General features: G+C 36.0%; 4 protein-coding genes and 1 non-coding gene across 10 annotated transcripts; 4 read left to right on the top strand and 1 right to left on the bottom strand.

Annotated features, from left to right (window-relative positions):
- Positions 1-6,286: 6,286 nt before the first annotated feature.
- Positions 6,287-9,504, top strand: LOC141707598 (pantoate--beta-alanine ligase). Its single transcript, XM_074510838.1, has 4 exons — positions 6,287-7,173; positions 7,851-7,964; positions 8,396-8,527; positions 9,176-9,504. Exons 1-4 carry the CDS (start codon positions 6,598-6,600, stop codon positions 9,290-9,292), a joined length of 939 nt encoding a protein of 312 aa, XP_074366939.1. The 5' UTR covers positions 6,287-6,597; the 3' UTR covers positions 9,293-9,504.
- Positions 9,505-10,740: 1,236 nt separating this feature from the next.
- Positions 10,741-13,913, bottom strand: LOC141707597 (vesicle-associated membrane protein 721-like). Its single transcript, XM_074510837.1, has 5 exons — positions 13,549-13,913; positions 12,071-12,212; positions 11,864-11,984; positions 11,662-11,724; positions 10,741-11,158 (listed from the first exon to the last, which is right to left on the bottom strand). The coding sequence occupies exons 1-5, from the start codon at positions 13,736-13,738 to the stop codon at positions 11,003-11,005; spliced, it is 672 nt and encodes a 223-aa protein (XP_074366938.1). The 5' UTR covers positions 13,739-13,913; the 3' UTR covers positions 10,741-11,002.
- A 2,425-nt stretch (positions 13,914-16,338) lies between these two features.
- LOC141707596 (uncharacterized) lies at positions 16,339-19,569 on the top strand. Its single transcript, XM_074510836.1, has 3 exons — positions 16,339-16,712; positions 18,691-18,845; positions 19,256-19,569. Exons 1-3 carry the CDS (start codon positions 16,511-16,513, stop codon positions 19,469-19,471), a joined length of 573 nt encoding a protein of 190 aa, XP_074366937.1. The 5' UTR covers positions 16,339-16,510; the 3' UTR covers positions 19,472-19,569.
- A 4,018-nt stretch (positions 19,570-23,587) lies between these two features.
- LOC141707595 (uncharacterized) lies at positions 23,588-31,730 on the top strand. Of its 6 annotated transcripts, none has more exons than XR_012569097.1 (10): positions 23,588-23,741; positions 24,037-24,222; positions 24,427-24,750; positions 24,851-25,067; positions 25,394-25,540; positions 25,689-25,813; positions 26,449-26,653; positions 27,932-28,185; positions 28,653-28,727; positions 31,388-31,594. XR_012569097.1 is itself a non-coding variant. In XM_074510834.1 (9 exons), the coding sequence occupies exons 2-9, from the start codon at positions 24,119-24,121 to the stop codon at positions 31,554-31,556; spliced, it is 1,536 nt and encodes a 511-aa protein (XP_074366935.1). In that variant the 5' UTR covers positions 23,588-23,741; positions 24,037-24,118; the 3' UTR covers positions 31,557-31,730. The 6 variants fall into 6 exon arrangements, 4 of the variants coding, with proteins under 4 accessions (XP_074366935.1, XP_074366933.1, XP_074366934.1 ...); XR_012569096.1 differs by lacking the exon at positions 31,388-31,594 and adding an exon at positions 28,978-31,001; XM_074510834.1 differs by lacking the exon at positions 28,653-28,727 and having other exon boundaries at positions 24,427-24,746; positions 24,856-25,067; positions 31,388-31,730.
- Positions 31,731-64,724: 32,994 nt separating this feature from the next.
- Positions 64,725-64,831, top strand: LOC141709850 (small nucleolar RNA R71). Its single transcript, XR_012570406.1, has one exon. It is a non-coding gene; the product is annotated as a small nucleolar RNA R71 (small nucleolar RNA).
- Positions 64,832-65,676: the final 845 nt, after the last annotated feature.

Raw genomic sequence — 65,676 nt, 5'->3', positions numbered from 1 at the left:
AACATGGTTTATTGTAAATTTTTATTATAAAAGTGATTGTGAAGTGTGTTGTGGTTAATTTTTTATGTATTATTAAATGTGCACAAAGCACTAAATTGTAAATAGGGTAATTTTGTCAGAAAGTAGTTGGTTTACATTGTTTGACTTCTTCAAGTGGGTGGAAGACATTCAATTTTAATTGTTAAAGTTGTGTATTCATCAATGTGAAATTTGTAACTCCCTTTTATTCTTAAGTCTGGTTGAATCCATCTCCCCCTTTTATATCTATTTAGATTCGCATTAGGTTTCCTACACAACAGGTCTCTTATACCAATATAAGAGCCTTTGTGCATATCATACATATCAATGAAATCCTTGTCCTCTTCTTCCCCAAGTCTACATATATTTTTAAAATAATTATATCAAGCAAAATCCTTGATTAAACATTGAACATGGCATGTTGTAATAAGAGTGATATATATATATATGCCTCATTCCGATTCCCCATCAGATTGATCACTTCCCATACCAGCAACGTAAGAAAAATTTGTAGATGACATTACAGATTTGTCATCCAAGGTTTGTTGTACAAATGAAGATATAATTGCATGAAATTTTGAAGTTATTATGGTATTTACCGTTATGATGGTTAAAATAATTTGAAACCTCTTCACGTTCATTCTCCTCAAAATCAATAACACGTGGCGCAAATTTCATCTGTCTGCATCTTTCTTGCAATTAATCATCTACAAATCCATCTAAATGCTCTGTGGGGCAATATTAATGGCGGTTATCATAGAGTACAAATGAATCATCAAATATTGTAGAATTGATTACATCATAACTCTTACCATTGTCAGAGTACACATCACTATCATCACTCTTCTCGTGTGAAAAGTAATCTACATGACAAAATTCGAATATATAATTTGAATACAACATATAATGTACAATGAATTAAATAATGTTATTACCATCGTAATTAGAGGGTTCTTCAACCGGCTTCTTTACTTTATCCTGCATGGGTGTGTATTTTTCCCGTACTTGAGCTGGTAGTTTTGTTGGTCGTTGATGCCTCTTGAACATGCTTCTTCCCTTTATCTTTCTTGTTGTTGTAATATTCGTGTACCTCACCTGGTAAATGTGTTTTCTTTGTACAAACTGCAACACAAATATGATTTAGTTAACATTTCATGCAAAAAGGAAAGCAAAGTTTGTAACTATGGACATGGTATATCTTAATAATGCACTCACTTTTTAACGCATGGGTATATGACTGAGGAGTTGTGATAGAATTTTTTTCCATCCCTAGGATGTTCTGTTAATTCTCCACATAGTTGGTTTTTGTCAAATTATTTGTTTTCCTCTTCACTAAATTCTTCTCAGCTGCAATATTAAATTAAATCCACATACAATCAAAATGGAGAGAATAGTATATAATAATCAGCATATATTTATTTAAAAAAATCTTACCCCTTCTCTGAAGTTGTAGTACAGGTTGAGGAGTATTGTTCATTTCGGGGGGGGGGGATTTTCTTTGCCACTTCCAACTTCATGAGACAACAGAAGATGTAATTGCACTTAATTGTTCACATAGCTGGCCATTCCTAAAAAATGGTGTTACTAATTTAAAAGGTTAAACATACACCCTTACCATGTTCATTGTTGTAACCATTGTTGCAGTATTTTTTACGTGCAATCTTTGAGGACAATGGTGTTCGTCCTCTATAGTTGAACTCGGTGGTTGAACATAACAATGGTGTTGGAATATTGGGTATTTCAAGCTCGACTTCAACATTGTGTATACAAATATTAATATACGGAAAAACACTTACAAAGCGGTATTACTTATGATTTTACTGCACCGCATTACATTTCATCTTATCCAGTGGTGTACTTGGCGTTACAGGAGAAGACGAAGGCTTAAATTTTTTTTGAATTTATGGAATCAGGGGTCACTTCTAGAGGATGAATATTATAAACCTTGTTCATTGCTTTTTTTCCAGTGTCATGACACCTGCATTATACTTACATGATGAAATACAACAACTAATCATCAAGGCCAATTTAACAATCTTATCATAAATACAATGTTATTCATATTTCACATACCGTGTTTTACATCCTTCTCGTCGTAACACTGAACCGAATTATTCTTGTAGTCTGCAGTTTAAATTTTTACAACATTACGATTTGCAAGGAAAGTTAAACACGGGTCATTAAAGTAACGTTTTGCAACTTTGAAAGGTGGAGTTAAGGTACTAGCTAGTCGAGGTTCATCAGTACAAAAAGTATATATAAGTTGACAAAATCTAGCAAAGTAGACAACATTCCTATCCTCTGTCATCCTATCCCCAATAAAACCTATTACTGCAGTTGCAAAATCAAAATGAGTTTGGTTAATGATCGCATACCCGATGTGCTGACTCATTATAGGGATGGCATCAAAATTTGAACACTTGTTCCCAAAAGCTTTAGTGATGCAGTCGAAGAAGAAGCTCCATTCCCTCCTGATACGAGCCCGTTTCAACTGCCCAAGCTTGGCCAAACTCTGCTCATACACCAAACTGGCCATTAACTCATGAAGAGCTGATTCCTCTGGAGTTGAAAAAGTACATCCTTCTGGTAGATGTAGAGTCTTGCGTATTGTACCGGGAGTGACTGCATATGGAGAATCACCCACTTCGAAACTAATATGATTTATGTTTAGATCTTACTTAAACAGGATAAATCAGTACTTACTGAAGGTCAGGACTTATATTATCAGGAGATAATCATCAGAAGATGGATATCAGAACTTAAGTGCTGAAGGACGTTCAGATAAGGACAGTAGTTGATTAAAGGAAAGAAGATCGAGATAAACATAAGAAGAGATATGCATGAAGAAGGAGTTCCGTGAAGAATGGAATACTTGGAAGAAAAGATATCTGATTGATATATTTTAGGAAGCAGAATTATATTCCATATCAATTAGCGATTATCTTGTAACTGTGTAGTATATAAACACAAACATAGGGTTTACACTAAAAGTGTTATTATATTCGAAAAAATTATTCATTGTAACCCTAACAGCTCTCGTGATATTTGTTCATCACTGAGAGGTAACAGTTCCATACTGTAACAGAGTTTATTGTTTCAATAAAGTTTGTTTTCTGTTACTTGAGTTATTAGAGTTCGATTTGATTGTACTTTACACTGTATTCACCCCCTCTACAGTGTGTGTGACCTAACAGAAAGCACTTACAATCATCAATGATTTGTTATATTGCATGATTATCTTTAGCCGGGTGTATGTATTCTTTCGTTAATATGGGTTCGTAATTCACTATATCAAATACGAAAACGGTAACACACATGAAAATGTGCAATTATTAAGAATCTCGCATGAGTTAAATGTAAAAGTTGCTTCACTAAACTTACCAACTCTGTGAAGAATATAATCCTTTTTAAGTCTTTTACCACTAAATTCACCCATACTATCAGCAACACTCCAGAGTAATGCCTCAATCAATTCGTACCTACCAATTTATGCACACAGATTCCGTTGGCGGACTTTATGATAACCATCTCATTTAGCATTTTACGATTCATTTAATATCATACAATTACTAACAACCAAGCAATGAAGCAATTAAGATGTTCTCAGGTATGATTGTATATGGCGCATAATACAAAACCCTTTAGAAGTCAGGGGTACACCAATTTCAAGTAATAAATCAAAGTAACCATTAAAGTAATCATTCAATTTGCTTCAATTATGAAGTTTAACATACCCGAAGAAGGATAATGACAATGAAGTTTTTTGATTAACCTTTGATTGGGTTATAGAAAGCACTTAATTGAATATGTATGAAATTCAAATTTGAATTTGTGCTTAGGTATTAAGCATACATGTTCTTACATCCCATCCATGTATGTACAGGGTGATCGGGGATCGTGCTTGGATTAATACATCCTCAAATGAACGGTAGATTGACATGCCAGCGTTAATTGTTTAGATTACTATTGAGAGATAATAATACGAATGGATGTGTGTATGCAGCAGCGTATTGAGAGAAACATTGTATGTATACTTTCCTATATGTTTTGTCAAGAAGGGGCATCACAAAAACCGTATAAAAACGAGTTTAAGCTGGTGTCTTTGGTAGTTACGGTATTATTAAAAGGTTATTACAGTAAAATGCTGGGGTAAAAGCTTACACGGATTATATATTAAAGTGATGTGCCACTTGAAAATGTATTTGTATTTGTCAGTCGAAAGTTCTATTTTATACAGATAATCGTGACAAGGCAACAATTACACTTAAATTTTAATATAATTGGCAAGTGAAATGTTTTTGCGTAATCCCTGCGACAATATACTCAATATATTTTTATACCTAAATCGAATTATATCTCTAATATTATATAGTATTTCCTCTATCCTATTGAATTATATACATTATTTTTTGGCACGTTTTTCAATACTATTTTAAAACATAACTCGACAATAATTTTTTATTTTTTTTTCTGAATAAAAATTTTATGTTTAAAATTTTATTAAAAAAAATTAAAAAATATATTATAAAGCTGTAATTTATAAAAATTTCGAAATACATGCAGTAAATGTATAGAACCATGAGACGGAGGTAGGGCTGCACATGGGTTGGGTTGAGTCGGTTTCGACAATTTACTGACCCAACCCATTTAGTTCGGTTTTAAAAAATTTCAACCCATTAATATCAAAAGAAATTTATAACCCAACCCTATTATATGAGTGATGAGTTGAGTCGGGTAGGGTTGGGTTGAATGAGTTGAATATTAATAATAGTAGACAATAAAAAAATGCTACATAAAAAAGAAATAAATAATCGTTCAAATTATTACAGGTATATTGGTTTTGGTTTAGTATAATAGTTTGCGAAAACACCTTATTATAGTATAGCTCATTGTAGGGCTGAGCATTCGGTCGGTTCGGTCCAAAACCGGACCGAACCGAATAGATCGAAAAACCGAATTATCATATTTTTTTGGACCGAACCGGACCGAAATTTTATTATGGACCGGACCGGACTGAACCGAGTTATTTCAGTTCGGTCCGGTTTTGGACCGAACGGACCGAATTTTTATGAAAAAAATAAAATTATATTAAAATTATAAACCAAAAATTATAAAATCTAAAATATAATTAAAGTAAGGTGTTATGTAGAGTTCTAAGAGTGTATAACTACAATTATAATTAAAAATTTATGATTAAATTTTTTAAAATCTATGTAAAAGATATAATATAAAATTATGATTTTTATGATTTGAACTATTCGGTCTATTCGGTCCGGACCGAAATATTTTTTACAAGAACCGGACCGAACCGAATTTTATTTCGGTCTATTCGGTCCGGACCGAATAGACCGAATTTTCTGAAAAATTAGGACCGGACCGAACCGAATTAGCACGGTTCGGTTCGGTTTTTCGGTTTCGGTTCGGTTTTGCTGAGCCCTAGCTCATTGTCCACTTCAAATTAACTGCGTTCAATTTAATTTAAAAAATTTAGTCTAAAATTATGATCAAATTTAAAATATATTATTGTTATTACTTCATTTATTTACTGCCTAGTGCATAATCACTTATGGGCAAAAGCAAATATATCGGGTTGTGTCCGAAATCAAAATAGGCTGGGAGTCAGTAATATATAATGGAAATGAGTTGGGACTTAATAATTAGATCGAGTTGAGTTGGGTTAGAGTTTTAAAAAATTAAAATCCGAACCATCCCAATATAATCGGCCCGACACAAAACTAACCCAATTAACCAATGAATTTGGATTCAGTTTGCTTGACCCAATTAAGGGTTGGTTTGGATTGGTTTGAGAGACTTTTTAACCCGTGAGCAGCCCAGACGGAGGGAGTATTGTCTAATCTTAATTCCAAACTGGTGGCACACATAACGAATTAACTGCGTTCAATTTAATTTAAAAAATTTAGTCTAAAATTATGATCAAATTTAAAATATATTATTGTTATTACTTCATTTATTTACTGCCTAGTGTATAATCACTTATGGGCAAAAGCAAATATATCGGGTTGTGTCCGAAATCAAAATAGGCTGGGAGTCAGTAATATATAATGGAAATGAGTTGGGACTTAATAATTAGATCGAGTTGAGTTGGGTTAGAGTTTTAAAAAATTAAAATCCGAACCATCCCAATATAATCGGCCCGACACAAAACTAACCCAATTAACCAATGAATTTGGATTCAGTTTGCTTGACCCAATTAAGGGTTGGTTTGGATTGGTTTGAGAGACTTTTTAACCCGTGAGCAGCCCAGACGGAGGGAGTATTGTCTAATCTAACTGCTGCTGAATCCATGGGCAGGCAAGAGACAACCTGGCGAACTGGAGGGAGTATTGTCTAATCTTAATTCCAAACTGGTGGCACACATAACGAGCCCCCCCCCCCTCCTAGTTACTACACCTACTATAGCTGGGGAAAAAGTTTCAAGAATTAACGGTTTGTCAGTGTTCTCGTAGGTACCAATCTTCCCATTTTTGGACACCAAGATCTTTCTATCTCATACCTCACTTGAACAAAACAAAGTTTGTTTTGTTCTGTCCAAATTGTTGTATTTTGTTCTGGATCCAAATGGAACAACCTAAACAACCAAAAATCATAACAGACAAGAATGAAATGAGAGAGTGGTCAAGATCAATGAGAGCTCAAGGTAAGACAATAGGGTTAGTTCCTACAATGGGTTATTTACACCAAGGTCATCTGTCTCTTCTTAGAGAAGCTCATAAACATACCCAAGTTTTTGTTGTCTCGATTTATGTAAACCCTGGTCAGTTCTCTCCTAATGAGGATCTTTCAACATACCCTTCTGATTTTAATGGTGATATTAACAAACTCATGTCTGTTCCTGGTGGGGTTGATGTTGTTTTTCATCCCCATAATTTGTATGACTATGGTGTTGGTAGTGTTGGGAATGGTGAAGGTGGGGTTGAGAAAGAGGGGGTGGTTTCTTGTGTGAAAGATGGAGGGTTAGGGCATGAAACTTGGGTTAGAGTCGAAAGATTGGAGAAGGGGTTGTGTGGGAAAAGTAGGCCTATTTTCTTTAGAGGGGTTGCGACAATTGTGACCAAGTTATTTAATATAGTTGATCCTGATGTTGCTGTTTTCGGGAAGAAGGATTATCAGCAGTGGAGACTCGTTACTAGAATGGTGAGTTTTTAGAATCGAAATGTTTGTCTGTACTTGCCTTTTGTTGTAATTGTCCCCAAACATGAGCGTTGTGTTTGACACTTTTGGTTTGCCTTTTGTTGCAATTGTGTCCCAGCACTGAAATATATTTTATTAGCATTGGTGTTTGACACTTTCGGATTCCTAGCATCAGAGTGGTATTCCAGTGTAACTGACAAAGCATAGCATGGTGCAAAATGTGATTTAGTTAGTTTCTTACCTTCCAAAAAGGGCTAATATTTTTTTGTTTTTTTTTCCTTGCATCTTGGTGTAATCATTCAGTACATTGTTTACTATTAATATTATAAATTCATCCGAACTGAATTGTGGAAAGTGAATTGCATGATTATGATCAAGTTGTCCAGGTATTGTTCGAGCTTTTTATTGTGGTTCTTCCTCTTTAATTTGGTTCTCACTATCAGAGTGGTATTCCGGTGTAACTGACATAGCATAGCATGGTGCAAAATATGATATAGTTAGTTTCTTATTTTGGGTCATTGTTATCTGTATGCACTGCTAGATTGAGTTTATATCTTATCTATCTTGAGTATTATCAGCCCGCACTGATGCAGTATACTCAAATTTTCTTCTTATTTGATAATTGATTGCACTACTTTATTTTGTAATTTTTCATGGGCTGTCAAATGAATTAATTTCAGGTTAGAGATCTTGATTTTTCCATAAGAATAATTGGGTCTGAAATAACGCGAGAGAAGGATGGCCTTGCAATGAGCTCACGCAATGTACACCTCTCAACCGACGAGAGGGAAAAGGTTATGTATATTGCGATACATATGATTTGAATTATGATTGATCCAAACATAATTGGTCATTTATTTTCTTTTGTTTCGGGCACGTGAAATTAATTGATGCATTGATAAACTGATTACTGATATATGAAGGATATTCATAGTCATTTTTAGAAGTAAATTTCGTAACAGATATCACGGAAAAAGTGTTTCGACATCTTGTTCTTCCTTCACGATGCATATTCTTTTGTGAGCTAACTATGTTGAAACCATTGTGTTTAATATATAATCTTTACCATGAGACCTTCCAGTTATACTTGGTTTCATATAACATAGGTCTATAATTTCACAGAGAAAATTACTTTGTTGCAGAAGTTGCTCCTTTCTCTTCTCTTTCTTTAAAACAAAGTAAATAAAGAAAAAAAAATCTCTTCAGTATTCTTTACATCTGGCAGGCCTTGTCAATCAACCGATCACTGTCCAAAGCTAAAGATGCTGCAGAGATGGGTCAAATAAACAGCAGAGATTTGATAAATTCAGTTATTGAATCTATACAGGAAGCAGGGGGAAGGATTGATTATGCTGAGGTGAGATATGGCATATTGTTCAACCCTCTCTATTAGTTGGCAATAATTAATTAAACACGGGCACACACAAAATTGTCTCTTCTGAAATGTTGGTTGGCCAGATAGTTAAATTTTTTAAGAAACTACTAGTGTTTTCTGATTAAGTGACTGGTCCTATATTTAATATCAATCTGGAAAGTTGGGTCCCCTGAGCTAGCATTATTCCTAGCCATAACATGGCTTGTAATTCCTCTTAGCTGATAGACCCCTGGGCTTGGACTTCTGTTTGAAACTTATAGTGTCTGGCGTTTTGCTGCATCATATGACTTCAATCAGTGTCATAAATAGGAAACTTCTTAACAAATATTCTTTTTGAAAAGGGTAAAATGCCTCTTGGAACTAAAGAAATGTGATTCATTATAAGCTGAAAGCAGGTTCTTATGATACACATGTGGTTTTATTAAGAGTGTAACCGGCTTAATGCTCTGTTTAGCTAAGCAAGAACTGTGGTTCATATCTGTAGTAGCTGTTTAGATGAATTTGGTGCAATCGTAATCTTTTAACAGTAGTACAGGATGCCTCGATTTTACTGATGAAAGGGAATCCAGAGCTTAACAATAAAAATTGCAATACATGCATGCATTCTTAATATGTCTTTCTTGGTAGCAGATAGTAGATCAAGAAAGTTTGAAAGCAGTGGAAAAGATTACAAGTCCAGTTGTGTTCTGCATTGCTGCATGGTTTGGGAAAGTCAGGCTGATTGACAACATTGAAATCAGTAGCTAAACAGAGCTGGGTCATGTCAGAACTACAAACAATGATTTATGCTTGAACACGTTGTTAAAGCAAGATCAGCATAAGGCATTTCTTGTACTTCAATTATACTTGAATTTTACAACAATATTTTAATCTTTGAAATTGATTCTTTTTGACGAATGTCTTCATGTCCGTGTAACTTAATTATGAGAAGAAGTTCTTATAATATTCTTAAGAGCCTATCAAGAATAGCATGTTAGTTTGTTTCTTGTTGTTTAGAGGTGGAATGACAGAATACTACAGTTGTCAAGTGCGTTGTTTCAGAATTGTTCTTTATTAAGAACCAACAGCCTGTAACCCTTGTCTGCTGCAATGTGCCTCCAGACAGCATCCTAAGCACAACAAAACCCATTGTAAATGTAATTTTTTACTACATTTTCCTTGTAGTGTTATGTTCTTTCCGTGAACAACTCTTCACCCTCTTTCCCTGAAGTTATATTTTTTTAAAATTTAAAAAATATTTAATAGCCACGCACAATTGCCTTCATTTAAAGGTTTGAGCCCATGAATGTCTTGTGACAACACGATTGTTCCAATATCTACACCCTTGATCAAAAGCTTGCTAGAGAAACAATCACATGAAAGTTTAGAAAAAAAATAAATTACCCACAACATAGCCTACCAATTCATGTATGAGTAGGGCTGAGTATTCGGTTATTCGGTAACCGAACCGAAATATAATTCGGTTACCGAATACCGAATAAGGGTAAAAATCAGAAGCGAATAGTGAACCGAAATAATTTCGGTTATTTACCGAACTGAAATATTTATTTCGGTTAAAACCGAAAACCGAATTAGGAATTTTTTTTAAAATTTTAATAATAAAATATTTAATAAATTACAATAAAGAATAATGATTGTACAGCAGTTAACCTTATACTCTTAGCTCCACTTTCATACACCATAATGTGGTGCTTATACTCTTAGCTCCACTTTCATACACCATAATGTGGTGTCCTGATTACAATAAAAGTAACTGTAACTAGTTAGTTTAGTTTTTTATTTTAGCAACTAAATTGAAGATCATCAAAACTAAATACATTAAAATCTAAATTAGGCAAATAGTAATTAAATATAACAAATAAAAAGAGAGGAAAAGTGAAGTTGAGAACGGGAAATTGATAATTCAAGTGAAAAAAAAAGCAACTGGGTAAAAATAAGTAATATATAAATAAATATATTTATATATATATTATTAAATTTCGGTAATTTCGGTAATTCGGGTATTTCGGTAAAAAAACCGAAAAAAACCGAAATACCGAATAACATAAAAAATCAGAACCGAATTATTTCGGTTCGGTAACCGAACCGAATTATTTCGGTTATTTCGGTTCGGTATTCAGTTAACCGAACCGAATGCTCACCCCTTGTACGAGGAACAGACAGTTTTTAATTTTATACATGCATTTAATCCAGTCTTTCTCCAGTAAAAAGATTCAGGTGATAAGTATTCATCAGTCTATAATCAATCATTACGCATTACAGCAATATAAATGTAATTGCTCTCCTGAAGAATTAAAGAATTAAAAAAGAAGCCTACCCGTATCACCTGATGCACCAAATGCAAATTATACACACTGTCGCACTTTTAACTATAGTACAAAGAACAAAATCCGTGCCACCAAAACAAGTAGCAAGATGTTTAAGGGATTAGTTAATGACCAAGCACACAGAAACCAATCACTTGGAATTGGAACACTTGCTGTTACTACAAATTGATAAGACTATGATAAGAATTAGAGCAATAATAATCCCAAGAACTATCAGCTTTATCTTCATATTTTGCAACCACATCTTCCTCCTCATCTGTGTTCCTTGTGTCCTGAAATCTTGTGCCTGCAGGGAATTTACCATTCATAATTCATATCAAGGCCACATCAGTCAAAAATTACAGGAAAAATGTAGTTTAATCAGAAGAAGATAGAGAATCGGCAGAACACATGCATATCTCAAATATGGTATACATAAACTCCATGATTCATCAACCTAAAGCAGCGTATCATGTATGATAATTCTTGGTGTCCGGAAAAACTAGGGAAATGGGGGTCTTTATCAGCTGTAACATGGTTCAAAGATATACTAGAATTACGCAGAATTATCAGCTGTCTAATCAGATTCTTTCATTTTACAAGTAATTTGATATTTCATTGCTAAAATAAAAAATCCTTTACTGAATTTAATTTTCAAGATTGATTCAAAAAAAAATACTACAGGTCGTTTGTTGGTAACTGAGCAGCAGCAGTAAATATTAATTTTAATATTAAAAATCATCAAAAGCATACAAAAAACACACTTAAATTTAATTTGTAAAAGAAAACTAAGGGTGTTTAATCACTGACCTGAGAGCGGAGATTCTCAGTTTTATCCACCAGAAGCTCAATCTTCTCACCACGATCAAGAACCTACAAGCTCAAAGCTTACCGTAAATAAATGCACAAGTTGCGGCTTACAAAAGTTAATCACAGCTAGATGACCAGTATTAAAATTGCTTTCCTTTCGTAAAGACTTGACCAATTAACCAGGGTATCTCATTCGGCTTACCTTCTCAATATTTTCCATCATTACTCCTTTAACCTCTGAAACTTGGGCCTTCACCTTTGCAAGCTTGCTAATCTCGTCAGGGTGATCCACACAATACTGCATCTGTTCTTTCTGCTTTGGCCTATATTCAAATTGTAACACAACTTATTAAAAGATTACCTCATTTTAAACACACACACACCGGGTCAGAATGCATGGTTAACTTACCCAAACTCTTTGTTTAGACTATTTGCAACAGCTGTTGCAGCTTTACCCCCACTATATTTCTTGGTAAAATCTTCCTTCATTCGTTCAAGGAAAGCCATAGGCAGCTGCCGACCAGCAGATTCAACCGCAACAACACAGAATGCTGCTTCACAGAAAGCACTGGTTTAGTACAACTCGAATATTTAATGATTAACCTAAAAATGCATTAACGACTCAGAAGCAGATATTTTACACTTCTTTTTTTTTGTCAGGATATTTTACACTACTTTAACTGTGAACTATTTCTACATTTTCTAAGTATCTAAAATAAGCTGGGATTTTTTCACGTTGTTTATAGACTAGTGTTCAGATCTCAGCAATACGTAAGTATGTTACAAACAAAACAAGGAACTTCTTGCACACATGTATTGCATGGTGTTCACAACTAATTCATAGTGATTAAAAAGTAAACTTGTGATATTGATCATCAGAAAAGGAACAAAACAAACAAATTAAAAGAAAGTTGAGCTTATTTCTTCAGAACAGAACATTACATAGAGAAAAAAATATAGAACGTGTCTGCATAAACTTATGGCTCCAAAAGAATATCAAAAGATGTAACGATAAAATATAAATTACACTTTGCAATATCATTGATCTAATCATGTACAGCATTATCCAAAAATTGCTCAACATTCAGTCACCAAATAAATAAATAATTGGGCAGTGGATATTGTAGTACTCCCACTGATCCTAAAAGTAGTAACAGATGCCTCCTATCAGAACAACTAGACACGCCACAGAACATTCAAGCTCTAAAGTACATCAACCAAACCAAGTTCAACGTTGATCCCTTTCCTCTAAGTAAATTACCCAAGTTTATATAAATTCAGAATACACATACATAACAGACTCTTAAACCCAATTGTTTCAAACAACACAAACTGCAAAATTTCGTATCTGCATTATTTAATAATCTCAAATTAACGAAGCAATAATTTAACCCAAGTAACAGTTTAATCACAAATAAAACAATATCAAAAACCAACAGATCATTTTTGAAAACATGTAAAGCATCAAATCACTCTGGACCTATCACATCTCTCCACATCCAACAACAAAACCACACAATCCAACTAAAAATAACTGCACAAACATCTACTCATCTATCATTTAGGCAAATATCAAGGTCGGCAGATCATTTTGGCTACTAAAAACTTTCTCCGCTGCAAAATTATCGCTCGAATAACAAAAACATTTTACCAAACTCAAACATCACTTAACCGAAGACTAATTTTCAATCACACATCACAAGAGGCAAAAAACTGTAACTAATACCGGAACAAATGACAAAAGATGAAACAAAAGCCTCAACTGAGAAACTAAATAAAAAGTTAAAAAATGTGACAAATTATAACGAATCAGATCAAAAAACAAAACAAAATCGAATCAGGCATGAAAAAAGCCTAGATCAATAGAGAGAGAGAGAGAGAGATTACTAAAGCCGTCTTGGACGAGATAGTTAAAAGTATGGCCATCGCAGGTGTAAGTAAACTTGTTATTAGTAGAAGGAAGCTTCTGGAGACACTGAGAAGCGATGCTGGTGAAATTGCCGGTGAATTCAGTAAATTCCGATAGAATCACAGTTCCTCTCGCAACGAAACTGTAGATTAGAGATTGCTGTCCCATTGTTTCTCCCTCTCCTAGATTGCTGCCGATAAACCCTAGGGAGAGAGAAGAGAGAGAGAGTAGAAATATGTGTGTCCTGTGTGTGTGTATATACTACTGAGGGGGGAAAGTGTTGGAAAAAAGGGATAAAATGAGGGAACGTAATTGCCGAGGGGCGAGGAGCGCGTGCGGCTGAGTTGGTAACACCCTTCAAATACTCGTTCCGTGTCCCCCCTTGTTAATAACGCTTTTGCCATCCTGTACTAAAAATTGAGAAACAAATTTATTTTGACCTATTTTTTAATGGGACTACTTAATTTGTCAAAATTTTATTTGAGGAGAACTTATTATTTATTAATATTGATGAATCTCTTGTATTCTAAATGAGGTATATTGAACTGGGATTTTAATACATTACATATAATATAGGAATTTTAATAAATTATATTGGATTTTGATTTTACGCAGATTTTAGATAAAATATCGTAAAGTTGATAAAGATTCTTTAAAATTTAAATACAATACTTCAAAATTTCATGAATGATGGTGGGATTTCAAAAATCATAAAATATATTGAACAATCCCACAAAATCCATCATTTTATGAAGTCCAAAAAAATCCGCCAGCACGTGAATATCATCAAATTTTAATGGATTTTAAATAATCTCAATTGAATATCATCAGATTTTTAAGCATAATTTAAAATCCTAATTAATTACCACCAGATTTTGTAGTATATTTTAAAATTCTAGTTAAATACCATAAAATTTTGATATATTTTTTAAAATCTCAATTGAATACACCTAGATTTAAGAAATGAAAAAAAAATATAATCTCAGTTCAATACACCCATTCTTTTTTTTTGTCAGTATCAAGCACGAATTTTTAAAAAAGGGCACACAGTAAAAAAATTTAATTTTATAAAAAGAGGTATAAGTATTATCCACCAATAAAATTCTGACTTATTGAACACATATTTTAGCGTAGAGCACACATTAAAAAAATCGATATTCTAATATCCAAATTCAGTTTTATAAAAAAAGATAAATATTGATAACCAATATGGAAATATAATATAAAATAAATTGAAATTATAAACATAGGGTTAGGTTCTATGGAGTCCCATATTTCATTAGAATTCTTGGAGTCCATATATGTTTTGCAAGTAAAGATATAGCTTAAATTGTTACCAAACGTATTATTTTTTGAATGATATTATACAAATATTATAATTTTATTGAAAATCTTGCAGATTGCATAGATTTTACAAGTAGAACGTTGCAAAATATATTATTCTACAAAACATGCTTAGTTTGTTAAACATAAATGTTCATGCTGCAGAACATATGAGATTTGCATGATGATATTTGTGAAACATATTTTGGAAGATAACACGTTTTAGAAGATATTTTATTGACAAATATAGATAGACTCCGAAAATTGCGAGAACTGTAATTAAAAAATGGATTGCATATAAGTTTACTCATATATATATATATATATAATTTACCTACATATATATATTGTAATATGCAGCTAAGGGAGAAACATGAGGGCTGAAATTAGAATCAAGCATCATTAGAGCATGATAAAATATTGGTTAAATGCTAATATCCTGGGGTCCCATGTTCGGACTCGTTTTCTGTAATTTATTAGAATAGATAGCTCATGTAAATTTAATAAGTAGAAAGAAATAATAATAAGTATTATTAGATCCCGAAAATATTGAACTGTCCTAAGAACAAGAAAACAAAAAAAACATTATTGCGAGGCATAACAGTGACATTTTGCAGTTGGCTAGTTGTACCAAATTACCCAGTTGAGTGATTATCAAGTTAAAAGAAAAGAGGATATGTGATGAAACAATAAAATGAAACATATAAAAGGGTGGTTTGCTACCAAAATAATAAAATGAAGTAATGGGCCACCTACTTGATCACTTTAAAGTTTTCATAAGATCTGGTAGCTCACTTTTTCCTTCCAAAACAAAAATTATTATATAAATATTCCTTCCGTCCCTCCAAATTTTTTACATTTGGGTTAGACACGAAGTTTAAGAAAAATATAAAATAGTGGAGGAAAATTAAAAAATTGAGTAAAATAAAGAGACCGATTAATATTATATGTATGGAGGGAGTATAGTGGAGAAAAGTAGTGGATGTGGTTATTTTAAAAATTATAAAAAAAAAATTATTTTTGAAAATTTTTGAAATATAAACAATTGAATGAAACATTTCATGAAGAAAAATTTAAACAAATGAGAGGGAGAGCCATTATATTACAATGCAATAAGTAGCAGTAGTAGGAGTATAGTATATTAATATCTGTAATCAACCCGTAAATTGGGGAACCAATGTTTCCTATCATATACAGAGGTGAGAAAAATGGAAGTAGAATACTTTAAAAATCTATATTGCTTAAACTATAATTCACATTGCGCTAATAAAATATGAATTTTTTATTTGATGGACTCCAAATAATAAGGAGTTTGGTGGGGCAAATAGGGATTAAGTGATTGTCATTTATGAGTAACTATGATGAGTTGTTTTTATAAAAAAAGATTGTAGCCAATAAAAATCAATCTTTGTTAAAACAAACCCACGAGATTAAAACCCAGCCCATTCAAAGATGGGTTAAGAGAACACAAAGCTAAGGGAATGTGTTGTTTGTGCTGAAGCCCATACACACATCTTCCCCTGACACGGTAGCATTACCATCACCACTGATTCCAATTCTCCATTCCAAGAATTCACAAACCCAGTTTCAGCAGTAAAGAAATAAATCAAAATAATAATGGGGGTATTGTTAGCATCGTCCCCACCACCTCATATATCATCATCAATATGTTGTGGTAGCCAATTTTCATGGAACTCCAGAGTTGTTGTTTCTGTTATTCCTCCTGCCTCGGGAGTCGTGAAAGTCAAACCAGGGTTCATTTTGAGGTGCAATTGTAGTAGCAACAGCAGCTCTGGACCTGCTGGCCCTTCTTCTCCTGGTATTATCTTCATTTCCTCTCTACCATTTTCCTTGTATTCAAATTTTAAAGTTATACACACACCACCGCACTTTTTTAGGTGACAATTTTGAATGTTACGGGCTGTGTTTTTTGTGCGCGTCAATTTCGTGTTGGTCTTATAGTTATTTAGGTTTGATGAATATTGTTAATGTTTATGTTTAGGGTTTATTGTTTATATGTCGTGTTGGTCTCATTTCAGCTAATCATGTTGAGTATGGCGTTGCATTCGAGGTCCTATCAGATATCGGCATATAACTTGTATTAATCTTTCATTCCACCTTCTTAGAGCAATTCCAGGAGACTGGCTATTAATGCTCTTAAGTTGAAAATTAAGGAATGAGACCAAAAACAAGTGTTCCAACAATCTCCCTGTAGTTCCTTAAATCACTGTTATAAAGTCACTTCCAATGTTTTATAGGATGCAAAACTTATAGTATTTATTTTTTGGAACCAAATTGGAAACTTCATTAATAAGCTCTATCCCTTATAAATCAGGGAAAACAGAGCGTTAGGAGTATCAGCCTCCCTTTTAACACAACCTGAAGATGAAGAAGATGCTCTTGCTAAGTTATGAGCACACTCATTTACAGATCGTTTTAATAAAATTAACGTAAACACACGAAAATCAGCCAATAAAGCTTTACAATTTGAAATAATTTAGCGAAAAGATGAAATCATAACAATAGATCTTTGTATGGATTGTACGACCGTGACGCAATTAGACTCAACAATAAAATCATTCCAACCATTTAGCTTGATCCAACTGAACACTTCTTTCATTCCAATCGCTTCAGCTTCAAGCGGGGTAAGTGCACCTTGAAAGCAATCGCTGATAACTTGGATAAGAAAGCCACGATGATCTCTAACCAGGCAACCAAAGCCAATACAATTTGTCTCTTTAAATACAGCAGATCTACATTAGCCTTGAGTTGATTCAATTGGGGTTTAAGCCAATACTCTTGATTATGATTACTTAAAGACGTGTCAGTAACCAAACAACCATCTGGTGGTTGAGCATTTTTCCATTGTTCAAGACTTTGTTTTGCATATACCACCACTTCCGAGACAGATTCAATATGTTGATTCCAGTACCTATTATTTCGCGCTTTCTAAACCGCCCAACACACCGTAACAGCAACCTCCACAACCCCCCTGTTGCTATCTTCCAGCAGCTTCTGGAACCAACTATCATAATTCATAATTGATAAGCACCTCTCACTTTACGGAAGTATTTAAGCGTTGTTTCTACACTGAGGTCTGAGAATGTTCAGGTTACAACTGATTTAAACATTCCATTTAAATGTTTAAGAGGAACATTTAATATGCACATCATTCCATGCTCATTGTGTCATAAGCACCTCCCACTTTACAGAAGTATTTAAACTTAGTTTCCAAACTGAGTTCTGAGAATATCCGGGTTACAACTGATTTAAATGTTCCGTTGAGTCAAAAGAGCCCTCGTACCATGTTCAGTGAGTTCCCCAACTCTTAAAACCGTGAGGTTTACAGAGGGTTTTGATACGTAAATCGTGCTTAGCATGTTTGTACTTTTATAGTCTACTATGTCTATGTCATACTCATCTTTTTTTGGGAGAAACATATTGGTTTAATCCAACTGCATATACGTTTGATGTATTTTGTGTACAGTTAACGTGCAATAATGCATTTTTTTTGTTGTTCTATACTACCTGCAAAATGAAGAGTTCATAATCAAAGGATCCGATTATTATAATTTTTTTGTATTAATTTTCTTAAGTTTTAAGTGTTTCAAAGATGAATTGGGAGTAAAGATGTGATAGGTTAGTGAAACTGTGAAAGCTGTTATTATCCATTTTTATTACGCAATTTTCAGTGTGCTTTTTGTCTTTTTGCTTGTTGGAGAGGGCTCAAGTCCTTCAACCTGCATTGATAAGCTTATGCTTTCCTGTTAAAAATGAAAAGGCATGTTAAATTACAGGTGAAAATGAGAATAAGACTGTGTTAGATGCATTTTTTTTGGGGAAGGCTTTTGCAGAAACACTTAATGAGCGAATCGAATCAACTGTGGGGGAGATACTGAGCACAATTGGTAGGTTACAAGCTGAGCAACAAAAGCAAGTCGAGGACTTCCAGGTATAATGCTGTTTAAACGGTAAATTTAACTTGCAACACAGCAGTTTTTTACATTTATTATTTGAAGGAATGAACATTTAAATATCAATCCTGTTGTCTACTACTTTGAATATAACCTATATAATATATATGCTTCCACACTCTTAGATGTTGATGCACACTAGTTGCAGTAGTATTGGCCAGCCATGGAAGTGATGAATGTAAAATTCAATATTTGACAAGGCTGGATGTGACAAAACTACATTAAGCTGTCACTAGAAGTTATGCTAACTTTGCAAAGATAATGATATTGATAAGTACATTTTTTTCGCGTAGGGGATCTCTTTAGCGTTATTAATTTTTGAGACTAGTCTGATGCAAACAAGTGTTGTTTAACAAAAAATGTGCTAAATAATTTGATGTATATGCAGGAAGAGGTTTTGGAAAGAGCTAAAAGATCCAAAGAGAAAGCAGCAAAAGAAGCCATGGAAGTTCAAGGGCTTATCCCCAAGGCATCTGCCACTGAAGTATCTACTGTTGATGCAACTATTCCTTCTGTTAATGAAACCCAGAGTATTGTAATCACTGATGAAGATGAGAAGCCAACGAGCGAAGTTCCTACATCAGATGTACCAACTGAAAGTTGAATCATATATATACTCGTTGACTGTCCATATTTTTGTTGTATTTAAAAGAGGTAGACAAATTACAATCTTAATTATATATAAAAAATCATTCCATAGAACAGTTAGAGTTGTAAACGAACCGAGTTGTTTGTTAAACTCGTTCGGTTCGTTCGAGTTCGAGCTCGATAAGCTCGTCCGATAAGTTTATCGAACTCGAGTTCGAACAACATTTCTTATCCGATAACTTAACAAACTGAACCGAACTTTAAGCTGTTCGACACGAGTTCGGTTCGTGTTCGGCTTGAGTTCGATTCGAAAAAAATAGTATATTTTTAATGTTAAATGTATAAATAATGGATTTTTCTAGTGTGTGTCCATGAACATATGTTAAGAGCTAATAATTGATGAGGTGTCTACAAAATATTGGTGGGGAGCTCATTAATAATGATGGACCCTCTGTATGCACAAAAATCTCCACCAATAAATTTTTTATAACTTATCAATCACACTTTTTTAGCATGTGTTCATGGGTACACACTAGACAAACTGGTTTGTTTTATATATATTATTAATTATATATATTAATTATATTTTATAATTATTTTAAATAAATATTTGGATACAATTTTTCACTTAAAATAATATTTAAAATTATTATTTTAAATATAAATGATATTCGCGAATAGTTCGAGTTCGTTCGGTTTGATATGTTCGCGAACAGTTCATGCTCGGTTCAAATATTACCGAACTCGAGTTCGGACAAGAAATTTTGTCCGATAAACTTATCGAACAGTGTTCGGTTCGTTAAGGTTTTGTCTGCACTCGTTAAAAGTTCATCCGAGTTCGGTTCGTTTACAACTCTAGAACAGTATATAGTTGCATTCAACCCCATCGATAGAAGTAAAGATACTATAGTTACTTCTTTGGATCTCATTAGCAAACTAACATGGCAGAAGATGTTCCTACAAACTTGAGGCATGGATTTCATATGTAATTGAGAATTCCTTCCTCGCGTAATGATGAGAGAATATCTACGACAAACCTGCAAAAGTTAGAATGATAGTATATTTATAGCTTATTTTTGTATTTGTTGCCTATGATTTAGCATTTACTAAAGCAAAATGAGAAACATACTTGTTGGAAGCCCGACATCACCAGATTTTACAGTGCTATGTGTTTGAAAAAAGATAATGGTATACATATATTATTTTGACTGTTTGACTCATGAGTTAAGTTCTGTGGAGACATATTACATAAAATATTGTAGAACATATTATTTTGCAAATCAATCTTTACAAATATCATTATTTTATTCAAAATCTTTAATATCACATGTATATTGCATGTAGAATATTACAAAATATTTTATTTTACGAAACATGTTAAGATTAAATCAACTGCAGATGGGGTGAATACAATCAAACAATCAAATCAAATTAACAAACTCAACAAAAAAACAGTTTTTATATTTATCAATAAAACCGATTACAGTAATCTCTTAAAGGATGAACATATATTCTCGAGAGCTGCTAGGTTATATGAATGATACATCTATTCAAACACCTATAGTGTAAACCTAACATGTGCTTATATACTGCAAAACTACACAATCAATCTAGAAAATATGTTACAATTGAATAAGGATACATATTCAACTATTGATTGCTACAATAAGTAAAGTGTTGCACCAACATATCTCTACAAATATATCCTCCTGTGATATCTATTAATTTCCGGTTTGAAAAATACTGATTTGAAAAATACTGATATGAACAAATACTGATGAAAAATACCGACGATAAATGCCGATGACGTCATCTTTGTTAAACTCTGATATCAAATGCTGATGAAAAACTCTCATAGCTAAATACTGATATCATCAAATCATATCTAACAATATCCCCCAACTTGTGCATTATGGAAATATGTACAAGTTCTTTATTTGATGATGTCAAAACTATCTAAATGCAAAAATACTAACAAATGTACAATCTTACGGTCAGTGTATCGTACTTTATCTTCAGTCTTGAATTCTAAGAAATCTCGTAGCTTCATTAAAGAATTGTCTGAGCATATTCTCTTTAACTATATTCAAGTACCTAATATTTGCTTGACATCCTTGAGCTCATTAGAAGATTCATCAATCTGGAAGATAACAACTTTTAAATCATAAATTTTACTCCTGCTCATATTTAAGTTATCCTGTTGAATCAACCCATAGTCTTTAACATTAGGACTAAAAGAAATCAGCTTTGATCTAAACTATTCTACTAGTTGTGCTCCTCCCTTAGGCATGTCAGCAATTGAATCATGCATACTTCAATATGTATGTGGGAATAAACTTAGGTTTGGCAAAACCCCTCCCCTTCTCATGAACTAGGCCTTTTAGAAATTTAGACCATCTTTCAGTAATTGCATTATTCACAATGATCATGCAGACAAGGTATTCAAGTTCTTTTCAAGATCTGTTCAACATTTGTTCATGTGACACTATCAGCCTTTTTCCAGAATCAAGAAAGTAAACCATCTTCTCTTTAGGCCTGTCACCAACAAAATTGTCAAAAATAATCTAAACACATTTTATCTTCTATAAATCCTGAAGTTTTACATCTTCACCAATGTCAGTTAGTGAATTTGGATCTTTTATCTTTAAAAATCTCCTTCGTAAACTCCGGCCTTTTTGTAACCAAAGACCCCCTCTCTGACCAGGTTATATAAATTGAGATCATCTATTGTATATATTCTTGATTATTCCAGCATTTCTATCAAGAGCTGGTGTTTTGTTTTTTCATAAAAGTTCATTTTTCAGTTCAAAGTCTGATGCCAACTCATGCACAGGTTCATGAGTGGTATATCTGTTCACATAATCAAACCATTTTTTATCAATCCCAACATCTTTGTACATAATGTATCCATCGTCTTCATTTATTTTAAATTGAGGCTTGGATGACTTAAGTATTCTCTGGAACCTTGGTATGTCAGTTCTTGATTTTCTTGCAACATGAGTTTCATAAGAGGTTGTCTTGACATTAGTATCATCTTTTATTCCTTGAGCTATTTTGTCAACAACTTGAGTAGTATCAGAGGTTGTGATTTTTTTTCAGTGTTAACTTGAGCAGTGTCAGAGGTTATCCCCGCAACATCATCAGCTTTTACTGGAATATCTTCAATATGAGCTTTTGTCAGGGGTTGAGATGTCAGAATCAGAGTTTCCAGTGCAAGCTTTAAGAATTCACCAATCTTTTCCTTTCCCTTATAACTCCTATCAGCATTTAAAATAACTTAAGACCTTTGAACATGTCTTTCAACTTCAGTTTGACTCAGGCTCACATGAATAGCCGGGTACATGCCCAGTTTAGGAGAAAGATGACCTTCTATCTAAAGTCGAACCCTGCCATAGGGTGAGCCAGACTCATGGTAGTGCCAGGTCCTACCCAACCCAGACACAAGCCAACCCCATAACCCACCAATGAGGAGCACGCGAGGTACGAACTTGCGTGTGACAATGACAACTATTTACAACGAACAATTGAGACAAGCGTGACACACGTCAGTACACCTTTGGGTCATTCTAAAGCGGTTCCTACCTAGACACGTGTATGAAATTCATCCGAGTCAGGCGTCCTCTACCTCGAGTAATGAACAATCCTGATCTAAAGTTATCAACCCCTAAACCCTGCCATTAAGCTATTTATATCCGAAGAGGAAGGGATTTAGGGGTGAGCTCTCTAACACACTCATATATACACACATCGACCTTATATTCCTGTCTATGTTCATCTTCCCAAAGTGAGTTCTTACTCTCACACCGGAGAAGCCGCGAGGCTCAAACCCCTCTCTTTTTGTTGTTTTGCAGACACCCAACAACAATTATACCACAATCACAAGAAGGATCCAGGCGCAACGTCGAAATGAGCAACCTGCATACCACAGTTATGATACGTGATCTCTAAGATCTCCGATAAAACAGTGGTATACATACAACTTTAAGCCTAGTATTTTTGATATTTTGATCGTGAAACATACTTGATGTCCGCGATCTTTTTGTAAAACTTGATATCATCTCTTTACCCATTAAGCATGCTTCACAATCAAAATACTTTGAAAAACGAAATACTTTGAAAAAAGCAGTTATTTTTCGTTTTTTTTTTCCAAGGACGGTCGGATAAATGCAAATAAATTTGTAGCGATGAATAAAAGTAGGCATATTTTCCAGCATCTAAAAAAACAAAAGAAAAGAAAGAAGAGAGGGGGGAGGGGCGAACCAAAAAGTTGACCTAAATTGAATCAGGTACGCACATATCTAATCCTCCTCTCTTATCGTCATTGTTCTTCTAATTCCCATCATTTACCCACGTTTATTTTTCACGGTAACCTCATTTTGCATTATTCATTTATCAGTTTACATTTATGTATGTATATGTCTTTTTACTGCTGATTTGTTACTTCTAGCTGATGATTAGGGTTGTTTTAGACTCAGCTGAGACTACTACTGAATTCAAATATGTATTTTATTATTGAATACTACGAAAAATTGATACATGTGTTTTCTGATTATTGAATTAAATTGCATTTTCGTTTTGTAGATAAATGAAAAACAAGGTGTATACTTTGATTTTTTAGTCGCTGTGGGTACTATTCGCGCACTCTCAGAAGACGTTGTTAGCAATGTCAGACTGTGTAATTGTTCCCTCGCATACCAAGCTGCCTGTTCGTAGATATTGTGTTAGTCAGCATCGTGCTTGTCCCAAACACGTGCACTATGATCCGAGGTTACATTTACAAGTTTACTATCTGCCAATATCAATTGTTCATATTTTTTATATGAGGCCTTTTGGAATTACATTTTTATTCATGTAGTCCGAGGTCTTTCCTTTTCAAGAATTGAAGCTGATTTTTTTTGTTGTTTTTGTAGTTTTACGGCGTATGTACCCCAATTAGTTCACTGATAGTTTTGCTCTGTTCCATGGCCTTAGGAAGTTGTGTGCTGCTTCTTACAAAGTCAACCCTCTCTCTTCAATACGCATCTGCAAGCCTAGTACTTTTGGTGTCACAATTATGAAGGCGAGCTTCTTTAGAAAGGAAAGCCCAGTAAAGTGCCTTTGTTATAGAACTTTAATCAACTCCGGTGGTGTAATCGCTTCTGATTGGATTCCTGTAGTCGACCAAGTACTTCTGATGACAAGTGTATTCCTGACATATATGGTTGGAGTAATACCTGCGGAGAAGTCTCCTTTTACTTCTAAACAGAGCATTGCAAATGACCGTATGGTCCCAGATGAAACCTCAGTTTCTGGTAGGTAAGGAAGGTAATGAGGTGTATGATTGTTTTGTATTAGATTATGCAGTTTACTTGATGTCTGAAGATACACACGCAATCATATTTTTATCAATATGCAGTGCAGTAAATGATGATGATGATGAAGTTAACTTGAAATTTGCATGGGAGATTGTGAGGAAAAAGCTTCTGGATTCCCTGAATATCATTGAAAACAAAGGGAATTTAGGGAGTGGGGTGACTGAAAGTGAGCAACAAAGGCCTGCAAGTTTGTTTGCCATTGCTGAGGCTCCCAGATTCAGGTTGCTGTTGGCTAGTTTTCATCGGCTCAAGAAAGAGGCAGGCATTGTCTTCATCATGTTCTTGCTCTCTATTTACACTATATATTTGTACAATAAGAATGTTAATTTATTTTTTTGAAAGATTTGTTACTTCCCATTTATAAATATAAAGAAGTCCGAAGTATAAAGTCATAAAGGCCTCTGCTACTTGTAATTTGCAATCTGGGAGGGGGGAAATTGGATTTACGATATTTTATTTGTAGTTCTGTTTGTTTCAGTTGGATCCAGATTGTTAGCCTCTTAATTAGTAAACCTTTATTATGTAGTTTGTGAATGTTCTATTCATCTATGACATAATAGCCCATGTTTTCTGTGGATTTGCAGGTCAGCAATGTTTTCGGAAACTCATCCACATTAGTCATGTTTGAGCCGCAGGTTGAGTTTTCACAAATAATTCAGAAGTCCTGTGAGCATTTATGTATCGATTGGTTAGCGGAGGAACTTTCATTAAAATCTAGCAATTTTGACATGGTACTTTCGAACTAGTCAATCCTATCTTCTCTGTGCTGCTTAGAGACTTTTATTTGTTGTTATTACTTTTGTCATTGTAATGATAAAGATATGTTTGCAGTGACTAGTCTAAAAGTTAACCTTTTGTTTTCCTCTTTCCATTTATCAGGCGTGCCTTTCTATTTTGGGTGAAAAGTTAAATGTATATGACTCCATTATACAGAGTGTCGAAAATTTGGGCAAGAAAGATTTATACACGGATCTGATTGGCATACTTAGATCCGGTTCTTTAAGGTAACTGTTTTAACATAAAGATTATAGATGTGCCCACTTTGCCAGTTGCTCCATACTTGGGAATTTTGTTATTGTTTTATTTGGCAAGAAAGTATACTGTCTAAGAAAGAGCTTTTATTGTTACGGAAAGTAAACGGGCATCTGATCTGGCAGCGGTTTTAAACATATACGACTTCTCCATAGAATCACATTAAATTACATAATGCATCGATATTGCATCCCTTCTCTTGCTGAACTCTACAGGTTAGATTGACATTAAGTTATGACTTTAGAGAAAATAGGTCAATGTTGAAATTGTAAAGAATTTGAGGCAAGAATAAGGTCTTGTTCTTCTCTGAGTTTGATAGATATAATATGAATAAGTATTACAGTAAAGACTACTATATGATTAGTCATAAAGTATTTTCTTGATCTCTGCCTACTGTCATTGATTGAAACATGACTGATTTCCGTAAATGTATTACGCATAGCTATTAGAAAGACAGAAGCTTAATATTTAAAAGTAAGATCTGTGATGAACTGATATTAGATATGATGGCTCTAGATAAATTTTTGAAGACGGCTTATATTACAATTTACAAATTATATTTATAATTAGTGGATTTTCTTACTTCATCTGATTGTGTCTATAACAGGAAGGATAGCTGTTACGACTTTGATTTCTTTACCCGTCATGGGGTTTCTGTGTTAGAAGATCTAGTGATTTCACTGGCTGATGGTGTTGCAAGTATGTATGTGGAGCTTATTTCCGTTGATGGCGACATGTCAGATGGTATAAATAGCCTTGGTCTGAGTTTGTGTTCTTTATCGACCAGAGCACTTCAAAGATTACGAAATGAGGTACACCTAATTTACAGTTGTGCATTATTGTTAAGGAAACTAGAAATCATTATCTGACGATATTGTGTATATTAGCTTATGATCCACCAGACAACTTTTCTTTAATTAATTGATGAAACCCGATATAATAGATTATTCTATATGTTTTACGGTATTAATTTATGGAGTATTTTCTGACCTTTTTAATGTTCAGGTATAACCTAAACAGAAAAGGGACAATTCATGATTATAAATATGTCATATGATTTTATTGTTGTAGTGTATAAAAAGTAGAAATATGTATATTAGAATACAAAGACACACTCACGCGTATTTTTATAGTATACTTGAAAATATCATTCTAATTATACAATATATTTACGAACTAGAGAACTTAGTTTTTATCTAAAGAGTTTGGTCATCGTATATGTTTAGACTTAAGAAATAGAAGTCACACCAGTTCACTTGTCTAAATAAATTGGTTTTTTAGCCTTTGTAAGTAAATTCTTCAGTTCATTTTGTATTTTGTGAGTCTAGACTATGATTGCGACACAAAGCATACCACTTTAAAGTGTTTAGTACTTGGTCGGTATCAACTTGTTATTGGATAACCCTGTACTCAAAGAAGGATGATCATGGTCCTCCTATTATATATAGGGTCTATATATATACATACATCTTCTGTTATGCCTTCTTTGTCCTAATTTGCTGCTCAGCTGAAATGCTGGGATTCCTCCCCCATTTAGTTTTAGTTTATTCTTTACTAATTTTTCGTTGCAAATAAGCCATTTATGAAAAAATGTTATTTTATTTCAATATGATAACTTGAGGAATTAGGACCAGAACAGAGATACTGTCACAAGGTGTTCTTTTCCTTGGAGCTTTTAGGATGCTATCATAGACATAAACCCGACAGGCAATCTTCTGAACAAATTTCTGTTATAAAATTATGAGGCAAATTTTTTAGAACAATATTCCATTCTCCACTTATAAATAGCAGTTGACGTGACGCTAGAGGCATATATGTGTATGTGTGTGTGTGTCTGTTCCTAAACCCGTGGAATTTGTTTATGGAAAATACCACTTTTTCGAACCTTTCCAGTTAATACTGCCCAATTGAATTTTCAGATCTGACAAGGGATGTATTGTTTGTGATGTTTGCTGTTGATATATACCTGGAACCCTTATGGTCGATACTGATTACTGCGTACTTACTTATCTAGTTATCTTACATGCATGAGATATGGATGATATGAGAATATTTTAGAATTTACTGATGGTTATCTGGTTTCTTCACAGGTGGTTTTAAGTCAGTGGTTGTACCAGAATATGGACTCAGTCGCATCAATGTACGAGGACAGATTTGATCTTCGAACGCTTGAGAGTCGGATCATTCAGGATTCTAGCAAGGGTGAGGCCAACAAGTCAAGTTGGTGGAAGAATATTGGCATGCTGAAATCTCGATCTGCATCATCTCCATTACGTTTTGTTGTCATAAACTGCATCTCCGTACCTGTTAAGCGTACCAAAGAGTTGAGGGCATTGACTGGATGGTATGTTCCGTATTGTTTCTGTTTACTAGCTTACATATTAAAGATCTGAGTCGATGGTATAACCGTGTTACCCAGCTTTTCTGTGTATGTGATGCACAAGAAGTTTTTATGTACCAAATCACCATACTGAAAATAATCGGGGATAGATTACCTTCTAACTTCAATAAACTATCATTGGAGAAGATAAAGTGGCTGTTCGCTGTAGCTTTAGGGGGGGGGAGTATGAGCTTGTTGCCACTCAGGGTAACGTGAAGCTTCTTCATAAGTAGTAGGCTCAGGGATAGGGTTAAAAACAGTAGTGGCAGCACAGCATATAGGTACAAGATTCTCATGATGTGAAGGTTGTGGACATAAGGAAGTGACAGTACAGGAACAAAAAGATGGTGTACAAGTAACATGCCCTGCTGTATGTATATAATCTTGAAGATAACTGGGTGGTTTAACAACTCTGGTGGATTTTCTGACAGGTTGTAAAGGCTGAATAGGTGACATATTAGGTGAACATGGAACTGAGGAAACAGGAACTGATGAAATAGGAGAAGGTAAAGATAAACTATTATCTGAATTGGTAATACAGAATTCAGGAACAATAGAATTATTATCATGTTCTCACTGGGGAATAATGAGGAATAGTAGACTTGACATATGGAAAAACATGTTCATGAAATTGTGCATCTCTGGAATATTGAATAGAATGATTTTGTAGGTTAAGAAACTTATACGCTTTCTTACCAAAAGGATATCCTAGCATAACACATGGTACATCAGAAAATTTATACCTATGTTTTGCAGGAATACAAACATATGCAAGACAACCAAAAGGTTTAAGATGATCATAAGTAGGAAGTTTGTTGAATAAGAGCTCATATGGAAAGCACCATCAAGTATTTTTGAAGGAAATCTATTGATGAGGTAGGCGGAAGTGAGAACACATTCTCCCCGATATTTGATGGGAAGATTAGATTGGAACATTAAAGCTCTAGATGTTTCAAGGAGATGTTTGTGTTTTCTCTCCACAACTCCATTTTGTTGTGGAGATTATGCACAAGAAGTTTGGTGTGCTATACCTTTTTCTAGATAATAAGCAGAAGTAGTAGAACGAAGTAGTAGAACTGAGTCCCAATTCCAAAGCATTATCAGTTCTAATAGCTTGGACAGTGGAATGAAACTGATTTTCAACTATGGCTACAAAGTATTTAATAAAAGTGAAAGCATTACTTTTACAACTTAAGAGATGAGTCCATGTGGTCCTTGTATAGTCATCCACAATAGTAAAAAAAATACCTATAGTTGTTATAAGTGGAAACTTTGTATGGGCCCCACACATCAACATGTATTAGCTGAAAAGGTTTAGAACTATGAATAGTGCTAGAAGGAAAAGAATTCCTATGTTGTCTAGCTTTAGAGCAAACATCACAAAAGAAATCAGTACCAACATTCACATTACAAAGAGAAAGAGTTTTGATTCTTGTCATAGGCAAGTGGCCTAATCAGCTAATCTAGTATGCCATAACAAAGCATTACTATTACAAACAAAAGCTTTATTAGCAGATTTGATTGAAGAAGCTAGAGTTGGTGGGAGAACCGGAGATGATGGGGGAAGAATGTAAAGGCCTCTCTGAGTTTTACCAAGAACCACTGGGCTCCTCAGAGAACAGCCCTGCATAAAGCAATTTTCATGAGAAAAATTGATGGTGCACCCTAACTGTTGTGTCAACTTACCGATGGAAAGTAAGTTGAATTTGAATGAAGGAACATATAAAACTTTGTCTAGCACAATACTGTCAAGTATGGACACAGTTCCACTATAAAGAATATCAAGTTGTTGACCATTGGGTAAAGAAACATGTATTGGTTGTGGCAACTTATGCAAAGAAGTGAACATAGAATTCTGTGAACACATATGATCACTAGCATTGCTATCTAAAATCCAACTAGTGTTATTAGATTGACTAAGAAATGCATTAAAGGCCTGTGAATTACAACAAGATTTGCTGCAGAAGGCTGATCAGACATTTGAGAAGACTTCAGCATATTGATGAGTTGAGCACAGAGTTCTGGAGTTAAGCCTGAGTTTCCAGAATGAGTTGTAGGTGCAGAGTTACCAGTCATTTGAGAATCATGAGTAGGAGAGTCAGTGGTATCAACAACCTGAGCTGCAAGTCTTTTAGTTTTAGTGAACTTAAAGTCTGGAGGAAAACCATGAATCTTATAGCATTTATCAATTGTGTGGCCGGGTTTCTTGCAGTAGTTACAGTGGAGAGACTTCTTAGAATCAAAATTAGCTTTCTTCTGAGAACTAGAGAAACTTGAGGCATTCTGAAATTTTGATGCATTGACATGGAGTGAAGCAGAATCAACAACAAATTGTCCATTCAAATGAATCTCCCTTTGAGATTCTTCTTGAAGCAATAGGCTTTAAACTTGACTGATGTTAGGAAGAGGAGAACTCATGAGAATAGATCCTCTCATGATAGCATAAGTTTCATTCAATCCCATAAGAAATTGTATAACATGCTGATCTTGATGAAATTTGAGAGCCTTTTGAGTAGCACCACATTTGCAACCACATGAACAAACAGGAATTAGAGCAAGAGAGTCTATATCATCCCATAACATTTTCATTTTGGTGAAGTAATCAGCAACACTGATTTTTGGAGAAATAGATGGAAGATTGTCAAAAACGTGTATCAGAGAAATTATCTCATGTGCAGTTGTAGTACTTAGTTTCTTGTTGTGCTGTCTGTCATCTGTAATGAAGATTTGCAAGTGCAATTAGAATGCAATTGCTTGTGCTAATCAATCATTTATGGATTCATCAAGGTCATAATCAGTAGTCGCCTCGTGTCTTCAGTTGTCATATGGTTTCTGTCTACTGTGAAACCATTTACCAAGATTTACCGTCAATCGGTGTTTCCCATACGCCCACGACCCAGTTCACTCTTTATTTTTTACTGGATATTTGTACCATTAATGAATACCTGGTACAGTACAACAAGCAGTCTCAATGGATTTTAGATATCTTAAACTCGTTGTGGACATGCAGATATGAGCATGCTATTGTTTCTTCCGAATCTGCTTACAGATGCGGAAACCTTTTGTAGCCAAGATTATGTTTAACGTTCTTATTTCCATATATTTTGCACCTAGTCTAATGATGCAATTGCTACAAATATTAACAGTACCTGTATTTATGTTGCAGGAGGTACTACTACAGTCTTTTCCTTGAACTGTTTGATATTTCTATGCCACTTGTTAAAACCGTCGTCGGAAAAGTCAGCGAAGCCATTTCATTTTTTCTAGTTTGCCTGATTGGGAGGTCGCTAGGGCTTATATATACGGGTATAAGGCAGTCCTTACGATGGAAGTGAGATATATACCAAGGGCAAGTCATTCATTTTGTTAATTAGATTCATTTTGTGTTATCCTTTCCCCTGTGAATTGGAAATGATGTAGAACAAGTGATGAGACGTATGGTGGTTCTCATTTTGTTTATGTTTGCTAGTGTAAATTTAGAAATGAAATGATTGAACTTGTAGATGAAAGTTGGCAAAATGGCAGACACGTAAGGTGAAAAAATATCTTCAAAAGATGAAACATGAAGTACTAGGACATTTTACATAATAGAAGAGAATCTGTTGCACTACCCTAGTTGCAAGACACTCCTTTTATAGTAAGCATCACATGCTATCTGAGTATTTGACTTTGTCTCAAAATATTTTCTTGACACTTGAATTTTATTACTCAAATATGCAGAATAAAAACATATAGTTTATATATAATCAACGGTTTGCAAATTTTCTGAAATTTGTTGAAGCAAAGAGAAATTGAACAGCAGTTGGATTGAGTTGGTAATTTACGTGGGCATCTAATGTCAAATCCATTAGAAAGAAAAGAGATGTAAATGGAAGCTGGTTAGGTATATAATTGTTTGAGAATCATTGAAAAAGATGGTTTTCAGTTGAAAGGATGAATGTATTGAAAAGACGAAACAAATGTTCAAGGACATTTAAATTAAGAAAACGGAAAAGGTAGTACAAGTTGGTTTCTAAATGTCATGCGTCGTGTTCAGATTTAATCATAATTTTATTACACATGACAAATCCCGCTCAATGAATAATTACCATTATTACGTATGCAAACTAAAAGTATGATCACAAGACTCATCATATCTCCTATTTCAGAAGGGAAAATGTTTAATTGTAATTGGTTCCGCTATTGTTTAATAGGAACACTCATAAATGATACATACATCATTGACCCTTATCAGATGGTTAATTATTATACAATATTTAAACAGCAGGAAAATATTCATGAGATTTTGTGGACCATCCATGTTTGTCGTCGGTAATACTAATGTTCCCATGGAAGGTGTACTAGTGATGTCACATACGATGCAATGCCAGAGAGGGAAAAAAAAGATATAAACATTGTAGTTGATGTGATATTGTAAAATAATTTAATTGAAATTTAATTATTGATATTAATGTGAATACAAAGATTCATTTTATTTAGTACATAAAAGATTCTATTTTTCAAACTAATTTCATATGTTTAGTATTTTGCTTAATATATGGTGGGTTGTTTTGTTTTGTAATCTGTTAATGTTAAAAACGTGTATCACCTAAACTTCAAATCTTGTTTGGTATTCACTTTTGTTTTGAAGCTTCTTTTGTCCCAAGTCCCCTCCTTTTTCTTCTCTAGCTCCTGTCCTTTCTTGTTAATATTCTGTCTTCTATAACAAGTTTACAAACGGAGAATATTGGTTACTGGATATTGATATCCCCTGCTCCTGGGCTCTAAGGCTAAAAATATTCTGATATCATCATTTTAATTCTACCAGTGCACACACTTGATTGATGATCATCTTTGCTGCAGATTGCATGGCAACATCCAATATGTTTACTTCATATATATTCCAGAACCCTACAAAATCAAAATATCATAATCTCCTCTTTAAATTTCTTGTTATTTCCCTCATCTTCTTCTTGATCCTCTTTGGCTTAATACTATCAACTAATGCTTACCTGCTGCCTGTTTCCAAAGCATCAGCTATGGCAGCCTCGTCAAAAATTCCTACGACCCAACTTCTCTCATCATCAGCTTCATCCCCTTTATTCAATAAAACTAATTGGCGATACATCTACTCTATCAGCTGCTTCATCTACCAAGCATGACCGAAAGGTTAGATTCGACGGAGATGCTCATGAAGTTCCAAGTGGACCAAATCCTATTTCCAACAGGTGAAATATACCTATACATATGTATGAATGTGATGTGAGCTTCATATATCTTCATAGAAGAAGTAAAAGAATGAGAGCTAGGCTAGCTGTGTTGCAATGTAATATAATGTTAATGTTCTGTTCGAGTCTTCCCTTTTTTTTAGATCAATTGTATACGAGATGAGATCCTAAGAAAAAAATAAGGGTAAGGCTGCTGGTACTGCTTTCAGAGAGAAACCACTTTCTACGGCCGCCTAAACTGTTAACAGAGTTTTATGCTAACAAGAGAAGCAGGTAGCGGTGCCAAATGCTGATCAGAATATCAGAACACTGCTGGTATAAATCTCAGGAGAAAAAGAGACAGTTTGCTGTGATTTGAGGCTAAAATTATAAACAACACTTATAGTATAAACTTTTAAGTTAATAAGTGAAAATTTAAAAAATTTAAGTCCGTTTTATTCAGATAATTTTATTATTTCTCATAATATATACTCCTTCCGTCCCTCAAAACGTTTCCTATTTATGTTGCACACGGTTGCCAATGCACATTTTTAATTGTTAATATCTTTAATTTCATATTAGTATTAGATATAAAAAGTTCATTGTATTAAAGTACTCATAAATACGAATCCAACAAAATCACTCACGACTATGTTTGATCTTATAGATTAGACTTATATTAGCAGTCAATCGTTTACCACCAACAATACAAAAAGTCAAAAGAGGAACAAAATTTTGGGACGGAGGGAGTATCTTATTTAAAAATATAAAATAAATTATGAAGTTGAAAATATAAATTAAAATATTATTTTTTTATCCAATTAAATTGTGAAAAATAGAAGTAATAGCTCTAAAAAATATCTCCTATAAACATCGACTTTAAATCGTATTTTTGAATTTATTTCACTAGTAAACAATTTTTAGATTAATCCGTAATTTAAATTAATGTAAGAGGACCACTTATTTTGTAGACCTTTTTTTTATTTAAAATTTATGACCAAACTCAGAAAATTCGAATGTATGATGACCTCTTTAAATTTTTTTTAAAAAAATATTTTAATTTTTTATTATGTTTGATAATTTTATTATACGGCCCGGTCCAAACCAACTAACAAACCCAAATATATGAATTTATGTCTCTTTAAACGTCGAAATCGGGCCGTCTTCCACCCAACCAAGATAACTAGCACTTGTGACGACCTCAATCTCGGGGTTAGGAAATGAGGACTCACACACCTCTAATCTACTAATTAAATATGCATAAACCCCGATTAACTACTAACATGATCAACAGGATAAAGTATGAGACAAGATTACAACTACCAATCACCGAATATAACTTACAAACCCCAAAATATTATTAAATAATCAGTATCGATTCCAGCTGGGAACCGACAGATAACCCATTGTATCTTTAAACACCTCTTACTAGGCGCGAACTCACTCATAACCTGTACTACCTGCTCTGGCAACTGGAAGCCCTCAACGCGGTAGGGACCACCAGGTACGCTCTTACGAGCAGTGTGCCTAAGCCTGGCCATCTTCTTGCTTAACTGCCATGGTTAGATTAAGACAAAACAATGAGTATAAAACTCAGCAAGTAACTAAATAGCAGTTCTACAATAACAATTCTCAATATGCTTTGAACAAACTAGGGCATTCTATTTTAGCTAATCTAGGTGGCAGATTTCCGTATATTCATTTTTGTTTTCTTTGAGATAAGGAAAGGTATCCGGAGAATAGTTGGGATTTCAAGAAACAAGGCTCGAAACAGGATGAAAGTCGACATTCAACACAAATCATTATAGGATCAAAATAGATCTTTCGGTAGAGGAAAGCAACAGTATTTCAAGATATAGAATCATTCATATGATCAACAATTTCAGGAATCAGGGTTCTGAGCTTTAAGCTCCACAATAACATAATCAACTCTTTTTAAAACAGTATAAACCATTTTCATTTCCAAAAAAATCAAGTTACTGAATAAAAGTTTCAGTTCCTTTTCTTAAATAATCATTTAGAACCCTTGATTGGATCACTTATCTTTCCATTTCATTATATACGGGTGATCAGCCCGTATCGACCTCCATTCCGGTCTTTAAGGTACCATTCGGCATAATTTCAGCCTTAAATTGGACTAGTCCCACTAACCTCTTACCATGACTGGACTAGTCCCACTAGCCTCTTACGTCTCAATCCAATCCATCAGGAATTCATTTGGAAAACCTTGAGTTGGAAAACAATAGGTTTTCTAAAATTCATTTTATCATTACCAAGCCTTTGAAATCATTCGGACACTTTCAAGTCGAAACTCATTCTTAATTCAGATTTTAAAGAAACAAAGTTCAGGGAGTGAATCAAAGATACGCAAGGAACAATTCTCAAGGATTCTGCATCAAAGATAATAAGGTACTAAATTTGAAGGATCAGTAATAACTTAGGGATCATTAGGGCGATCAAGAGAAACAGGGTATCATTAACAGAGTTATCCAAGATAATTTTAAGGTTCAATATGATCATGGCATTATAGGAAACTTAAACAGAAAGGCAGATTATCAACGGGTGAAATCAATAGGATTATCAATAACAGGTTATCAAGAACAAAGGGTACTTCAAATCAATATCAGGGTTTCATAAAGCAAGGGTTTCATACTTTAACAGTTCAATACTCTATATGGTATGAACAACATTTCCTTTACAATCATTTATACAAGTAATCAGAGTTACTTGCCTGAAATTGCTTTCCTGAGGGTTGAACTACTGCCACCTAGTATACTTTTCCCTTTCCTAGCCCGAATGCCCTCACGCTCCGAATCTACAATAAAACCAGAAATCTTAATTAGATTCCCAACTCTCGTTCCCGGAACGATCACTCTATACGATAACTCGATTATATTCTTGACTCGAACTATACGAGTATAGCTTATACAAATAAGCACACACCACATAGCATATAGCACAATTCTTTCTCATAGTTTTCATATCCTTATATACCTAGCAATCAAAGCGTACTCGCTTGACCTAGGCTATTTCTCAAATCAAACTAACACGACTCTTTTACGAGTACTAGACACATTCACAACCAAACATTTACGTGCATACTATCACTAATATCAATCGACTTAATTCCCTTTTCCTTTATTCCTTAATTCGAATCAAAACAACAATCCAATCAAGCAAAATCAAAGATTTTCACATATAACACTCAATCATTCTTTCAATTACCAAAATCAAGTTTTGACCTTTATTTCTTATGGCCTATTCGGCCTTAACACTTATCACAATCAAGAATCAAACATGCAAAAATAGATTTTGACATGCAAGGTTATATACCACATTTCTTTCTTGTTTTAATCCCCTATTAAATCATTCCATTCATTAAGTCACCAAACCATGCACTACTTAGTGATTTCAACTTAATCAATCCATCAAATCAACATGCATACACTTAATCACCAAGTTATCCCCTTTTTATCTTGTTTTCATTCGGCAAGAACATAATTTTCAACTCAAAGACTAATTACTAGCATGCACTCATTGATCTCCTTTAAAACTATCATGCAATTGCTTTTAAATCATACAAACTTAGTGTTTACCAAGATTATCTCACCAAATTCAATTTCCTTTCTTATTAACTCAAAAATTCGAACCTAAACTTAGCATGCAACAATAATTCATTCCTTATTAGTCTAATCACCATCCATCATTACTTTAATCAAGTCTACTCACAACAAACCACTTTAAAGATTCAACCCATTCGGGTTTATCAAGAAAACACACATACAAAGATCAATCTTGACATGCAAAGTCCTATATCACATCTTTAACTTGTTTTAAGCCTTAACTTAGTCATTTAACTCATTTTCATCAAGATTTTTGAAGCACAAAGCCAAACATTACCTAATGACTCAAACCTTAATCAAATTATTCAATGCATGCATTCACTTAATCACAAATCAATCTCTTTTAAACCCATTTCCCATTCGGCAAACATTCAAAATTCACAATCCAAGAACCAAACATTGACATGCATCACTAACTCCTCTTTTAAATCAACATGCAACTCTATTTCCTACTAATTAAGCTTAGTTCATACCAAGATCAAGTCACAAAATTCAATTCCCCTTTTTATTAGCATAAAGCCGAAACAAAAACTCACATGCAAATCATAAATTTTGATTTTCTAAGCAACAATCATATGCACACATTCATTTTACAATCAAGGAAATCATTTTACCAAGCACCCACTCGATTTTTATCAAAGAAGCCAAAACCCTTTTTTTTTCAAATTTTCAAGAAATCATAACATGCAACATTAAAATCTAACAATCACATCATGGAAAACCCACCGGCTCTCCTTTGGATCATGGCCGGTGGTGGTCGAACTTGAGAGAGTCCATGACGGATCTCCTCTCGAGTTTATGACCTCCACAACCTCTTAAAATCACTCTTATAGTTATGCTTCAAGAAATTGTTTTTCTTAAACACAACCATAGTGATCACTTCAACAAAACCTTGCAAATACTTACATGCAAATAGGAATCAAGAAGTATACCGAAAATAAAGGCTAAAGGTAGCAATATCTTTGAGTTTGAGTAAGATTTGGGGGTTGCATGCAAGTGAGAGAGATGAGAGATGAGAGGGCCGAGAGGGAGTGAAAGAGAGAGAGAGTGTTCGGGAGAGAGACGAGAGAAAAGAAAGAGAGAAGAGAGAAAAGAGAGAATGAGTGCACAAAAGAAAGAAAAGAAAAGAAAGTGGGTTATATATAGCACTTAGAAACAAGGGCAATCTAGTAATTTACCAACTTCCTTTTACTCACTCATCCCTTTTCTTTTTACTTAAATGCGATAAAATTCAAATACAAAATATATCTCTCTCGGAAAGTCGAGAATTATTGAAAATGACATTTTTAACGCGTAGGTCTCGAAATTAGCTTTTTATCCATTACTCATAATAAGAATTTGAGCGAGCGGTTGATTTTATATGAATTTCGCAAACTTGCTTTAATAAATACCTTTTCCACATAAAATCAATTTAAAAATGAAAAGACCCACAATTAAATTCACTTATCATTTTTAAAAAGTCTCTAAGACCTCTACGAAGAGAACAGAACAAATCCCATGTTTTTTTATCCATCTCAGATGATTTTATAAAAATGCACGAAGGTTAAATAAACCCTTATGTAAATCACATAATTCCTTTAAAATTCACAGAAATTAACACAGAACATATAATCATGCACACAGTCAAGCAATCACACGCATATAGTCACATAACGACTCAGGTCTGATCATAGAATCTATCCCTCTTTAATCCCAATTCCTTTTTTACGCGTACCGGGTCACGTTCAGCCTGACGGCCCGACGCTCAGCGTTTCGAATACGCTTCTCATTACCTTTGCCAATCAACACGTCTCTTAAGACGAAATACTTCATTCATTTACTTCACATATAATTCACATTTTATATTATTTAATTTCCATATTAGGACGGGTTCCGTTCTACCTGACGGCCCGAAACCACAACTTGACTTCTAAGCTGACTCTTTAAATTGGAACGTTTTTATCCACACTCCTTAACTCTAGTATACAGATAAGACAAATAATCACCACTTATTCACATAATCTCATCACATAACACATACTTTACTTTCTTAATTACGACGCAAAATTCTCGGTCGTTACAATCTACCCTCCTTAAAAGGATTCTGTCCCCAGAATCTAATCTAAGCAAATAGATGGGGATACTTTTCTTTCATTTCGCTTTCTAATTCCCAAGTCGATTCCTCGACTAGTGGATTTCTCCACAACACTCTAACTAGAGGTACAACTTTATTTCTAAGCGTCCTTTCTTTTCGATCCAAAATTCACACTGGTTGGTCCACATAGGACAAATCTGGTTGGATTTCTATTGGTTCCAACTCGATCACATGGCTCGCATCATCATTATACTTCTTCAGGAGAGATGCATGAAATACATTGTGCAGATGTTGCATTTGCGGCGGTAGCGCTAATTCATACGCCACTTTCCCAACTTGTCGCAATACTTCAAATGGTCCAATGTACCTTGGACTTAGCTTTCCTTTCTTTCCAAATCGAGTTAAACCTTTCCAAGGAGATATCTTCAACAAGACCTTGTCTCCAGTTTCGAATTGCACATCTTTCCGCTCTTGATTCGCGTACTTTGCCTGTCGGTCTTGAGCTGCAATTAATCTCTTTTGTATCATTTCAACTTTTTCCTTCATTTGCTGCACTAGCTCGGGGCCAATTAACTTGCGCTCACCAACTTCGTCCCAATAAGTAGGGGATCTACACTTTCTTCCATACAACGCTTCATAAGGCGGCATGCCAATACTTGCATGATAACTGTTGTTGTAGGAAAACTCAACTAAGGGCAAATGATCGTCCCAATTTTCTTTGAAATCTATTGCGCAGGTTCGCAACATATCCTCAATTATCTGAATTGTCCTTTCACTTTGTCCGTCTGTCTGCGGATGATATGCTGTACTCATTTTCAATTTCGTTCCCAAATGATCGTGGAATTGTCGCCAAAATCTCGAATTAAACCTTGGATCTCTATCAGACACGATAGATACAGGAACTCCGTGACGCACCACGATTTCATCCAGATACATTTTGACCAGTTTCTCTAATGAAAACCTTTCGTTTATCGGCAAGAAATGTGCTGACTTTGTCAGTCGATCAATTACCACCCAAATCACATCATGATTAGACTTGGTTTTAGGTAATCCTACCACGAAATCCATTGCGATATGTTCCCATTTCCATTCAGGTATGTCCAGTGGCTGAAGCAATCCACTTGGCCTTTGATGTTCCGCTTTAACTCTTTGGCACGTGTAACATTTGCTTATCCATTCCGCAATTTCCTTTTTCATGTTTGGTCACCAAAAATTTTCTTTCAAATCCCGATACATCTTCGTACTTCCAGGGTGAATTGAAAATCTCGAGTTATGCGCTTCTTGCAAAATCTCGTGCTTTAGTTCCACAACATCAGGTATCCAAATACGTGAGTTAACACGGTATATCCCTTTTCCATCCTTTTGAGCTTTAATTTCTTCTCCCGTCAACTTATTCCTTTCGCGATTCATCACTTGCTCTTGACAACATCTAATCTTTTCCAAAATTTCAGGTTGAAACCGTATTGCATAAATGGCTTCACCTCCACATTCTGGAGTCCGCACCACTATTTCCATCTTTTCAAAGTCCTTGATTAATTCTTCTGATGACGTTAACATATTCAACTTTTCCTTTTGACTTAAAGCATCAGCTACCACATTTGCCTTTCCAGGATGATAGTTTATCGCACAATCATAATCTTTGATCAATTCCAACCACCTTCTTTGTCGCATATTCAGTTCTTTCTGAGTAAAGATATACTTTAAGCTCTTATGGTCCGTATAAATCTCGCACTTTTCCCTGTACAAATAATGCCTCCAAATCTTAAGGGCAAACACAATTGCTGCCAATTCCAAATCGTGCGTTGGATACTTTTGCTCGTGCGGTTTGAGTTGCCTTGACGCGTATGCTATTACCTTCCCGTGTTGCATTAACACGCATCCAAGTCCTTTATAGGAAGCATCACTGAATATCACAAATTCACCTTTATCATCTGGTAATACCAACACAGGGGCGGTTACCAATCTCTTCTTTAACTCTTGGAAACTTTCCTCACACTTTTCTGTCCAAACAAACTTCTCATTCTTCCTCGTCAATTTTGTCAATGGAACTGCGATCTTTGAAAAATCTTGCACAAATCTTCTATAGTATCCGGCTAATCCCAGAAAACTTCTGACTTCCGTCGGAGTCTTGGGTCTTTCCCAATTCATTACAGCTTCTATCTTGGCTGGATCCACTTTAATTCCTTCTTTATTAACTACATGACCAAGAAATTGCACTTCTTTTAGCCAAAATTCACACTTTGAAAACTTTGCATACAGCTTCTCTTTTCGCAGAATTTCCAAGGAAATCCTCAAATGCTCCTTATGATCTTCCTCCGTGTTGGAATAAATAAGTATATCGTCAATAAACACAATCACGAACTTGTCCAAATACTGCTTGAACACTCTGTTCATAAGATCCATAAATGCAGCTGGCGCATTCGTCAAGCCAAATACCATCACCAAAAACTCATAATGTCCGTATCTTGTTCGGAACGCTATCTTGGGTATATCTTCCGCTTTGATCTTTAGTTGATGATACCCAGATCTTAAATCAATCTTTGAGAAACATGAAGCTCCTTTCAATTGGTCAAACAAGTCATCGATCCGCGGTAGAGGGTACTTATTCTTGATCGTCAACTTATTCAGTTCACGGTAATCGATACACAATCGCATACTTCCATCCTTCTTCTTTACAAACAACACCGGTGCGCCCCACGGGGATACACTTGGTCGGATTACTCCTTTGTCCAACAACTCTTGCAACTGAGCCGCCAATTCCTTCATTTCAACCGGCGCCATGCGATAGGGAGCTTTCGACACTGGTTCCGTACCAGGAGCCAATTCAATCGTAAACTCGATCTCTCTGTCTGGAGGTAGTCCAGGCAATTCATCAGGAAACACGTCCAGAAAATCTCTTACTACCGGAATATCGTCGATCCTTACAGATTCTTTCTCCACGTCCACGACATGAGCCAAATAAACTTCGCATCCTTGACACATTAATCTTCTCGCCTCAATAACCGTTAGAAATTTCTTCTCTTGCCTCTTTCCTTTAAATATCACTTCCTCACCATCCTTGGTTTTTAACTTCACTTTCTTACTTTTACACTCTATTTGCGCCTCATGATTTGACAACCAATCCATTCCTAGAATAACCTCAAATTCTCCTAACTTAAAAGGAATTAAGTCAGCAGAAAAGTGCCGACCTTCTATAGACACATCACAATCGGGACAAATCTTATTAACAACAACTTTCTCTTGATTTGCTACCTCTATAATCAAATTAGGCTCTAGAGGGTACGCAACACAATTTAACTTATCAAGAATGCTTTCAGAAATAAAAGATCTGGTTGCTCCAGAATCCATCAAAACTTTTACTTCTACTGAGTTTATAACAAGCATACCTGCTACCACGTCCACATCTTGCACCGCATATTTCATTGACATGTTAAAGGTCCTAGCTCTGGGTTGAGCTGATGGTGCTGGGAGAGACGGTGGTCCAGCAATTCTGAGAACATTAGCCTTCTGCACAGGCTCCTTGCAATTTCTAGCCATGTGGCCTACCTTACCACACTTGAAACAAGCCAAATCAGGCTTCCTTACTTCATTTGAACATTCTGAAGAATAATGCTCCTTCTGGTTGCACTTAAAACATGTTATATCCAGCTTATTACACCTCCCCGGGTGTCTCTTTCCACAGTTCCTGCATTCTTGCATCTGGGGCCTGCTATCCTTTCCCGGTTGTCCAGCTTTCTGGAAACGGTTCTTCTGAGCTCCATTCCCGGGTCTAAACTTCTGAAACTTTTTGTTCTGACCTCCACCATTCTTTCCAAACTTTCCTCTGAACTTGAAACTTCCTTGCTCTTGCTCAGAGCTTTCAAACTTCCTCTTTCTTCCTTCATTTTCTCTTCGAGCAGCTTCCCGCTCACCTTCCACTATCATTGCCTTTTGAACCAAGGCAGCATAGCTCTTGATCTCCAATATTGCTATTTGACTCCTAATCCACGGCTTAAGTCCCTGCTGGAACCTCTTAGCCTTCTTTGCTTCAGTATTCACGTACTCTGGCACGAACCTTGCCAACTCCGAAAACTTCACCTCATATTCTGCTACCGACATTTCCTCCTGTCTAAGATCCAAAAATTTCATCTCCAACTGATCTTGCATATAACTTGGCAAATATTTTTCCAGAAACATCTCAGTAAACTTCTCCCAAGATAAGTCTTTGCCTTCCAACAACGCCTTAGAAGACTCCCACCAAAAACTTGCTTCATCCCTTAAATAATAACTTGCGTACTGAGCTTTCTTATCGTCCTTAACTTCGGATAGCTCAAAGGCTTTTTCCATCTCTCTCAACCACGACTGTGCTTTAATCGGATCTGGCAAACCTAAGAACTCTGGAGGATGAACAGATTGAAAGTTTTTGAAATTTCCAACTTTTGGGGCCACAGGTTGTTGCAAAAGCTGAGCAAGTTTGCTCATCAAAGTGGTTTCTGGGTTTATTTCTGGGTCTTGGGTGGGAATTTCTTCTTCTTGGTGATATGGTGAGTTGGCCATTTCTTACAAACCTGATTGAGCAATTACTTAGCAATACGATAGCATGGCATATATAACAACAATTTTTATGAAATCTCTTTTGTGGGTTTTAAGTTTTACCCAATTTGCACATGCAATCCTATTACTACATAATTCTCATATCAGTGTTGTTTTATCATGGCACAGAATAGGGTTTTACGATCTTTAGACATGGTTGTATGAAAACATAGCTGTATTTAAAACATGGCATTGAGAACAGTTTATAAGATAAACAAGGTGCACAAAGGAAAGCAAGATAATAGATTTATTTAAATCAAGGGTTACATAGGAAATGTTCTGGATTTTAAGGTTCTGAAACAAGGTACAATAAATAGCAGGGTTAAACAGAGGAAAAACTGGAAAACATCCCCCCTATCTACCCCTAACTTCCAACTACTACTACTACACTGGTCTGAGATACAACAAGGAAAATGAAAAAGGGATCCCGGCATCTGACCGAGTATCCCAAAGCCTACCGACGCTGAAAACAACAACAATCTACGGGCTCAACCAACAGTCCCGTCTAATCATCTAGGATCTCTCTCAACACAACCAACATCCAGCGAATGATCTTATACAGCCTCCGGGCCTCAGCATCAACATCATTAGTGGATGGTCCCTCATCCAATCTCCTCCTGGCAACCTGCTCCACCATCTTCACTCGAACTCGCCACTCATCATCCATAACAGAAGCACACTGCCTAGACTCCCTGGCTAGTCTATCCACCAAAGCTCCTAACTCAGGAATGCGGGAGTACACAAAGTCTCGGTCCTGGGCTAACTTGCCACCAATACTGACAGGAACAGTCTTAGGCATCTCCGACTCTGGCTCAGGGGCAGGGGTCTCTGAATCAAGCCTTAAGGGTGAAATCTGCATGGGGATCTCACTACTCTCAGAAGGGTCCTCCTCTGGGTCTGAACTAACATATACAGGCTCCTCTGGAGAGGGTGGAATAGGGTCCACAGGGGTACCAGTCAAGCTAATCTCTGAGTCTGAATCACTACCACTACTAGGATCCTGAGAGAAAACATAAAACAGCAACCAAGAAATAATGTTAGGGTCAAATAAAGCTTCCAGCTAACTCACACCCTAACTCTAGTTTCTGCTTTACCAATCAAACACTTTCCTTAGACTATACCTAATAGTCTAACTCAACTCTACATGAGTCGAACTCTCTCGCGATATAGATATATTCCCAAAATACCCCTTTTTAAAACCTAACTTGTCTCAGGGACTAGATCCTGTAGCTCTGATACCAACTTGTGACGACCTCAATCTCGGGGTTAGGAAATGAGGACTCACACACCTCTAATCTACTAATTAAATATGCATAAACCCCGATTAACTACTAACAGGATCAACATGATAAAGTATGAGACAAGATTACAACTACCAATCACAGAATATAACTTACAAACCCCAAAATATTATTAAATAATCAGTATCGATTCCAGCTGGGAACCGACAGATAACCCATTGTATCTTTAAACACCTCTTACTAGGCGCGAGCTCACTCATAACCTGTACTACCTGCTCTGGCAACTGGAAGCCCTCAACGCGGTAGGGACCACCAGGTACGCTCTTACGAGCAGTGCGCCTAAGCCTGGCCATCTTCTTGCTTAACTGCCATGGTTAGATTAAGACAAAACAATGAGTATAAAACTCAGCAAGTAACTAAATAGCAGTTCTACAATAACAATTCTCAATATGCTTTGAACAAACTAGGGCATTCTATTTTAGCTAATCTAGGTGGCAGATTTCCGTATATTCATTTTTGTTTTCTTTGAGATAAGGAAAGGTATCCGGAGAATAGTTGGGATTTCAAGAAACAAGGCTCGAAACAGGATGAAAGCCGACATTCAACACAAATCATTATAGGATCAAAATAGATCTTTTGGTAGAGGAAAGCAACAGTATTTCAAGATATAGAATCATTCATATGATCAACAATTTCAGGAATCAGGGTTCTGAGCTTTAAGCTCCACAATAACATAATCAACTCTTTTTAAAACAGTATAAACCATTTTCATTTCCAAAAAAATCAAGTTACTGAATAAAAGTTTCAGTTCCTTTTCTTAAATAATCATTTAGAACCCTTGATTGGATCACTTATCTTTCCATTTCATTATATACGGGTGATCAGCCCGTATCGACCTCCATTCCGGTCTTTAAGGTACCATTCAGCATAATTTCAGCCTTAAATTGGACTAGTCCCACTAGCCTCTTACCATGACGGGACTAGTCCCACTAGCCTCTTACGTCTCAATCCAATCCATCAGGAATTCATTTGGAAAACCTTGAGTTGGAAAACAATAGGTTTTCTAAAATTCATTTTATCATTACCAAGCCTTTGAAATCATTCGGACTCTTTCAAGTCGAAACTCATTCTTAATTCAGATTTTAAAGAAACAAAGTTCAGGGAGTGAATCAAAGATACGCAAGGAACAATTCTCAAGGATTCTGCATCAAAGATAATAAGGTACTAAATTTTAAGGATCAGTAATAACTTAGGGATCATTAGGGCGATCAAGAGAAACAGGGTATCATTAACAGAGTTATCCAAGATAATTTTAAGGTTCAATATGATCATGGCATTATAGGAAACTTAAACAGAAAGGCAGATTATCAACGGGTGAAATCAATATGATTATCAATAACAGGTTATCAAGAACAAAGGGTACTTCAAATCAATATCAGGGTTTCATAAAGCAAGGGTTTCATACTTTAACAGTTCAATACTCTACATGGTATGAACAACATTTCCTTTACAATCATTTATACAAGTAATCAGAGTTACTTGCCTGAAATTGCTTTCCTGAGGGTTGAACTACTGCCACCTAGTATACTTTTCCCTTTCCTAGCCCGAATGCCCTCACGCTCCGAATCTACAATAAAACCAGAAATCTTAATTAGATTCCCAACTCTCGTTCCCGGAATGATCACTCTATACGATAACTCGATTATATTCTTGACTCGAACTATACGAGTATAGCTTATACAAATAAGCACACAGCACATAGCACATAACACAATTCTTTCTCATAGTTTTCATATCCTTATATACCTAGCAATCAAAGCGTACTCGCTTGACCTAGGCTATTTCTCAAATCAAACTAACACGACTCTTTTACGAGTACTAGACACATTCACAACCAAACATTTACGTGCATACTATCACTAATATCAATCGACTTAATTCCCTTTTCTTTTATTCCTTAATTCGAATCAAAACAACAATCCAATCAAGCAAAATCAAAGATTTTCACATATAACACTCAATCATTCTTTCAATTACCAAAATCAAGTTTTGACCTTTATTTCTTATGGCCTATTCGGCCTTAACACTTATCACAATCAAGAATCAAACATGCAAAAATAGATTTTGACATGCAAGGTTATATACCACATTTCTTTCTTGTTTTAATCCCCTATTAAATCATTCCATTCATTAAGTCACCAAACCATGCACTACTTAGTGATTTCAACTTAATCAATCCATCAAATCAACATGCATACACTTAATCTCCAAGTTATCCCCTTTTTATCTTATTTTCATTCGGCAAGAATATAATTTTCAACTCAAAGACTAATTACTAGCATGCACTCATTGATCTCCTTTAAAACTATCATGCAATTGCTTTTAAATCATATAAACTTAGTGTTTACCAAGATTATCTCACCAAATTCAATTTCCTTTCTTATTAACTCAAAAATTCGAACCTAAACTTAGCATGCAACAATAATTCATTCCTTATTAGTCTAATCACCATCCATCATTACTTTAATCAAGTCTACTCACAACAAACCACTTTAAAGATTCAACCCATTCGGGTTTATCAAGAAAACACACATACAAAGATCAATCTTGACATGCAAAGTCCTATATCACATCTTTAACTTGTTTTAAGCCTTAACTTAGTCATTTAACTCATTTTCATCAAGATTTTTGAAGCACAAAGCCAAACATTACCTAATGACTCAAACCTTAATCAAATTATTCAATGCATGCATTCACTTAATCACAAATCAATCTCTTTTAAACCCATTTCCCATTCGGCAAACATTTAAAATTCACAATCCAAGAACCAAACATTGACATGCATCACTAACTCCTCTTTTAAATCAACCTGCAACTCTATTTCCTACTAATTAAGCTTAGTTCATACCAAGATCAAGTCACAAAATTCAATTCCCCTTTTTATTAGCATAAAGCCGAAGCAAAAACTCACATGCAAATCATAAATTTTGATTTTCTAAGCAACAATCATATGCACACATTCATTTTACAATCAAGGAAATCATTTTACCAAGCACCCACTCGATTTTTATCAAAGAAGCCAAAACCCCTTTTTTTTCAAATTTTCAAGAAATCATAACATGCAACATTAAAATCTAACAATCACATCATGGAAAACCCACCGGCTCTCCTTTGGATCATGGCCGGTGGTGGTCGAACTTGAGAGAGTCCATGACGGATCTCCTCTCGAGTTTATGACCTCCACAACCTCTTAAAATCACTCTTATAGTTATGCTTCAAGAAATTGTTTTTCTTAAACACAACCATAGTGATCACTTCAACAAAACCTTGCAAATACTTACATGCAAATAGGAATCAAGAAGTATACCGAAAATAAAGGCTAAAGGTAGCAATATCTTTGAGTTTGAGTAAGATTTGGGGGTTGCATGCAAGTGAGAGAGATGAGAGATGAGAGGGCCGAGAGGGAGTGAAAGAGAGAGAGTGTGTTCGGGAGAGAGACGAGAGAAAAGAAAGAGAGAAGAGAGAAAAGAGAGAATGAGTGCACAAAAGAAAGAAAAGAAAAAAAAGTGGGTTATATATAGCACTTAGAAACAAGGGCAATCTAGTAATTTACCAACTTCCTTTTACTCACTCATCCCTTTTCTTTTTACTTAAATGCGATAAAATTCAAATACAAAATATATCTCTCTCGTAAAGTCGAGAATTATTGAAAATGACATTTTTAACGCGTAGGTCTCGAAATTAGCTTTTTATCCATTACTCATAATAAGAATTTGAGCGAGCGGTTAATTTTATATGAATTTCGCAAACTCGCTTTAATAAATACCTTTTCCACATAAAATCAATTTAAAAATGCAAAGACCCACAATTAAATTCACTTATCATTTTTAAAAAGTCTCTAAGACCTCTACGAAGATAACAGAACAAATCCCATGTTTTTTATCCATCTCAGATGATTTTATAAAAATGCACGAAGGTTAAATAAACCCTTATGTAAATCACATAATTCCTTTAAAATTCACAGAAATTAACACAGAACATATAATCATGCACACAGTCAAGCAATCACACGCATATAGTCACATAACGACTCAGGTCTGATCATATAATCTATCCCTCTTTAATCCTTATTCCCTTTTTACGCGTACCGGGTCACGTTCAGCCTGACGGCCCGACGCTCAGCATTTCGAATACGCTTCTCATTACCTTTGCCAATCAACACGTCTCTTAAGACGAAATACTTCATTCATTTACTTCACATATAATTCACATTTTATATTATTTAATTTCCATATTAGGACGGGTTCCGTTCTACCTGACGGCCCGAAACCACAGCTTGACTTCTAAGCTGACTCTTTAAATTAGAACGTTTTTATCCACGCTCCTTAACTCTAGTATACAGATAAGACAAATAATCACCACTTAATCACATAATCTCATCACATAACACATACTTTACTTTCTTAATTATGACACAAAATTCTCGGTCGTTACAGCACTCCCACATCGGAGTGTGCCATTCTGATCTTTTATTCTAACACTGCCGTCGTCCACACCTGCACACTTTTCTCACAACTTTTCTCCCGAGCATGGGCCACACATCTATACTATACTATTATAAGTGAAACATGTTTTCATTTTGTCAATTGGTTAACAATTTCCTAAATTGTAGATAGATAAACTGGAGCTTCAGAATTTAATTCTATAATCTCAGAACCTGTGGAGTATTGTGGTGACTCTGCAGTGGATAGATCTTTATGAATGGACTGTTGTGCTACTACATCTTCAACAACAACATGGAGAATTTCATGTGATGAAATAGTAGAGTGAATGGACTATTTTTCAATTAAAGCAGGGATTTCTACAGGTGGTGGAATAGTAGATTGAATGGACTGCAAGAAAGTTTTAGTACTTAGACCTGCAGAGAGATTATCAGCACTTGGTCCGAGGGTCAACAAATGTTGTTCGGTAGCTGTTTCTTGTGTACTATGTGCACCTGTAAAATATAACAAGTAACACTTAATCTCTATATTCTTTTAAAGTAGTCTCACTACTCCTCACACCACACAGCTCATAACTTTCAATAGTTAGAGTTTTCTCACAAGGATTACTAAATCCCGACTCTCATCTACCTCTCCTTTTGCCAGGAATGATCCTGCCTCTCTTTAATTCTGTTTTTTCTAAATATTTTCACACAAATCACAAAAAATCTCAGATAGTTTATCCTACATAAATAAGAGGTGGCTAAAGAAGGGTGATTTGTGATCATACAACTAGAGGTAGTCCTTAAATAAGGTATGGAAATAATCATACCAGCAGGATTTATAACATGCATAATAACTGTTGATAAAGTGAAATCAGTATTTATATCTTATGAACCCGAAGATTCAGCTTCCTTGCAGACATTTAGTGGAGGAACTGATAAGATATCAGCAGATTGTCGAGATGAGTGAATTCTGCCTTCAGCATCTATGACTGGAGTAACTGCAACAGGAGTGAAGCCTTCATTGCAACTTTGATGCAATGGTTCTTGAGTAGCTGGAGAATCAGAAGTTGCTGGATGAGTTTGACAACCAGGTTCTTGTGCTCTTCTCCAAAATTTCAGTGTTAGACTCCTTAGCAGGCTCTTCTTGAAAAACAGTTGTCTAACTGAATCTTACAGGATTAAATTATCTATAGAAGTCCTTGACCTTAGAGACTTCTGCGTGAATTGTGGCAGTTTTTTCATCATACCATTGTTAAATGGACTTTACATTTAGAGGCTCTTGTTCTTCAACATCTGTTGCACCACTTTGTGGTGCAGGTTCTTGTGGGATTGGATCAAGAGATGTAGCTGTTGTACCCTCTTTGAGATACAGGTTCGTGTGTGCTTCATCCAGGGAAAAGACATTTCCCTTGTAGCCTCTTGACACTCTCTTCAACTTGTTCATGAGAGATTTCTCTTGCTCTCTTGCTGTATTGCTTCACCGGAGAATCAGACAGAATTACAAGTGTATCAGCAGTTGTCTGGAATTAAGAATTTGGAGTAGATGCACTTTACGTCTCCTCAGCAAGTTCCCGCTTGATCTTGAGCAAGTTCTGATTATAATAAGCGTTGACCAGTCTTCTTTTCTTTGGCCTTGGACTTGTACCAGCATCAAGATTTCTAGTACTTTGAACAACATCAGTAGTTGCGCCCTCTTCAGTTGGTAGTACAACTTGTCTTGGAGAAGAACCAGATAAAATGTTTGGAAATCTAGAAGATAAAGAAGCATTGTCCTCATCTGAATCTGATTCTAATCCAGCAAGTACAAATTTCCTCTTGACAGGTTCTGAAGGTTTAGAAAAATGAGGAACTTGTTTTGCTTCAGGTTTTGACTTAGCTACATCAGGATTTGTATCCCTCTTAGCCAATTCTTTCTTTTTTTACAACAGGTGTATTTTGGGAGACACCTGAGGTGGCTTCTGTTTGTGTTTGTTGTGGTGGTTGCGTTTGTGTTTGGGTTTGTGTTTGGGATTGTGTGTGGGTTGTTGTGCTGGGGTAAGCTACAGGGGGGTTCCCAATGGTAATTTCCTGCAACTTAGAACTCTGTCTGGTTAGGCAAACCTTATGTCTCAGGGAGCCTTGCAATGACCAAGTTCCTAGCAACCAATGACAACCTCAAGGGAGCTAAATTCAACCGCTTTTAATCTTGTGAAATTAAGTCAGAAAATACCTTTTTGTCAATTTAAATACTGACACTATTTGATTAGAAGGGATAGGGGTATCAAGGAAACAAACATTGAAAATCAACTGACATAATCTAGCATAAATATACTATATTCCTATCAGCATTTATTCTATCACCTATAAAAGATAAGACTACTCTACCATAATCATAATTTGAACCATGAATTAGTGAGTACTCTATTCGTCGTGTCATGATGGGCAGGGCATCAAAATTAGAAGATTTGTTGTTGAAGGCCTTTGTGATGCAATCAAAGAAGAAATTTCATTCCTTCCTGAGCCCATTCCTTTCCAATTGACCAAGGTTCTTCAGATCCTTGTCGTAGCCGGTATCAGTAAAGAATCTCCTCATTTCAGTATCTCTCATGTATCCAGTGTAGGAGGTATGAGTAGACAACTATAATGTATCCCTTACAGTTTGAGGAGTTAAGATCCTTGTTTTATTATCAAATTCAAACACAAGGTTTGGAGACCCATTAACTCCTCCATCATCATAGAATTAGCCCTCTAGATACCCAACACCTGGTCACCAGAGATTATTGGTGGAGCTGTGAGAGCAAACCCAATCTCACTAGATCTAAGAAAGTCCTGAAAAATATGAAAATCAACATTCACACTGTTGTTATTCAGAATAGCAGCATAGTTGTTAGTCACAAACTTTGTACCACCATAATCAAATGGTTTAGAAGCAACATGTGAAGTCATGGTTAATTTGCAAGAAATTTTTTTGAACATAATTTAGGGTTTCAGATTTTACGGGTGAGAGAAGGTAAAGTAGCAGAGAGAAAGGTAATAGATATAAGTAAACCATATCCTCACGCCATCGTGTAAATAATTGTAATCATGGAAAAATGACCTACTCGCAAATAACTTCAAACCTGTAATTAAAATACTGATTAAAACAATATTTGAATAAATTCAACAATTATCATCAGAATGTAATAATCAATCAGAGTCTGACCATTATCAGTATTTAATCAACAACTATCAGGATTATCAGTCAACACTAGTTTGACCAATATCAGAATTTAACAACTACTGTCAGGATCTATCAGTTAAAACAAGTTTGACCAACATCAGAGCTTATACACATAATTAGAATTTAACATGCAGCTACTAGCTAGGATTAATAAGAATTAATTGCATGCTTTCATGGCATCAAAATTTAACACAATAATCAGTATTTAGAAAGTACCGATACATAATAATAAGATACCATACTCTAACTATCAGTAGTTATTCCTTAATTTATTAGAGTTTGAGAAATGTCCTGATATCATTCCCAATTCGTTCACCAATCTTGTGAAAGTAGCTTCAGAGAGAGGCTTGGTGAATATATCTGCTAATTACTGATCTGTTAGAACAAAGACCAATTTCATTGTACCTTCTTCCACATGTTCCCTTATGAAATGGTACCTAATGCTGATGTGTTTAGTCATCGAATATTGTATTGGATTTTCTGTCATTGCAATAATACTTTGATTATCACAATATATAGGAATAGCAGAATAGTTTAACCCATAATCCAGTAACTGATTCTTCATCCATAGAATTTGAGCACAACAACATCCTACAACAATATATTCAGCTTCTACAGTTGATGTGGAAATGGCCTTTTGTTTCTAGCTAAACCAAGAAACCAATCTGCCACCAAGAAATTGGCAGCTACAAGAAGTGCTTTTCCAGTCTATTTTGCATCCGGCAAAATCAGCATATGAATATCCAATTAGCTTAAAATCTGAATCTCTAGGATACCATAATCCAAGATTCATGGTGCCTTTGAGATATTAAAAATTCTTTTCACAGCTAATAGATGAGGTTCCCTTGGATCAGGTTGGAACCTTGCACAGAGACAAGTAACATACATGATATCAGGTTTACTAGCAGTCAAATATCAGAGTGAGTCAATCATACCTCTGTAGTTAGTTATATCTATTGATGAACCATTATTTAAATTTAACTTGGTTCCAATGACCATGGGAGTTAATGCAGTTGAACTGTCTTACATTCCAAATCTTTTGAGCAAATTCTTGGTGTATTTGGATTGATTTATGAAGATCCCTTCATCAGTCTGTTTTACTTGTAACCCCATAAATAACTCAATTCTCCCATCATACTCATTTGATATCTAGACTGCATTAGCTTTGCAAATCTCTCACAAAGTTTATCATTAGTAGAACCAAAATGATACCATCAACATATATCTGTACTAATAACAAGTCATGACCATGGTGTTTATAAAAGAGAGTTTTGTCAATTGTACCTCTTGTGAAACCACTTTCTAACATAAATAGAGCAAGTGTTTCATATCAGGCCCTTGGAGCTTGTTTTAGTCCATAAAGTGCTTTATCCAGTAAGTAGACATAATTTAGATATTTTGGTTCAATGAACCCTGGAGACTTTTCAACATAAACTTCCTATTCGAGTTCTTCATTTAGAACTGCACTCTTTACATCCATTTGGAACACTTTAAACTTCTTGTGAGCAGCATAGGCTAGAAAGATTCTAATTGCCTCAAGCCTTGCAACTGGAGCAAAAGTCTCATCATAATCAATGCCTTCTTGCTGTGAAATAGCCCTTTGCAACCAGTCTTGCTTTATTTCTTATAATAATGCCTCACTATTAGTTTTGTTTTTGAACTATCGCTTTGTACCAATAACTGATTTGTTCTTAGGTCTTGGCACAATAGTCCAAACTTTATTCCTTTCTAATTCATTAAGCTCCTCTTGCATTGTTGTTATCTAGTCATAATCTCAAAAAGCTTCTTCCACATTCTTGGGTACAGTTTGAGATAAAAACGAATGGTAGAGACATTCATTTTGAGTGGCTTTCTTGGTTCTTACACCACTATCAGGATTTCCAATGATTAAGTCAGGTGTGTGTGACTTCGACCATTTTCTTGCATATGAAAGTTGACTTCTTGAAGAAGAAACTCCCCTTGATCCATGAACTCTCTATTATTTCTTTAACTTGTACCACTATCATGTCCTGATGCTTCCCCTGAATCAGTGTTCCCATTACTATCAATATTTGACTCATCAGGATTTGAGGAATGATAATTATATGACTTATTTATTGATGTTCCTTGAGTTGAATCACTTGTAGAAGACTTTGGATTTGAATCAAGTTGCTTCCCCTCAACATATGCTTCAGTATTTGACGAATTTCCACTGTCATGTGGATCATCAGAGCTTGGAGTGATTTCAGGATTTACTGTATTAGGATCTGTTAGTGAATCAGGATTTAACTGTTCAGCATATGGTACTTCATTTTCAAATCTCAACTTGTCATGGTCATCTGCATCTTCTAGACCTATAATCTTCTTGTCATCAAAAGATACACGTATAGATTTCATGACTGTCTTTGTTCTCAGGTTATAAACTCTGAAGGCTTTTATAAACAATGGATATCTAACAAAAATGTCTTCATCAGCTTTTAGATCAAATTTGGTTAGCTGTTCTGGATGAGTTTTGAGAACAAAACACTTGCAACCAAAAATATGAAAGTACTTCAAATTTGGCTTCTTTCCTTTCACCATCTCAAATGGTGTTTTCCCATGCCTGTTGATCAAGGTTGCATTTTGTGTGAAGCAAGCAGTTTACACAGCCTCATCCCAGAAGTAGGTAGGCAGTCTTGCTTCCTCTAGCATGGTTCTTGCAGCTTCTATGAAAGTTCTATTCTTTCTTTCAACAACTCCATTTTGTTGAGGAGTTCCAGGAGCAGAAAATTCTTGTTTTATCCCCTTGAATTTGTAGAACTCTTCCATAGAACTATTATTGAATTCAGTTTTATTATCACTTCTGATTATCTTCACTTTGTATGTTGATCCATTTTCCAGCTCTCTCACATGATCAAGAAGAATGGACGAAGATTCATCTTTGGTGTGCAGAAAGTACACTGTTAGTCGCTAAAACACGCGCTAAAATTATACGCAAGTATATGCGTTCGTAAGTAGTATAAGATATACATAAGATTCGATCCCACATAGACTGTATTGGTTAACTAATCACTCATGCACTTAAGCAACAATGTATGGTTATTATTCAATGCTAAGACGATAACAATTTGAGATTGTTTATAACTAAGAATTAAACTAATTATTATAACTACGAGAATAAGATAGACTGAGTTAATATATATGACAAACATGGGATTCTGACTTCATTAAGTACTTCATTCAATAGCCTTATTGTTCTTAACCTTAGCATGCAATGGTGATGACACTAATCAGACAACACGAAACTGATAAACACCAACTTTTATTGCACGAGTACCATTCTATCAGACATCCATAAAAGAGATAGAAGCTGAATATGCACCAATAATATTGAGACCATATATGTCTATATAATTTGACAACATAACGGTTTAAGACAAGTTATCTATCTTGATTACATAGGGCAAGTAAGATGGTTAAAATTACCTACGAATCATGCATAACAATACATGAACCTATGCTAGCATGTCAAGTTCTAAATCCTTAAATTCACTTTCACTTCATTAAGAATTAATACACTATCTTATAAGTTCGCGACGCTCACAAGACGAATACGCACAATTATAACTAGGATATCATACAATCACCATACACTAAGGCATCGAAACACTTTAACTAAAAAAATCCATAAATAAATCCGCTAGAATCCCACGATAACGATTAGCCCATAATCGAACTCATCGCCAACGTGGATTCCAATGAAAACATGATATGGCAAACGTAGTCTTTATACGAATAAATAAACCAAAATACAAGCAAGAGTAAAGGTTCAGCAAAACAAGAAACAAGCATCCAAATTACAACTTAAAACAAAGATTCACTAGAATAAACTAGATCGTCTTCGCCCTTGTTGAATTATGCCCAAAAGGTCTCTTGCCGTCTTCTCCTTGCTTGATTGTCTCTGAAAAATTACCTAAGTTATGTTTATATAGCAGTCCATGCATCCCAGGAGTCCAGTAAATCGAATTGTAGTTGAATCAGGATTTTAATATCCCGACCCAGAGCGCTGACTTTCTGTTCTCCCAGCGCGGCCGCACGCAACACCAGCGCGGGCGCGCCTGCCTTCTGCCAAAAATTCTTTTTTTCTTCTTCTTTATTCCTTGCAGCTACGAGCCATTCTTTCAAGCTTTTATTCCAGCACTTCCTAAACACCATATTAGCATCAAAACAATGCTAATTCACCTGATTCACGAAATAAAGCCTGATATGCAAAAACACTTGAAAACACGTTAAAACAAAAATAACTTTAGTACAAGTACACCAACTCAAAGCTTATTAGAGCATAAATAAGTGTCATAAATGCCACTTAACACAACCCCAAACTTGAATCGATGCTTGTCCTCAAATATAAATAGACTCAAAGAACAAGAAATAAAAATGTATGAATGCAACTATATGAATGCAATGATCCCCAAAGAATAACCAAACCAATCAACCAGCAACACCTCAGCAAATGCAATTATTCGCATAAAGATCCATCAAATCTCACAAATCAATCTACACACCAAAGACGTGCGTGCGTGCAAATGCTTACATATATAGTATTGCAACTAGATCGACAATCATAACTCACTACTTATCAAAACAATTGCAAGTTTATAAATAGAATAAAAGCTAGACTCAAAATAACTTATAACACTTCAATTCTTATATTGGAGTTAACATGGATTCATGCTTTTATTCACAACAAAACAACATAAATATGCTTATTTGATCGTGCAGTGAGTGAGGTCCACAAAAGACTTATACAATAGCACCCATGTAGCGAGCGTTAGGTTAGCGGATCCCAGACTATAGAAGCCTTAGGTCACTAAGCAAAAAGTCCTCTAAGAACTTAATAACTCGAGTACTAAAGAGCCTACTCGTGATCAATTATACATAACACTTATTTTTTTTTTCCCTTTTTTTTTCTTTTCTACATTTTTTTTCTTTTTTTTCAACAATTTCTGAATGAGTGTGTTTCGCTCCATCTCATTCAATCCTAGACTACTCATAAAAATATGAGTCGGCTACTAGCCATTTGACACCTAGCCACACAACTAGCAATGAAATCCGATTTTTCCAATTTTTAAATATCCATGTTTTTATTATTAAGAGCATATCCTAGATTCTAAATATAAACAAGCGATTAAACCTCGACAATCAAACAAATCATGACTATGATCTAGCACTCTAGCAACCTATAAGACTTAGTAAAATAAAATTATCTCTAGCATGCAAATCAATCCAATAAGACTCAACATCACTAAATACAACATCGCTACACTAGCATCAATTTCACCAATTAATCGGAAAAATTATCTAAGGGAATCATGATATAATGCAAATGCATGAAACTACATGAACAAACTATTATCATAAAAACTACCAAATTAAAAAAAACTACATGGCAAAATATATGCAACTATATGAAATAAAACTATCATGAACATGCAAACTATATGAGACTCACACAAACTATATTCCTTCAATTACTACCCCAAACTTAAAATATTCACTGTCCTCAGTGAAGGTAATAGTAAGGAATCAGACATACCTACTGTGAATCAGAATCCTCACCCTCAAGGGGTGAAGTGTCAGGCGTGTCCGGAGGTGGATACATGGAATCCTCACCAAAAACTGGCCACTGAATGTCAACTCCGGTGGCCCTAAATGCAGTCCCAAGTGCCAGGGTGAGATCGTGTGTAAACTGACTGTGGATGTCGTGCATCATATCCATCCTCCTCGCAAGACGCCTATACTACGTCGAACTCAAACCAGCTCCCATCTCTGCTCCTGCTACCTCCTGCTGTTGCTGTGATCCTGACGGTCCAACCTCCTCTCCATACTGAGCTCTCGAAGCTGCTCTACGGGCATGCTGAGAACCTCCTGCTGTAGCTGCTTCCATAGGCACACCACCTGGAAAATGATCATATGAGTAACCAAGCCCCTTAGGATTGGGCTTCCCTCCATACCACTCAACCATGTTGTGCAGTGTAGAACTGTCAATAGGAGCACGTGGAATCTGAAGCTGCTCATATGCGGGCCAATGAACATCAACTGCCACGCACAACTTTGTCACAATGGATGTATAAGGAATAACCCCAGTAGTACCTCCCCTCAAAAACCTCAGGATCCCCTGATATATCACCATCCCCAAATCAATGTAATCACCCTGCAGAATACCCCAAAGCAGATGAGCACGCTCCACCGTAATCTCATGCACATGCGAAGATGGCATGATGTTAGCACAAATAAATGAGTTCCAAGCTCGTGCATACTTGTTCATGCATGAAGCAGGGAACGTGGAGTAATCAGTAGTGCCCCTCTTGAACTTCCAATGAGTCTCAGGCATACAGAGAGTAGCAACGATGAGATCCAAATTGAAGTCCTCAGGAGTCTTATTGTTCCAAGTATCTTGGCCCACCTTCCTCGCAGGCTGCTCAATCACCATCCTGATAGCCTTGACACTGTACTCAATAGTCCTCCCTCTCACCACCGTGAAACCATTCTTCTCCGCCTTAGCATTGGCGTAGAACTCCCGCACAACACTCATGGGTACAACAGCGGGAGTCTAACAAAAAGGAACCCAACCCATCTCCAAAATTTTCTCCAACAACTTACCATCATTTCCTGTTGGCAGATTTCCTCTCTCCTTAGCAATAGGCTTCGAGAGAAGCCTCGTGTACTCCTCCTCAGCCTCAGGAGTAGAGAACATGGCCTCACACCATTCACAGTAGAAGAATCGGTGGCGCTGCTTCCAACTTGAGTTCTCTGTCTTTTGGGTGCCATCGGGATTGAAAAAGAAAGAATAAAAGCTTAAGTGTTTAGAGAGAATTTGTGTTTGAGAGTTTGTGGATTAGTGGAGAAGTTGTATGCGAGTGTATGTATTTATAGGTGGAGGGGTGTGAATTTGATAAGGAATAGAAGTGGAAATTGATTATGGGAATAGTGGGAATAATGGAATTGATTAGGAGAGGGAATTATGGGAGGTGGAAGAGTAAAAATCGGGTTAGAATTGATTTTGGAATTAAATCCCGATTTTCTCTAATAAAACTGATGTTTTTATTTTTTTTCTGAACAGGGACCTAGTGCGGCCGCGCGCTAGGACAGTGCGGGCGCGCGGTAGGACATCGCGGGCGCGCTCTAACTCTGGAATACCGGCGCGGCTGCGCGCTAGGATAGCGCGGGTGCGCTTGGTTTCTGGAAAAATGCCGCGGCCACGCGCTTGACCTGCGCGGGCGTGCCCAACTTCTGTACTTGGCCCTGAATTTTTTCCTTTTTCTGATTTTTTTGTGTTTTTCTCTTTTCTTCTTGCCTCCTCTACCTACTAATATACAACATACTTGGGTTACCTCCCAAGAAGCGCTTCTTTTATGTCGCTAGCTCGATGTAGAATCTTGAGATCAAGTGGACAATAAAATGACACTAACCACCTCGCGAGTTGCCGTATCACCATAATAATGCTTCAACCTTTGACCATTTACCTGGAATGCTTGGCCCGGATCATTCTAAAAAATTTCCACCGCTCCATGTGGAAAAACAGTTTTGATTATGAAGGGCCCTGACCATCTTGACTTCAACTTTCCAGGAAAAAGACGGAGACGCGAGTTGAATATAAGAACTTGTTGCCCTGACACAAATTTCTTGAGCACTAGACCCCGATTGTGCCATCTCTTGACTTTCTCCTTATACATCTTGTTGTTTTCATAAGCTTGAAGTCAGAACTCGTCAAGTTCATTCAATTGAAGCATCCTCTTCTTTCCAGCCGCATCCAAGTCCGAATTCAATCTCTTCAAAGCCCAATATGCTTTATGCTCGAGCTCCACAGGAAAATGATACCCCTTACCATACACCAACTGAAATGGCGACATTCCCAATGAAGTCTTATATGTTGTTCTATATGCTCAAACAGCTTCATCAAGCTTCAAAGACCAATTATTCCTTGATAGACATACCACTTTCTCCAAAATGCGCTTGATCTCCCTATTAGATACCTCAGCTTGACCATTTGTCTGAGGATGATAAGCCGTAACAATGCGATGATTCACATTATACCTTTTTATCATGGCAGTGAACTTGCGGTTGCAAAAATACTACCCCTCATCACTGATTATGACTCTTGGAGTCCCAAACCTTGTGAATATCTGCTTGTGAAGAAAGTTAAGCATAACTTTCGCATCATTCGTTAGTAACGCCTTAACTTCAACCCATTTTGACACGTAATCAACCACCAACATGATATACTGATTGTTGCAAGATGAGACAAATGGCGCCATAAAGTCAATTTCCCAAACATCGAAGACCTCAACCTCGAGAAGCACATTAAGAGGCATCTCATCCTTCTTAGACATATTACCCACCCGTTGACATTGATCACATTTTAAAATGAACTGATGAGCATCTTTAAACACTGTTGGCCAAAAGAACCCTGCTTGAAGAACACGAGTTGCTGTATTTTCTCCACCATAATGTCCTCCATAAGCCGTTGAGTGGCAATCTCACAAGATCCCCCCCGTTTCGCTGTAAGGAATATATCTCCTGATGATTTGGTCAGCTCCTTGGCAAAAAAGAAACGGCTCATCCCACATATACCACTTCATAAAGAAACTTCTTCCTTTGAACATAAGATAAGTCGGGAGGCATGATATTACTCACAAGGTAGTTCATAATGTCTGCAAACCACGGCTCATCTTCTTGCACTCCAAACAGCTGCTCATCAGGAAAAGACTCATTTATCAAGGTCTTATCCAATGAAGTAGCATTAGGATTCTCTAAACGTGAGAGATGATCAGCAACTTGATTTTCAGTTCCTGTTCTGTCCTTGATCTCTAGTTCAAATTCTTGGAGCAAAAGAACCCATCGAATCAATCTAGGCTTCGAGTCCTTATTTGAGACGAGATATTGAATTGCAGCATGATCAGTAAAAACTGTCACCTTGGTCCCAAGTAGATAAGATCGAAATTTCTCAAAACCATAGAAAATAGCCAAAAGTTCTTTCTCCGTAGTAGTGTAATTTAGTTGAGCACCATTGAGGGTTTTACTAGCATAGTAGACCACATGAAATATGTTGTTCTTCCTCTGCCCAAGAACAGCTCCAACTGCATAATCACTTGCATCGCACATCATTTCAAAAGGCTCATTCCAATCAGGTGTGGTTATGACAGGTGTCGTGATTAAACTCTTTTTCAATATCTCAAACGCTGCAAGGCACTCGTCATCAAATTTAAAAGGAACATCTTTCTCTAACAGACTGCATAAAGGCTTTGAAATTTTCGAGAAGTCCTTGATGAAACGCCTGTAAAAACCCGCATGACCAAGAAAACTGCGAATTCCCTTAACATAAATAGGCGGGGGAAGATTCTCAATGACCCCCACCTTGGCCTTGTCCACCTCTAGACCTTTATTAGAAACCTTGTGCCCGAGAATAATGCCCTGACGCACCATAAAATGACATTTCTCCCAATTGAGAACCAGATTGGTCTCAACACACCTCTTGAGAATGTGTCCCAGATTGTGCAATCATTCATCAAAAGAATCGCCAAAGACTGAGAAGTCGTCCATGAACACCTCCACATTTTGGCCAATCATGTCAGAAAAGATGGCCATCATACATCTCTGAAATATGGCTGGTGCACCACACAGACCAAAAGAAACTCGTTGAAGGTGAAAGTACTAAATGGACAAGTGAAGGTAGTCTTCTCCTGATCTTCTGGGGCGATACAAATCTGATTGTAACCCGAATAGCCATCCAGAAGACAATAATACTCATGACCAACTAACCTGTCAAACATCTGATCAATAAAGGGAAATGGAAAGTGGTCCTTCCTAGTGGCTTTATTCATCTTCCTATAGTCCATGCAGACTCTCCACCCCGTGACTTTCCTTGTAGGAATAAGCTCATTCTTCTCATTTATTACCACAGTAATTCCACCTTTCTTTGGCACACATTGAACCGGGCTTACCCATGAACTGTCAGAGATAGGATAGATGATCCCTGCATCTAGCCACTTTAGAATTTCCTTCTTCACTACTTCCTTCATGATTGGATTAAGTCTTCTTTGCTGCTCGATAGTAGGCTTGCTACCTTCTTCTAGCAGAATTTTATGCATGCAGTAAGAAGGGCTGATTCCCTTGATATCTGTTATAGTCCATCCAATTGCCGATTTGAACTCTCTCAAAATTCTCAAAAGCTTTTCCTCATCGCTACCTGAAAGGTCAGATGCAATAATAACAGGCAGAGTAGATGCATCACCTAAAAAAGCGTACCTCAAATGTTCAGGTAAAGGCTTAAGCTCAAGAGTAGGAGCTTCCTCAATAGAAGGCTTGAGGCGTTTAGGAGCCTTGCTCAATTCTTCCATTCCAGGAGATTCAAAAGGCATATCGATCTTCCTCTTCCAGGGAGAAGCATTCAAATATTGTAATAGCTCATCACCTTCATCATCTTCACTGTCCGAATTTCCTAATAAGGCTTTTTCTAAGGCATCAGACCTCAGCATTTGATCAAGTTCCGCTATGACCACCGAATCGACCAACTCAACTTTTAAGCACTCCTCATTATCAGTAGGAAATTTCATAGCATTAAACACATTGAAAGTTACATCCTGATCCAACACTCGCATTATAAGCTCGCCCTTCTGCACATCAATCAAGGTTCAGCCAGTTGTCAAGAAAGGCCTTCCCAAGATTATGGGAATCTTCTTATCCTCCTCGAAATCAAGAATGACGAAATCAGCAGGGAAGGTGAGTTTATCCACTTTGACCAAGACATCCTCCACAATACCTCTCGGATATATAATAGAACGGTCGGCCAACTGCAAGGTCATATAAGTCGGTTTAGGATCAGGTAGATCCAACTGCTTGAAGATTGACAAAGGCATCAGATTGATGCTAGCTCCCAAGTCACATAAGCATCTATCAAAAGACACTTTTCTAATAGTACATGGAATAGTGAAGCTTCCTGGATCTTTAGCTTTGGAGGCAACTTCTGCTGTAATACAGCACTGCATTCCTCTGTGAGAGCGACAGTCTCTAAATCATCTAGCTTCACTTTTTGAGAGAGAATACCTTTCATAAACTTTGCATAACTAGGCATTTGCTCGAGAGCCTCAGCGAAAGGTATGTTGATATAAAGTTTCTTGAACACCTCCAAAAACTTCTTGAATTGCTTGTCCAACTTTTTCTTCTGCAGCCTCTTAGGAAAATGCGGTGGAGGATAGATCCGTTTCTCCCCTATATTACCCTTAGGCAGAGTGTGCTCAACAGTAGTCTTCCTTGGTTCCACTTCTGCATCCTGCTGCTTTGCTTCTTTTTCAGCCCCAGCTTCTTCAGTCAACTCTTGAGTTTGTTCAGGATTCGCAACCTTCCCAGACCTCAAAGTGATTGCATTTACCTGCTCCTTAGCTTCCCTCTTTCCTGGAACTTCAGTGTCACTAGGCAATGTACTAGGTTAACGATTTAGCAAGGCATTGGCAATTTGCCCAATTTGATTTTTCAAGGTCTTGATAGATACAACTTGACTCTTGCACATAAGTTTTAACTCCTCCAATTCAGATTTTTCATTAGCTTGTTGTAGCTGGAGTTGTTATTTTGGTGCATACTGCGGTTGCTGAAAACCAGGGGGGTTGTACTGCTTAGATGAATACTGCTAATAAGGCTGTTGAACCGCACTCTGAGCGTTGCTCCAACTGAAATTAGGATGATTGCGGTTGTTACGATGATAGGTGGCTGACACAGGTTGCTGCGATCGCTGGAAGTTGCTCACGAACTGAGCTGATTCACTAGAAATTGCACACTGATCAGTCTCATGGGCACCAGCACAAAGCTCACAGACACTAGTGATTTGATTAACTCTATAATTAGCCAAAGTGTCCACCTTCATTGTCAAAGCCTTAAGTTGGGCAACTATAGTAGTTGCTGCATCCAACTCCAGAATTCCTGCAACTTTCCCCTGAGTCAATCTCTGGGAAGGATTCTGGTACTTATTAGCAACCATCAGTTTAATAAGTTCATAAGCTTCATCATAGCTCTTAGCCCACAAGGCTCCTCCTGATGCTGCATCAAGCATGGGTCTAGAAGTAGCACCCAGTTCATTGTAGAAACAATTGATAATCATCCAATCAGGCATGCCATGATGTGGGCACTTCCTTAGCATCTCCTTATATCGATCCCAAGCCTCACACAGAGATTCTCCAGTTTGTTGAGCAAACTGAGTAAGAGCATTCCTGATTGCGGCTGTCTTCGCCACGGGGAAGAATTTAGTGAGAAAATTTTGAGCGAGATCTTCCCAAGTGGTGATAGATCCTGCTGGTAGAGAGTGTAACCAGCACTTTGCTTTGTCCATCAAAGAGAATGGAAAGAGACATAGCTTGATAGCATCTTCAGTCATATCATTGAACTTGAAAGTATCGCATATCTCGATGAAATCCCTGATGTACATGTTGGGGTCTTCGGTAGGAGAACCCCCAAACTGCACCGAGTTCTGTATCATCTGGATCGTGCTTGACTTGATCTCAAAAGTGTTAGCCCTGATGGCTGGTCTAATGATGCTAGACTGAATGTCATTAATCTTAAGCTTAGAATAGTCCATCAAAGCCTTCAGAATTTTTGCTTGATCACCCATAGCTACTACAATTGGCTCTTCAACTTTATCTTCTTCTTCTACCTTTTTTTCTTCCTCAAAAACTTCCCTACGAACTACCACAAGTTCTTCCTCGGCTTTATCCAGTGTTCTCTTACGAGTACGCGAACGCGTATGCATACACCCTCGCTAGATCACCTGAAATAAAACAAGGAAACAAATAAGTAACAATGTCCGAGTCAATGAACTTTAACGACCACTGATGGAAAGCACATAAACTAATAATCAACACTGCAGTCCCCGGCAGCGGCGCCAAAAACTTGTTAGTCGCTAAAACACGCGCTAAAATTACACGCAAGTATACACGTTCGCAAGTAGTATAAGATATAAATCAGATTCGATCCCAGAGACTGTATTGGTTAACTAATCACTCATGCACTTAAGCAACAATGTATGGTTATTATTCAATGCTAAGACGATAACAATTTGGGATTATA

Source organism: Apium graveolens, chromosome 2 (assembly GCF_009905375.1).
Source record: "Apium graveolens cultivar Ventura chromosome 2, ASM990537v1, whole genome shotgun sequence".
Classification (NCBI taxonomy): Eukaryota; Viridiplantae; Streptophyta; class Magnoliopsida; order Apiales; family Apiaceae; genus Apium; species Apium graveolens.
The sequence above is the reverse complement of the archived record's forward strand: the minus strand, read 5'-3'. Positions and strand labels throughout refer to the sequence as shown.

What these genes read in the sequence shown, in the direction of transcription:
- LOC141707598 (XM_074510838.1), top strand. Translation starts at nt 6,598, where the DNA reads ATGGAACAACCTAAACAACCAAAAATCATAACAGACAAGAATGAAATG. An exon ending in GGAGACTCGTTACTAGAATG is followed by an intron (nt 7,174 to 7,850) that starts GTGAGTTTTTAG and finishes AATTAATTTCAG; the next exon opens with GTTAGAGATCTTGATTTTTC. An exon ending in CAACCGACGAGAGGGAAAAG is followed by an intron (nt 7,965 to 8,395) that starts GTTATGTATATT and finishes TACATCTGGCAG; the next exon opens with GCCTTGTCAATCAACCGATC.
- LOC141707597 (XM_074510837.1), bottom strand. Translation starts at nt 13,738, where the DNA reads ATGGGACAGCAATCTCTAATCTACAGTTTCGTTGCGAGAGGAACTGTG. An exon ending in AGTCTAAACAAAGAGTTTGG is followed by an intron (nt 11,985 to 12,070) that starts GTAAGTTAACCA and finishes ATTTGAATATAG; the next exon opens with GCCAAAGCAGAAAGAACAGA. An exon ending in TGATGGAAAATATTGAGAAG is followed by an intron (nt 11,725 to 11,863) that starts GTAAGCCGAATG and finishes TTGAGCTTGTAG; the next exon opens with GTTCTTGATCGTGGTGAGAA.
- LOC141707596 (XM_074510836.1), top strand. Translation starts at nt 16,511, where the DNA reads ATGGGGGTATTGTTAGCATCGTCCCCACCACCTCATATATCATCATCA. An exon ending in TGCTGGCCCTTCTTCTCCTG is followed by an intron (nt 16,713 to 18,690) that starts GTATTATCTTCA and finishes GTTAAATTACAG; the next exon opens with GTGAAAATGAGAATAAGACT. An exon ending in AGCAAGTCGAGGACTTCCAG is followed by an intron (nt 18,846 to 19,255) that starts GTATAATGCTGT and finishes ATGTATATGCAG; the next exon opens with GAAGAGGTTTTGGAAAGAGC.
- LOC141707595 (XM_074510832.1), top strand. Translation starts at nt 24,119, where the DNA reads ATGTCAGACTGTGTAATTGTTCCCTCGCATACCAAGCTGCCTGTTCGT. An exon ending in TTCATCGGCTCAAGAAAGAG is followed by an intron (nt 25,068 to 25,393) that starts GCAGGCATTGTC and finishes GTGGATTTGCAG; the next exon opens with GTCAGCAATGTTTTCGGAAA. An exon ending in CTTAGATCCGGTTCTTTAAG is followed by an intron (nt 25,814 to 26,448) that starts GTAACTGTTTTA and finishes TGTCTATAACAG; the next exon opens with GAAGGATAGCTGTTACGACT.